Raw genomic sequence first — 60536 nt, forward strand, 5'->3', positions numbered from 1 at the left:
GGGGCCGAATACTTTCGCAAGGCACTGTAGTTGTTTTAATTACCAGTTAAACCAATAGCAAACCATGCAAGATAAGGTGTTTTGAAAGTAATATGTTACAGTACTGTTAATTACAGTATATTCACAGTTTTCATATTAGGCAATACACTTACAGCACCCAACAAAATTGACAGAAAATATATCCAATGTGTGATAAAAGGTGTGATCCATGTAAACGTCCTCTACAATCACTCATGCACATTAAAAATATATATATAATTGCAACATAGGTGTACTGTCTGTAATCAAATGTAAGAAATTAAATTAAAATAAAACAAAGTTTAGCATGCATTAATTTGCATCAAGCCTGTCTTGTACATTTGGCCAAAAATTCTCATCCACATCACAGTGAATGTCATTGTTCATGCATTGAGGTAAATACATTTTGGTAAGGCAAATCCAAGCTTGATATTGGTATGAAATGATGTTGTCACATGCCTCATCCATGGCCAGAAGGAGGGTGGCACGCTCCTGGGGAAAGCCATCGTACACCTTGTACCAACCATGCTGAAAATAATTCCTCAATAGGGTTGAGGAAAGGAGAGTATGGGAGCAGGTATAGGGTCACAAATCAAATCAAACTGTATTGGCCACATACGCATGGTTAGCAGATGTTAATGCGAGTGTAGTTAAATGCTTGTGCTTCTAGTTCCAACAGTGCAGTAATATCTAACAAGTAATCTAACAATTCCACAACAACTACCTAATACACACAAATCTAAGTAAAGGGATGCAATAAGAATATGTACATATAAATATATGGATGAGTGATGACTGAGCGGCATAGGCAAGATGCAATGGCTGGTATAGAATACAGTATATACAGTTAAAGTCAGAAGTTTACATACACTTAGATTAGAGTCATTAAAACTTGTTTTTCAATCACTCCACAAATGTCTTGTTAACAAACTATTGTTTTGGCAAGTCGGTTAAGACATCTACTTTGTGCATAACAAGTAATTTTTCCAACAATTGTTTACAGACAGATTATTTCACTGTATCACAATTCCAGTGGGTCAGAAGTTAAATACACAAAATTGATTGTGCCTTTAAACAGCTTGGAAAAATCCAGAAAATTATGTCAGGGCTTTAGAAGCTTCTGATAGGATAATTGACATAATTTGAGTCAAATGGAGGTGTACCTGTGAATGTATTTCAAGGCCTACCTTCAAACTATTTGCTTGACATCATGGGAAAATCAAAAGAAAATCAGCCACGACCTCAGAAAAAATTATTGTAGACCTCCACAAGTCTGGTTCATCCTTGGGAGCAATTTCCAAATGCCTGAAGGTACCGCGTTCATCTGTACAAACAATAGTACGCAAGTATCAACACCATGGGACCACGCAGCGATCATGCCGCTCAGGAAGGAGATGCATTCGGTCTCCTAGAGATGAACGTACTTTGGTGCGAAAAATGCAAATCAACCTTGTGAAGATGCTGGAGGAAACACATACAAAAGTGTCTATATCCACAATAAAATGAGTCCTATATCGACATAACCTGAAAGGTCGCTCAGCAAGGAAGAAACCATTGCTCCAAAACCGCCATAAAAAAAGCCAGACTACGGTTTCCAACTACACATGGGGACAAAGATCGTACTTTTTGGAGAAATGTCCTCTGGTCTGAATGAAACAAAAATAGAACTGTTTTGCCATAATGACAATCGTTATGTTTGGAGAAAAAGGGGGAGGCTTGCAAGCCGAAGAACACCATCCCAACCGCAGCATCATGTTGTGGGGGTGCTTTGCTGCAGGAGGGACTGGTGCACTAAACAAAATAGATGGCTTCATGAGGCAGGAAAATTTGGTGGATATATTGAAGCAACATCTCAAGACATCAGTCAGGAAGTTAAAGCTTGGTCGCAAATGGGTCTTCCAAATGGACAATGACCCCAAGCATACTTCCAAAGTTGTGGCAAAATGGCTTAAGGACAACAAAGTCAAGGTATTGGAGTGGCCATCACAAGGCCCTGACCTCAATCCTATGGAAGACTTGTGGGCAGAAGGAGGAGGCCTACAAACCTGACTCAGTTACACCAGCTCTGTCAGGAGGAATGGGCCAAAATTCACCCAACTTATTGTGGAAAGCTTGTGGAAGGCTACCTGAAACAACTGACCCAAGTTAAACAATTTAAAGGCAAAGCTACCAAATACTAATTGAGTGTATGTAAACTTCTGACCCACTGGGAATGTGATGAATGAAATAAAAGCTGAAATAAATAATTCTCTACTATTATTCTGACATTTCACATTCTTAAAATAATGTGGTGATCCTAACTGACATCAGACAGGGAATTTGTACTGGGATTAATTGTCAGGAATTGTGAAAAACTGAGTTGAAATGTATTTGGCTAAGGTGTATGTAAACTTCCAACTTCAACTGTACATATGAGATGAGTAATGCAAGATATGTAAACAGTATTAAAGTGGCATTATTAAAGTGACTTGTGATCCGTTTATTGAAGTGTACAATGATTTTGAGTCTGTATGTAGGCAGCAGCCTCTCTGTGATGGCTGTTTAACAGTCTGAAGATAGAAGCTGTTTTTTCAGTCTCTCGGTACCAGCTTTGATGCACCTGTACTGACCTCGCCTTCTGGATGGTAGCAGGGTGAACAGGCAGTGGCTCAGATGGTTGTTGTCCCTGATGATCTTTATGGGCTTCCTGTGACATTGGCTGCTGTAGGTGTCCTGGAGGGAAGGTAGTTTGCCCCCGGTGATGCGTTGTGCAGACCGCACCACCCACTGGAGAGCCTTGCGGTTGTGGGCGGTGCAGTTGCCATACCAGGCGGTGATGCATCCCAACAGGATGCTCTCAATTGTGCATCTGTAAAAGTTTGTGAGGGCGGTTGTGCCTTCACCACACTGTCTGTGTGGGTGGACCATTTCAGTTTGTCCGTGATTTGTACGCCGAGGAACATAAAACTTTCCACCTTCTCCACTGCTGTCCCGTCGATGTGGATATGCGGGTGCTCCCTCTGCTGTTTCCTGAAGTCCACAATCATCTCCTTTGTTTTGTTGACGTTGAGTGAGAGGTTGTTTTCCTGACACCACACTCCGAGAGCCCTCGCCCCCTTCCCTGTAGGCTGTCTTATCGTTGTTGGTAATCAAGCCCACTATTGTTGTGTTGTCTGCAAACTTGATGATTGAGTTGGGGGCGTGCATTTTTTAAATATTTTTTTTATTTCACCTTTATTTAACCAGGTAGGCTAGTTGAGAACAAGTTCTCATTTGCAACTGTGACCTGGCCAAGATAAAGCATAGCAGTGTGAACAGACAACACAGTTACACATGGAGTAAACAATTAACAAGTCAATAACACAGTAGAAAAAAAGGGGAGTGTATATGCAATGTGTGCAAAGTGCATGAGGAGGTAGGCAAATAATTACAATTTTGCAGATTAACACTGGAGTGATAAATGATCAGATGATCATGTACAGGTAGAGATATTGGTGTGCAAAAGAGCAGAAAAGTAAATAAATAAAAACTGTGGGGATGAGGTAGGTGAAAATGGGTGGGCTATTTACCAATAGACTATGTGCAGCTGCAGCGATCGGTTAGCTGCTCAGATAGCTGATGTTTGAAGTTGGTGAGGGAGATAAAAGTCTCCAACTTCAGCGATTTTTGCAATTCGTTCCAGTCACAGGCAGCAGACTACTGGAACGAAAGGCGGCCGAATGAGGTGTTGGCTTTAGGGATGATCAGTGAGATACACCTGCTGGAGCGCGTGCTACGGATGGGTGTTGCCATCGTGACTAGTGAACTGAGATAAGGCGGAGCTTTACCTAGCATGGCCTTGTAGATGACCTGGAGCCAGTGGGTCTGGCGACGAATATGTAGCGAGGGCCAGCCGACTAGAGCATACAAGTCTCAGTGGTGGGTGGTATTCCTATATCATTGCGTAATGCAGAAAATACACGAGACTTCAGGGGCCTTGAGCATTGAGCATACAAGTCGCAGCGGTGGGTGGTATAAGGTGCTTTAGTGACAAAACGGATGGCACTGTGATAAACTGCATCCAGTTTGCTGAGTAGAGTGTTGGAAGCAATTTTGTAGATGACATCGCTGAAGTCGAGGATCGGTAGGATAGTCAGTTTTACTAGGGTAAGCTTGGCAGCGTGAGTGAAGGAGGCTTTGTTGCGGAATAGAAAGCCGACTCTTGATTTGATTTTCGATTGGAGATGTTTGATATGAGTCTGGAAGGAGAGTTTGCAGTCTAGCCAGACACCTAGGTACTTATAGATGTCCACATATTCAAGGTCGGAACCATCCAGGGTGGTGATGCTAGTCGGGCATGCGGGTGCAGGCAGCGATCAGTTGAAAAGCATGCATTTGGTTTTACTAGCGTTTAAGAGCAGTTGGAGGCCACGGAAGGAGTGTTGTATGGCATTGAAGCTCGTTTGGAGGTTAGATAGCACAGTGTCCAATGACGGGCCGAAAGTATATAGAATGGTGTCGTCTGCGTAGAGGTGGATCAGGGAATCGCCCGCAGCAAGAGCAACATCATTGATATATACAGAGAAAAGAGTCGGCCCGAGAATTGAACCCTGTGGCACCCCCATAGAGACTGCCAGAGGACCGGACAGCATGCCCTCCGATTTGACACACTGAACTCTGTCTGCAAAGTAATTGGTGAACCAGGCAAGGCAGTCATCCGAAAAACCGAGGCTACTGAGTCTGCCGATAAGAATATGGTGATTGACAGAGTCGAAAGCCTTGGCAAGGTCGATGAAGATGGCTGCACAGTACTGTCTTTTATCGATGGCGGTTATGATATCATTTAGTACCTTGCGTGTGGCTGAGGTGCACCCGTGACCGGCTCGGAAACCAGATTGCACAGCGGAGAAGGTACGGTGGGATTCGAGATGGTCAGTAACCTGTTTGTTGACTTGGCTTTCGAAGACCTTAGATAGGCAGGGCAGAATGGATATAGGTCTGTAACAGTTTGGGTCCAGGGTGTCTCCCCCTTTGGAGAGGGGGATGACTGTGGCAGCTTTCCAATCCTTGGGGATCTCAGACGATATGAAAGAGAGGTTGAACAGGCTGGTAATAGGGGTTGCGACAATGGCGGCGGAATAGTTTCAGAAATAGAAATAGAGGGTCCAGATTGTCAAGCCCAGCTGATTTATACGGGTCCAGGTTTTGCAGCTCTTTCAGAACATCTGCTATCTGGATTTGGGTAAAGGAGAACCTGGAGAGGCTTGGGCGAGGAGCTGCGGGGGGGGCGGAGCTGTTGGCCGAGGTAGGAGTAGCCAGGCGGAAGGCATGGCCAGCCGTTGAGAAATGCTTGTTGAAGTTTTCGATAATCATGGATTTATTGGTGGTGACCATGTTACCTAGCCTCAGTGCAGTGGGCAGCTGGGAGGAGGTGCTCTTGTTCTCCATGGACTTCACAGTGTCCCAGAACTTTTTGGAGTTGGAGCTACAGGATGCAAACTTCTGCCTGAAGAAGCTGGCCTTAGCTTTCCTGACTGACTGCGTGTATTGGTTCCTGACTTCCCTGAACAGTTGCATATCGCGGGGACTATTCGATGCTATTGCAGTCCGCCACAGGATGTCTTTGTGCTGGTCGAGGGCAGTCAGGTCTGGAGTGAACCAAGGGCTGTATCTGTTCTTAGTTCTGCATTTTTTGAACGGAGCATGCTTATCTAAAATGGTGAGGAAGTTACTTTTAAAGAATGACCAGGCATCCTCAACTGACGGGATGAGGTCAATGTCCTTCCAGGATACCCAGGCCAGGTCGATTAGAAAGGCCTGCTCACAGAAATGTTTTAGGGAGCGTTTGACCGTGATGAGGGGTGGTCGTTTGACTGCGGCTCCGTAGCGGATACAGGCAATGAGGCAGTGATCGCTGAGATCCTGGTTGAAGACAGCGGAGGTGTATTTGGAGGGCCAGTTGGTCAGGATGACGTCTATGAGGGTGCCCTTGCTTACAGAGTTAGGGTTGTACCTGGTGGGTTCCTTGATGATTTGTGTGAGATTGAGAGCATCTAGCTTAGATTGTAGGACTGCCGGGGTGTTAAGCATATCCCAGTTTAGGTCACCTAACAGAACAAACTCTGAAGCTAGATGGGAGACAGTCAATTCACAAATGGTGTCCAGGGCACAGCTGGGAGCTGAGGGGGGTCGGTAGCAGGTGGCAACAGTGAGAGACTTATTTCTGGAGAGAGTAATTTTCAAAATTAGTAGTTCGAACTGTTTGGGTATAGACCTGGAAAGTATGACATTACCTTGCAGGCCATCTCTGCAGTAGACTGCAACTCCTCCCCCTTTGGCAGTTCTATCTTGACGGAAGATATTATAGTTGGGTATGGAAATCTCTGAATTTTTGGTGGCCTTCCTGAGCCAGGATTCAGACACGGCAAGGACATCAGGGTTAGCAGAGTGTGCTAAAGCAGTGAGTAAAACAAACTTAGGGAGGAGGCTTCTGATGTTGACATGCATGAAACCAAGGCTTGTTCGATCACAGAAGTCAACAAATGAGGGTGCCTGGGGACATGCAGGGCCTGGGTTTACCTCCACATCACCCGCGGAACAGAGAAGGAGTAGTATGAGGGTGCGGCTAAAGGCTATCAAAACTGGTCGCCTAGAGCGTTGGGGACAGAGAATAAGAGGAGCAGGTTTCTGGGCATGGTAGAATATATTCAGGGCATAATGCGCAGACAGGGGTATGGTGGGGTGCGGGTACAGCGGAGGTAAGCCCAGGCACTGGGTGATGATGAGAGAGGTTGTATCTCTGGACATGCTGGTTGTAAATGGGTGAGGTCACCACATGTGTGGGAGGTGGGACAAAGGAGGTATCAGGGGTATGAGGAGTGGGACTAGGGGCTCCATTGTGAACTAAAACAATGATAACTAACCTGAGCAACAGTATACAAGGCATATTGACATTTGAGAGAGACATACAGTGAGGCATACAGTAATCACAGGTGTTGAATTGGGAAAGCTAGCTAAAACAGTAGGTGAGACAACAGCTAATCAGCTAGCACAACACAGCAGGTAAAATGGTGTTGACTAGGCAACGGGGCAGACAGATAAAACAAACAAGCAGAATGGAGTACCGTGATTAATGGACAGTCCAGCGTGCATCAGCTAGCCAAGCAATCATTGGTGAACAGGGAGTACAGGACGGGGCTGAGCACGCAGCCTTGTGGAGATGTTGTTTCGTACCTTCACCACCTGGGGGCGGCTCGTCAGAAAGTCCAGGACCCAATTGCACAGGGCGGGGTTGAGACCCAGGGCCTCAAGCTTAATGATGAACTTGGAGGGTACTATGGTGTTGAATGCTGAGCTGTAGTCGATGAACAGCATTCTTACATAGATATTATTTTTGGCCAGATGGGATAGGGCAGTGTGCAGTGTGATGGCGATTGCATCGTCTGTGGACCCATTGGGGCTGTATGCAAATTGAAGTGGGTCTATGGTGACAGGTTAGGTGGAGGTGATATGATCCTTGACTAGTCTCTCAAAGCACTTCATAATGACAGAAGTGAGTGCTACTGGCGACATTTAGTTCAATTACCTTTGACTTCTTGGGTTCAGGAACAATGGTGGCCATCTTGAAGAATGTGGGGACAGCCGACAGGGACAGGGAGAGTTTGAATAAATCCGTAAACACAGCAACCAGCTGGTCTGCGCATGCTCTGAGGACGCAGCTAGGGATGCCGTCTGGGCCGGCAGCCCAGACAGGCTCACGTTGGCCACGAAGAAGGAGAGGGGGGGCTCGTAGTCCTTGGTAGCGGGCCGCGTCGGTGGCACTGTATTATCCTCAAATCGGGCAAAGAAGGTGTTTAGTTTGTCTGGAAGCAAGACATCAGTGTCTGTGACGTAGCTGGTTTTCTTGCCTGTAGACCCTGCTACATATGTCTCGTGTCTGAGCCGTTGAATTGTGACTCCACTTTGTCCCTATACCGACATTTTGCTTGTTTGATTGCCTTGCGGAGGGAATAAGTACACTGTTATTCGGTTGGCCATATTCCCAGTCATCTTTACATTGTTAAATGCAGTGGTTCGTGCTTGCAGTTTTGTGCAAATTGGTTAGGGTAGGTTTTAATAGTCACACTGGGTACAACATCTCCAATGCACTTCCTTATAAACTCACTCACCAAATCAGCGTATAAAATCGATGTTATTCTCTGAGGCTGCCCGGAACATTTCCCAGTTCGCGTGATCAAAACAATCTTGAATCGTGGATTGGTCAGACCAGCGTTGAATAGTTCTAGTCACGGGTACATCCTATATGAGTTTCCACTGACATTGACCAAAAAGGGACACCGTCTTCCAGCTGATGGCTAAACTCAAGTTACACTGCCTTATGCACAAATTCATGCTGTTCCTCCTATGAACAGAGAAAGTGAAATTTTCTGTTATATTTAAAAAAGCCCAAGCCGCTAATAATAACAACGCAAGCCTATAGATACACTTTCCTACTCATTCGTTACAATGCTTGTTGTAGTGCTGAGTAGAAATAGGAAGAATTTGCATTTTATTCCTTATAAAAGTGTTGAATACAAAGTGTTGACAGTAATTAGTAAGAACATAAACAGCATATCTTTGCTGTGTTCGTTGACAGTCTCTCTCTAGTCATGGTTTAAATGTTTTGAAATCTCACAGTATCAACTTTGCTGTAGCTTTCTTTTATGCCTGCTATGTTACTACAGACGCGGCCATCTGATTGGCCAGCTGTAGACCTATAGCGCAATTGATTTGCTCTCTGGGCCAGCCGGAAAGGCAGAGTTTGTACCTTCAGACACATGAAATGGTTCAAAATGGCAACAGTTCACCTACCCACCTCGCAAATCGGGTGCACCTACCGCCAGCACCCTGAGATGTTTGGAGATCAACCGTTGGTGACCACTGCTCTTGAAAATTGAGTGAAGTTCAATCTTGTGCTTCTGTTTGTGGGCTGTTATTTCTGCGCGACAGTCGCGGGGGAGTGATGGTTCACAGCAGCATCAAGCACCATCACCTGCTAAAAATATATTTTGGTTAGTTATTTTTACAGCATATTTCCAATATGATATTGTTAAGTAGCATGTGCATCAAGTAGTAACAGTAAAACAGTACATAGTGCTGTACCTGAGCATACTCGGCTGCAGTTGTTGCACACGGTCATTTTTTTCTCTCAAAAGTCACCAGTTAAATGTGTTTCAAAAGGCGGGCGATTGTTGGTAGGCTGATGGATGCCACATTGGCAAAGGTGTCATCATTCTCCTCAATAGCCTGCTTTTTTTCAGACAACTGTATGTCATTCCTGGCCCTCACCATTTCCACCACTGCACACTCCTGCTCGTCTGTCATCATATGGCCACAGCCACCACCATGGGGTCTTCTGTCTATTCTGAGGGTAGAACAGTGTATACTGTCAATAGATCATACTGTAAGAATACTGTAACATGTTTTATGAATTTACATACAATACAATATGTAATTTACTGTAAATGTAATGGTGCATATCCTACAAATTTACCGGTTTTCTTGGCTAAATGTTCTCATGACCAAATTGACAGTTGATCTTTTCAGATTAGGGTGAACTAACTGCCATAGTAAGGCCTCTGTTTACCACATGGTCAACGAAGATGGTCCGTATTTCACAAGACACAACAGTTCCCTGCCATCTGCCACCCTCTCTCTGATGTCCACCTCTTTGATGGGGCCCATACCCACCTCTTTGACCTCTTTGATAGGGTCCATGCCCACTTCTCTGATTTCTTCCTCTCCCTTGCTGTCTATCCTGCTCCACGTTGAAAGAAATTGCAAGTGTTGACACCCACCCTTTTATATGGTGACCAAATGTGGTTAACACTATGTGAAATCAATTAGCAATAATGAGTAGTCATTATGTATGGTTATCATGTACGATACATGTCATTTAGATGTTTATACTTTACAAACAGACATTTTATTTCTGTAGTCCTCAAAATCCATATATAGTTTAACAAAATCTTAAAATCTATAGGGTACCAAACGGCTAAGTGGTTAACCATTAAGCGCAGTTGGATTAAGTGATGGTCAACTGTATTTCAGACCTGCCAACCCTGTCCAACCTTTACGCCCGCGGCAAATTGGAGATGTAACACGGGACGAATTAGGGTTCTCTTTCTCCCGCAAACCGGCTACATACACAAAGCTTAATCCCGCCGCAAAGGGAATCTGAGCACTGTTCGCTAGAAGAGTCCGGTGTTTCAGCCTATGTAAAGGTGCCTATTGTATTTCTTTGCAGCGCATACATCATTTCAGATTTTCAAAATTGATAAAACCTCAAATCTAGTGCATTTTAGAAGCATTGCCTCTCTAGCTAATACCAGACACGCATTCATTCTTCATCGCGCAGTCTTCTAAACTCCCGACTCCATTTAATGCCAAGATGTTTTTTGGCCATCCTCACTAACGACGCCTTTTTACCTATTCCCTGCCTGACCTTTTGCCTATCAGATTTCCTGTTATCAACCTCTTGCCTGATCCTGGACTACGTTATTAGCCTTTCCCTGCCTGTACTGTTACCTTTTTGGAGACCCTGTGTATGACCTTCTGCCTGCCCCTGGACCCAGCTACCTGCCTCTTCCTGTGGTCCTTTACAATTAAACACCTGCTGCGCCCTGCGCTTCAAACCAGCACTCTGTCTCCCATCGTATTCATTACACAAATGAGAAGAGGGTCATATTAACAGTATCGTGAGCATTGCATTGTGAAAGGCAATTACTTTACATGAAAGGTATTTCTAGATAAAACACTGATTTAGGTTTGGTGAAAAGGTCACTGTAAGATTGTTTTACATAGTCAATTGAAAATGTGCTTAATGTTTTGAGGGGGAAAAAAAACAGCCTTTTCGATGATCTGTTTTGAGTTGTGAAATTTCATCACACACTTGTGAAAATAGTACCGAAGCGATGAAGAAAAAAAAACTGCATTTGACATGATCAACCTATAGGAATGTAATGAATGTTGAGTGTGATCGTTTAAACCCGCCACTGTATATTTCTTTATAGTGTGTGTAGGCAGAATGTTAACTGTCATATATGGAGCAAGGAAAATCAAATCGAATGTGCTCACAAACTCGGGACGTTTCCTTTTGTGTTTGAAGGCTGTATCCGTCTTGAATGGAACATTTGCAACAGAGCCAGTGGTCCTGTCACAAACTAATCCAAAATGGCCAGCTGGTGGCAAACTCTACTAACGGATGAGAATTTAGACCACGCAACCTTAATATTCATCGCAGTCAGCAATAGTAAGATATCATCAATAATGATAAGTTATACAGTTATTCCAGAGGTCACAGAAAAAGATCCAATAGGATTATAGGATATTTGTTTTGTATAGGCTTACACCAAACATCTAAAGGCATCGTCAAATAATATATCTATCTGCAAATTATGAGATTGTCCCAAGGACTCCTTAGATGCAGAATGCCTAGGGTCTAGTCACTGGGACATGTTTATCATGCAGAATGGACTATTGACACAATTCTATGTTGTTCATTCTGTCTGCAATGCTGAATGTTCGCTGGATTGCTTAGGCCCCTGAAGGTGAGTCTCTAGGTAACACACACATGCACGCACACACACGCACGCACACACACACGAAAAGCAGTGGGATAGCTAGGACATTTGGAGGTGATTTGTGATTTGCTCCTGTTGTAACTTAATCTCGCCACTCTCCCTCCAGTCTGAATGCCGCTTTGTTCTACAACCTAGCTCCATCACAACCACACATGAACATAAGACTGACCATACATACAGATATGACAATTCAGAAGTGACCACAAAACTGACCATACACCTTACAACACTGAAACATGTTGACCAGGTGATCATAGCTATGGAGACAACTATAACAGAGTTATTACCACACAGGTTTAACTGTACTGAAGTGTCCATAACTGAACCACAGTGTCCTGCGGTCATAAGAGTAAATCACACGGCCCCACTACCATACCATGCGGAGGTTCTGACCTTGACCTCTGACATGACATCTATGGCTCATTAAACGTGTTGACGTGGTTAAGCTCTTTGTGTCCGTCAGTGTGTGTGTGTATGTGTGTGAGGGAGAGAGAGAGACAGAGCGAGAGAGAGAGAGAGCGAGAGAAAGAGAAGTCTTGGAGTGGAAGTGTAGGTGGAACCAGATTACCTTACAGTTTTTCCCCTCGAAATCAACGGAAATCAACGGAGTACTCTATTTAAAAAGGTCACCATCTTCTACTAGCACTTTTGTGAGCAACAATACCGAGAGCTTCCAAAGGTATTTGCACTCTTCATTTTACATATTTCTTCTGTGATTGATAATTTGTCCTACACTTGTATCTTAGATGTGTAATACCAAGTTTTCTCAGGCAGGTCAACAGAAACTGAGGCATAAGCCATCGGAGCAACTAGAGATAAAATATTTTTATCCACAGCAAGAGAACAGAGAAGTGAGTTCCGCAGCATTAGTTTGTGTATTTGTCAAATTGGCTGTGCCGTGTGTGTTAGACTTGTGCAATGTGTGTTTTTGTTTGTGTCTCATTGGGCGAGTGTACTGACCAAGGCTCTCCTCCCTCATCAGTTGACAAGAGCAGCAGTTCCCTTCCACAACCAGCAGAGATCAGCAATGCTGCACTTAAATGGCACAGAGCTGCAGACTCTCCTGCTATCCTTCCTACAGCAATGTCTGAACGGCACAGGTTTACTGGTCCCAGTACTCTCTCAGAACTACACTACCCAGCAGGCCGTTCTCCCAGTGGGCGGGGCTATACCTAAGGCTCAAGCTCAGGGATTTGTGTACATTCTACTGATGGTAGGTATGTTTAGTTTCTTCACGTTTGGTATCATGCTGAGCTACATCCGCTCCAAGAAGCTAGAGAGTTCCCACGATCCGTATCACCAGTACATTGCCCACGACTGGACCAAAGGACTCACCCTCCCACGGGCCGTCACACAGGCACTGCATGAGGCAGACACACGTATTGGAGACAACGGGAAGAACCCCATGGTCATCTGCAACCCTGCTGCATTGGAGCAGCTCCCAGGATAGATTGGGATGGATAGTGAGGAGTTAATAGTGTTGATGTTCTCAATCCTAATATAACATATTATAGTCACAATGACAAGTGAGAGAGAGATTGAGTTACAGTACCTCTTTTATTGTAATGCAATCATAGGCAGAATCTACCGCACACCCATTATCGATTAGTGAAGTTGCGGGAGGCAAAATGCAAAACTGGAAAAAGTCACCACACACTTCCACTCATAGTAGTTTAGCATTCGGTCAGTCGACTGACCGAAAGCTTACCTCCCAATTAAAGAGATTTTCATCTGACTGGAAGTGTGCGGAAAAATCTTCAGTGGTTTCTGTTTCTCCGTATTTGAGTTCAGAGCAGTTTCAGTCAACTGCTCATTCATAACAAACATTGAGTATTCTATACTTTCATTCCTTCATTCAGCAAAGAAACAAATCAATGTAATTAGAATTGCTTAGCTTATAAACGTAGATTAAAAGTATTTCATTAAATGGATTATTGTAGACCGATACCATTACCATTGTGTCCTGAGGTCCAGACACTGGCACTGTGTAGCATTATTGTAAAGCACAGTTGAGTTACAGTAAGGTCAAGTAACCGTGTTGTAGTAGTGGCTTGTTGTATTATTCTGTGTGTTATAACATGCTACTGTAATCAACCCTGAAAATGACATAAAAGACAAATGATTCAACACCTCTGTCTTATCCTCTCGAAGTGTGTTGACACCTGTGTAAATGGATTATAAATAAAAGTTTGATTTGAAATATCCTTTTTTATCTAATTTTGCCTTCAAGGTCCATTGCTCATTTTAGTAAATTCTGCATCCATGCCAGCAGGCTGCCTTGCCAAGAGTGTTGATGTGTTTTAATCTTATCTCTCTTCTCCCGCTCCCTTTCTCTTTCTCTTCTCTGCTCCTCCCACTCCCTCACTCTTTCCCTCTTGCTCTCCTGTCTGCCTTGAAAGGCTGCTTTCTCTGCGCGGTCGATCTCACGCTCCAAACTGAAGTGGACCATTTGCATGGTAAGCATGGGCGCAATCAGGTTGAAGTTATCCACCGTTTTATTGAGCTTCATAAGGTCATCCGCCACAACCCCACACAACTGCTGCCACTGAGCATGCTCCCTGGGGTTCATGGGGTTGGCAAGCCGCGCCCTGGCCCTGCAGCAGTCTCTCTCGGATCTGTGCGATGTCCTCTCGGATGTCGCGTTGCGTGACAATCCAGGGTGGCTGGTAGCCATTGTCGATGAGGATGCGGTTGAGGTTGTGGGTCATGGGGTCAGCATAAGGGTTGTGCTCAAACTTGTTGATGGGCTTCCCGGCGCCACTCAGGTTGCGGAAGTCTCCCCGGGACATGGATTCCTGAATGAGGTCTTCCACCAGCCTCTCCACTGCCTGTGTGACCTTGATCTGCCGGCTGCGCTGGCGGACGTCCCTCTCCACCAGCGCCCCCTCGGCTGCAGCCGCCGTCTCATGCTCCTTCTGGCGGTAGTCGAGGACCTGCTCCACCGCCCGATCCACTCGGAATTGACGGTATTGGCGCTCGCGCTGGCTAGGCGTCCCAGAGCCCACGCCCTCGTAGCTCAGGTAGTGGCGGTGCTGAGGAGCCACACCTTTCACCTTCTCCTCCTCTTCTTCCATCGAACCCCCACAGCTCTGAAGCCGGGACTGGTGCGCCAGCACGGCGCGGTATGCCTCCTCTACCCGCGCAAACATTGCCTCGTCTGCCGTAGCAGCGCCCGAGTCTGGATGGTACAGCTTGGCCATGCGTAGGTAGGCTTCTTTCACCTGCGCAGGGCTACTCTCGCCCACATCTGGAAGCTCAAGCTGTAACAGCTGGTAGCTCTCCCGAAGGCTGCGGCTCACACGGGGACCAGAACTCAGCGTGCGGAGAAGGGACCGGAGGCCCAGGGGGAGCAGCGTGCGGCCATGACAGAAATCCCCACGGTGAATCAACAGCTGCATGGCGTAACTCATCTCTGCTGGGGCACGCAGAAGCACACACCTGCCCAACAGTGACAAGAAACATGATGTTGCTTGTTGTATTTGTTCCCACACTTAATTGTTAGCATAGGGATGCATATCATGCATTTGAAAAGGTCATGGGATACTTTTGAACCATTGTTTACATTTTGTTGGTAGTGGTCTAGTCTGAAACACAGAACTTTTGCTAACATGCCCCTCCTTGTACTCCATGACATTGCCAGGGATTGGTGGTGAGTGGAATGATAGTAGAAACAAATTGGTGTTACCCACGCTGGTAGTATTCCAATATTTGATGGAATTATGCACTTGTTAATTTGACACCTACTGTCACATGCATTAAAGCTACAGCATGTAACCTCACAGACATGTATCGGTGACTACTGTAACTATTCCCGTGTTACGAAAGAACACCAGTAGCTAGCTGTCATCTTTATTACCCGGATAGCTCGAAGCTAAATCATGCTAGCTGAGCTCCATGGCTAACTGCATCCTTCTATGCGCGTTTAGGTGAACAAAGCATATAGCTAACAAGATACTAATTGCACTAACCTTATTAAAATACAGTCGTCCTTCTCATTAGTTTCAGACAGTGTTATTTCCCAATAGGTTCAGCGCCAGACAACAATCAGGTCGGATCACTTTGGTATAATTAGAAGGGGTCGGAAAGGCTTGTTTGGTGCTGTTAGCTAACTCTCCCAATGAATGCAGGGAGTTGCAGTTTTAGCCTAATCCTGTGTTTTCTTAAACTACAGATACACTAAAGACAAAAACTAAACGTGAACAACTGTGGCTTTTGATTATGCTAGCAGAATAGTGTATGCATTTTGTTTTATACTTTTTATTACGTTTTATTTCAAATACATTGAGTTGACTGTTCAATATTACATTTGTTTTGTTCAAACAAAGCATTGTCACACAAGCCTACTAAGATAACATGTTGTGCAAGTAGCCTGCATTTGTAAACATGATGTGTCCTCCCCAAAGATTTTTTAAAAAGACACTGTGAATGTGTTGAACATGCAACTAAAGGCAGAATTCCTTAAAACTAAAAAGCTAACTTAAAGCTAATGTGCGTTCATGTGTTAGTCGGAACTAGGAGAAAGCATTTCCGACTTGCTATCTGACTGAACGCAGCACCAGTATAACTACAACCAGTTCAGAAGTTTGGATATGTCAGTTTCCTAGTTCAAACTAGTTCACCCAGTTAGTAAATCGGAAATGCAGTTACCTAGTTCCGACTAGTACATGAACTGCCATTATCCCATCTACATCTACAGACAGCCAAATATGGACGGTAGCCTGTATTCACTAGCTATAGCAACCAAAATAAACCAAACAGAAGAGACTGATGCAAACAAAACAGAAAGAACGAAACGGAGGGAGCTTCCTGAATGTGTCCAATAGAAACTCTAATGCGACTCAAAGATACACTCCTAGATACCAATCTGTTTGTGCCATCATCATGCCAGTCCTTGCCGCTCCATGTCATGCAAACAATGACAACTAATTGACAAGACAGATCAAACAGATCTAGGACCAGGGGCCTGTTGCACAAAACTAGGATAAAGGATTAAGCCAGGATATCTTGGTGATCCTGGCTCAATTGATCCGTAATCCGGTTGCACTAAAGATGGATAGGGGGCAGGAGGATATGTTATGGTATAAATTACCATGGAGATTTATTCTGTGGAGCTAGCCTGCTCCAGACCAGGCTAAATTCCAGGATCTATTTAATCTCATCCCTAATGTCAGTCAGCAGTCACCACAAATGGAAACCAATAGTTATTTCACTGCTCACTATACATTGTTATCACATATAACTAGACCCACTGTCATTATTTAAACGTTTGTGATCATTAATTTCAATGATTTTGGATAAAAAATGATTTTTAGATGTTGCTATCATTAGATAATTTACAGTTTTCCATAGACTATATATAAAATGATAGAATATTAGGGCCACAGAGGGAAAAAAAAGACAAGTCATAATATTGTAACCAGTTGTTTTAAAGGAGGACAGTTGTTAAAATGACAGATGCGGGGCATTTCGTGAAATTGTACTTCAGTATGGTTTCATAAACAAAGACATGCTGATGTGCCAGAATATTAAGTATCACATTGTCATAAGTATCAAAACTGTAAAAACAATATGTAGCTTTTCTGCAGAAAGAACCAGCCTCATAAATGTATGACTTTATCCTTTTTCTTCAGTGTGGCCCTAGTACTCTGTCATATAAACAAATACACATTCCATATGAATATAAAAACACAATGTGTAACATTATGTTCCTTTATTGAATAAGGACAAAACAAAGCAGGTAAACCATCAGCTCCTTTCGAAACTGAAGTCACAGTGACTCTACAAGATGGAAAGCACAGAATCCAAGCATATTATACAAAATGATACATACACATTCAAAGGTCTGTATATAACACACCCTGCATGTCTGCACACTAAAATAAATGCAGGACAAATCCATACACATCAACTGAACAGACAAATGAATGGATGCAGTAGCCTCCCTGCAGCCTTGTATTACACACAGTATACCGCACAAACATCATAAGAGGCCAAATTCGTAAAAAAACGAACCCAAAAAAACCAAATTCCTCTGCCACCGCAGGACATATTTAACCAAAATTGAAAGCACACATACTAACTAAAATAATTCAACACATATTGGTCCCTCAGCAGCCGACCACTGTCGTCATCAGGGAAGATTGCCGGATTGTCCCAGTCCATGGCTGGTGGCACTCTGGGGGCCCTCTCCTTCCTCAGGCAGGCCACATTGTGGAGGACAGCACAAGCCACAGTAATATCACATGCCCTAACAGGGCTGACCCTTAATTTGTGAAGGCAGTGAAAGCGTGCCTTCAGGAGGCCAAAGGTCATTTCAACTCTGGCCCTGGTCCTGGCATGGGCATGGTTGTAGGCCTGCTGTGCTTCCTGGGGTCTGTGAAAGGTGTCAGGAGAAAAGGCTGGCAGCCATACCCCTGTCTCCCAGCAACACACCAGAGAATTCACCTGTCAACACAAAATCTCATCATTACTACCTCATAAACACAGTGATATTCTTGACACAGCCATGATGGTTATAAATAGGGGTTGTGTGGCTTACCTTGTGATAGGCACTGATAGATTTCAGAGGCCCGAAAGATTCTGGAGTCATGGACTGAGCCAGGCCATTTTGCCACAACATTGCTGATCACACAGTCAGCATTGCAGACCATCTGAAATCATAAGATGAGGAATATTACACCAATCAATGCACATCACTGGCAATGCAGAGTGTTTGTCAATGGACAATATCAAAAAGTTATGTTCACCTGAACATTAATGCTGTGAAAGGATTTCCTATTCACAAAATCGGCCTCATGGGCACCTGAGGGGCTTTTATCCTTATGTGTGTGCAGTCCACTGCACCAATGACATTGGGGAAACCTGTCACACAAAGTAATGAGTATCCTACTATGTGTTAACAGTTGTCCTGTAATTTGTAGATCCTCTTATCTGCAATCCTATAGAACTCCTCTTTGATGTCACAGAGTCTTCTGTGGCCAGGGAAGGAGATGAAGACATCTGCTAATGCTTTGATAGCCAGACACACACTCCTTATTGTGCGGCAAATTGTGGCCTTGTTCAGCTGTTCTGCATCCCCCACTGAGTACAGGAAGGCTCCACTAGCAAAAAAGCGCAAGGCCACACAAACCATTTGCTCCACACTCAGTGCATGGCTCCGTGCAGTGCGGTGCTTAATCCTGGGACCCAGTAGTCTGCATAGATACCTGATGCCATCTGCAGAAAACCTGTATCTTTCATATAGATGGTCGTCAGGGAAGGCCAGTGGGTCCAACCGGTCCCTGAAGACCCTTTCTCGCCTGAAGGCTCTCCTCAGCACAAGTGCTTCTTCATCCACCACATCTCGCACGAATGGGCATGCCATTGTCAGAGCAGAAAGGAACACACAATTTTGGGCCTTCATATAGGCTAGTGGCCACACCTGGTGCTGGGGGGGTGGGCAAAAGAGGGCGATGCCTTATAACGATGACTTGGTTGTACTGATTGCTGGGAAAATAAAAAAAAACTTAGAAAGATGCCACCGTCCTGTGTGCTCACAATAAGAGCTCATATGTCATGGCTCACTTGACTTTACGAGAATATACCTAATTTTTATTTTGAGCTGTGTCATCTTCTTGGAGCTGGGGGAGGAAATACAAATAATGATTAATACATTTGTGTTACAGTTAGCATACAGTGTACATCTCACCTCCCTCTCAAGTTTTTTTATTTCAAGGTCCAGTTTCCTAATTGTCCTCTTTTTTATTTCGGACTCCAGTGCAAGATTTTCCATCTTTTTCTTCTTGTACTGAATGTCTATGTCTGCCAGTTCTATTTGGCGCCGGAGGTGGTTGCCATACAACTTTCTGATAGCTTGTGAGCTCTGTGAACACAATACAATTAGCGCAGCTGGAATTTGGCAGGATGTGGTGTCCTTTTATTAATACGCACTATGTTGCCAGGCTGGTTTTCCCACTGTATAGCATCTGGGTCCTGTAAAAGAAATTAGATTTTTTGATTTTGATGAGGACTCCTCACCATTGTAGAGTAAATAGTACTTTCACAGTCTTACCATGATACCTCATGCCTTCTGGAATCCAGAGAGATGGTCTCCTCCTCATCATCATCGTCTCCATCATGTGCTGTTGCTGCTGCACTGGGGCCTTCACCCTATCACATTTAATCGGATTCATATTGAAGCTAGTAGACAAGACATGCCAGGCCTACAGTATGCCTTTGATGGAGTACTCACTGGATCAGCATCGTCTGGTGCTTGTGCTGGTGGCTCTAACAGGAACACAGTGCTGCCAGACACTGCAAGTGTCATGCAGGTGAAAGAGGACCCAAAAGCGACTTGGCGAAAACAGAGTCTTTAATCCAGTAAAGTAATTACAAACAAAAAAACACAACTTTCACTCGAAATGACGAGGACAAACTGGAGACTCGATCTTGAACAGCAGGTGAACAGCAGGTTGCCTCGGGAAGGCACTTGAACCAGACAGACTCAGACACCTGCTCACCACGCAGCATCTGAGGAAAACACGACACGACAGGGCGATACACAAACACAGCACGGTGAATTCTAGACAAGGAACCGACAGGACAGGAACGGAACACAAAGGAAGAAATAGGGACTCTAATCAGGGGAAAGGATCGGGAACAGGTGTGGGAAGACTAAATGATTGATTAGGGGAATAGGAACAGCTGGGAGCAGGAACGGAACGATAGAGAGAAGAGAGAGCGAGAGAGTGAGAGAGGGAGGGGGAGAGAGAGGGATAGAAAGAGGGAAAGAACCTAATAAGACCAGCAGAGGGAAACGAATAGAATGGGAAGCACAGGGACAAGACAAGATAATAAATGACAAAACATGACAGCAAGGCAATAGGTAAACCAAAGTCAGACAGTCCAAATTGATTCAATATGAATGTGGTTGTATCCCATGTAGAGATGGAAGGACATACCTTGAATGAAGCGGGTGGCATCTTGGGAGGAACCTATGCTCGTCTCTTTCCCCCCCAGGGATCCCCTCTAAGACGGGCCTGCCTTTATTTAGCTCCAAGGCCATGTCCTCTGCTGGGGTAAGGTCAGCCTTTGGTGACCCACCACCCGTGCCTTGTCTGTGGGTATTCTTTTTTCACTGCTAAAACAGTACAGACCATGTGTGAGCAGGCACCTTCTGGGTACAATATATGCTTGTGCTTTGTTAAATATTAGTCAGGGACCATACCATTCTGCAGAATGTTCTTGTATTTGATTTTGACCTGCTGCCATGCCCGTTTTGGCCCGTTCATGTTTAATCTACACACACACACATTTAATGGAGTCACACTGCAAAAAATTACTTGGTATTTTTGTCTTGTTTTCAGTAAAAATATAATAAATAAAAAACTTAAATAAAGATGTATTTTCTTGATTTGCTAAATGACCTAGCAAAATAAGTATAGTTTAGACAAAAAATATAAACTTTAAGTAAATGTGTGCTTAAAACAAGCAAATAAAAAATCTGTCAATATAATAAAAATTATCTTGAAATAAGTTTACTTTTTCCATAAACACTTAATTTTAGAAAAGTTCTCGTTTCACTGGCAGATTTTTTTGCTTATTTTCCTAGGTAATTTTGCTCAAGAAAATATTCAAGATGTTTTTTATATATTTTTTTTTACTGAAAACAAGACAAAAATACTAAGTAAGAAAGACATTTGTGCAGTGCAGTGAGCAACCGACCTTGGGTCCTTTGAAAGGCGCTATATAAATTAAAGTGATTATTATTATAGCTCATCTATTTATTCAATTAAATTTTATTTATATAGCACTTTTCACAATTGTTTCATTCTGTCAAAGCAGCTTTACATTAATGAAAGCAGGAGAAACACAAAAAAACGGTGGACAACATAAGAAGCAGAGTACAACGGCTAAGATTAAACCGTACTGAGCGTAGTAACGTTAAATAATAATGTAAGGCTTTAATAATAATTTATCATAGCTTTATACAGTGTGATGGACTTACTTTACACAATTTCACTCATATCTGCAGTGCATTTCAATTAAAAATTTAACCGTTTCATAATTACAGTACAACTGCGTTTTTGGAGATGTGAATTAAATATTTGAATTGTAATTGTGATGTTTCAGCAGAGCGGTGAGTGTGTAATTGTGCACTACTTACGCATTCAGGCGGTCTGCAATACTTTGCCACGCTTTTTCTCTTTGCTTTATCACTGTGGCGGTGTTGCCTTTCTTCTTAATTATATCTTTTACCTCCTCGTATGCCTCCATGAGGATTTGTGCTTCCGACGGGGAAAAGTACGCGGCTCTAGTTGCCATGGTAAATCAGTTAATCTGTGATCTGTGGCGGGGTCTATTTGAGTGAGCCGTGAGCGCGCACCTATCCAGGATTGGTTTCACCTGGCTTAATGAATCCGTGTCTGCTCATCCTGGCTTGGTCTTTGTGCAACCAATTAAGCCTGGACGCACATGTTTTGGCTTCATTGAGCTCAGCTGAGTCATTTATCCCGGATGTCTTAATTCTACTTTTGTGCAACAGGCCCCAGGCTATCAATGGCTCACTTATGATAAACAGACGTTTACGTTCAAATGGCCGTATGCTTGTTTATATTTAAGAAACGACATAGCCTCAGCACAGATGTATTGTAAACTCATTTTTATAGGCTACATAAACACCATGTTACTACATGTATTCAATGGCACCTTAGAAGAAGGCTGATGTTTTAAGTATCCCCTAACCAATTGTGCTTTTTTGGTCGTTTCTTTGCGTTGTTTGTAACTTGTATTTTTACTTATTTTGTACATAATGTCTTCTGAGAATTTGTAAGCGGTCAAATAAACTCCCATTTCAATTCTGCTAGCAAACATGCAATATTTGGAGAATAAAAATCGATGACCTACACGGAAGATTAAACTTCCAATGGGACATTCAAAACTAATATCTTATCTTCACGGAGTCGTGGCAGAACGATAACACTATCAACATACAGCTGGCTGGTTATACATTGTACCGGCAGGATAGAACATCTGGTGTCTGGTAAGACAAGGGGCGGCGGACTATGTATTTTTGTAAATAACTGCTGGTGCACGATATATAAGGAAGTCTCGTGCTATTGCTCGCCTCAGATAGATTATCTCATGATAAACTGTAGACCACACTATCTACCTCGAGTTTTCATCTGTATTTTTTGTAGCTGTTTACATACGACCCCAGACTGAGGCTGGCACTAAGACAACATTGAATGAGCTGTATTCCGCCATAAGCAAACAAGAAAATGCTCACCCAGAGTCGGCACTCCGAGTAGCCGGGGACTTTAATGCAGGGAAACTTAAATCCGTTTTACCACATTTCTATCAGCATGTTAGATGTGCAACCAGAGGGGGAAAAAATTCTGGACCACCTTTACTTCACACATAGACGCATTACAAAGCTCTCCCTCGCCCTCCATTTGGCAAATCTGACCATAATTCTATCCTCCTGATTCCTACTTACAAGCAAAAATTTAAGCAAGAAGCACCAATGACCAGATAAATAGAAAAGTGGTCAGATGAAGCAGATGCTAAGCTTCTGGACTGTTTTGCTAGCACAGATTGGAATATGTTCCAGGATTCCTCCGATGGCATTGAGGAGTACCCCACAACAGCCATTGGCTTCATCAATAAATGCATCAATGATGTCGTCCAAACAGTGACCGTACGTACATACTCCAACCAGAAGCCATGGATTACAGGCAACATCCGCACTGAGCTAAAGGCTAGAGCTGCCGCTTTCAAGGAGCGGGACTCTAACCCAGAAGCTTATAAGAAATCCCACTATGCCCTCCTACGAACCATCAAACAAGCAAAGCAGCAACACAGGACTAAGATCGAATCGTACTACATCTGGTCTAACGCTCGTCAGATGTGGCAGGGCTTGCAAACCATTACAGAATACAAAGGGAAGCACAGCCGAGAGCTGCCCAGTGACACGAGCCTACCAGACGAGTTAAGTTACTTCTATGCTCACTTCGAGGCAAATAACGCTGAAACATACATAATAGCACCAGCTGTTCCGTAAGACTGTGTAATCACGCTCTCCGCAGCTGATGTGAGTAAGACCTTTATATAGGTCAACATTCACAAGGCTGCAGGGCCAGATGGATTACCATGACGTGTATTGTGAGCATGCACTGACCAACTGGCAAGTGTCTTCACTGATATTTTCAACCTCTCCCTGTCCGAGTATGTAATACCAACATGTTTTAAGCAGAGCACCATAGTGCCTGTGCCCAAGAACACAAAGGTAACCTGCCTAAATGACTACCGACCCATAGCATCTGTAGCCAAGAAGTGCTTTGAAAGGCTGATCATGGCTCACATCAACACCGTTATTCCAGAAACCCTAAACCCAGTTTGCATACTGCCCCAACAGATCCACAGATGATGCAATCTCTATTGCACTCCACAATGCCCTATTCCACCTGGACAAAAGGAACACCTATGTGAGAATGCTATTCATTGACTACAGCTCAGCGTTCAACACCATAGTGCCCTCAAAGTTAATCAATAAGCTAAGGATTCTGGGACTAAACACCTCCCTCTGCAACTGGATCCTGGACTTCCTTACGGGCCGCCCCCCAGGTGGTAAGGGTAGGTAACAACCCATCCACCACGCTGATCCTCAACACAGGGGCACCTCAAGGGTGCATGCTCAGTCCCCTCCTGTACTCCCTGTTCACTCACTGCACTGCCAGGCACGACTCCAACATCATCATTAAGTTTGCCAATGACACAACAGTGGTAGGCCTGATCACCGACAACGACAAGACGGCCTATAGGGAGGGGGTCAGAGACCTGGCCGAGTGGTGCCAGGACAACAACCTCTCCCTCAACGTGATCAAGACAAAGGAGATGATTGTGGACTACAGGAAAAAGAGGACCGAGCACGCCCCCATTCTCATCAACGGGGTTGCAGTGGAGCAGGTTGAGAGCTTCAAGTTCCTTAGTGTCCACATCACCAACAAACTAACATGGTCCAAGCACACCAACAGCCCTACACCCAAACAAGGGCACTGCGTTCATCCACCTCTGGCCTGCTCGCCTCCCTACCACTGAGGAAGTACAGTTCCCGCTCAGCCCAGTCAAAACTGTTCGCTGCTCTGGCCCCCCAATGGTGGAACAAACTCCCTCACGACGCCAGGACAGCGGAGTCAATCACCACCTTCCGGAGACACCTGAAACCCCACCTCTTTAAGGAATACCTAGGATAGGATAAGTAATCCTTCTCACCCCCCCCCCTTTAAGATTTTGATGCACTATTGTAAAGTGACTGTTCTACTGGATGTCATAAGGTGAATGCACCAATTTGTAAGTCGCTCTGGATAAGAGCGTCTGCTAAACGACTTAAATGTAAATGTAAATGTGAAGAGGTCACGACAAAACCTATTCCCCCTTAGGAGACGGAAACGTTTTGGCATTCGTCCCTAGATTCTCAAAAGGTTCTATAGCTGCACCATCGAGAACCTCCTGACTGGTTGCATCACTGCCTGGTATGGCAACTGCTCGGCCTCCGACCGCAAAGCACTACAGAGAGTAGTGTGAATGGTCCAGTACATCACTGGGGCTAAGCTTCCTGCCATCCAGGACCTTTATATCAGGCGGTGTCAGAGGAAGGCCCTAAAATTGTCAAAGACTCCAGCCACCCTAGTCATAGACTATTCTCTCTGCTACTGCAGGGCAAGCGGTACCGGAGCACCAAGTCTAGGTCCAAGAGGCTTCTAAAAAGCTTCTACCCCAAGCCATAAAGCTCCTGAACATCTAATCAAATGGCTACCCAGACTATTTACATTGCCTCCCTCTCCCCTCTTTTACACCATATGACTAATAACATTTGATCATTTGTTTTGATTTGATTTGTTCATTTGTTTTCTGTTGTTGAGTTTAAAAAAAGCTAGATGATTAGAATTTACCACACAGTATTTGCTAATGAAAAGAAAAAACAGCGGTCAATATAAAATGTTTCATTTATTGCAAATGTTGGAGACAAATCATTTTTCCAATTTAAGAATATAATGTCAAACAGAGTGCATTATTATCATCATATTTTTGTCGCTTGCCTTAAAAAAAAAAATGGCCCCTATCCACACTATTCCCCCTTCAGGTCACTGATCAGGAATGGCTCCAAATCCATCAGGATATCCAAGAATATATCTTTGCCTTTGGGCCCACATGCTTTCAGAGGGCCGTCGAAAAGCTCCCTCATCTTTTTCTGATTGGTTCTGTTAGCCCTCACTTCACTGTAGGCGTTTTGGGTGATGATTCCCCTCTCCAGGAGTCTATCCAGTATGGGTTCCACCTGGCACACTCTGTCGATCAGGGCTGTCCGGTGATGGTCCACAAAGTGTTTGTCTGAGGTAGAGAGAGGACATGACTTGGGACTTTTGACAGTGATGGAATGCAAAACATACATAATATATGTGATAGGTGCCTATATCTCTACATGCCTCCTTTAATGTTGTGTTTGTGTGCGTGCATATGTGTAGGGTGAGCAAATTGGAGGATAGACGTGATGCACTTTTTCTAATTCAGACAGGATTAACTATGGGGAGTGAAAAATGCTGTTGAGGATTCTAGAGGAGGGCAGCAGTTGCAACTACAGTATGTTGAAGAAGAAATTAAATGGAAGGACTTTTGTGATTGCTCATCGAGGTAGAATACTTTAGGTATTGAATGTTTCCCCATTAACCATCACTAATTACAGTAAAACATACATTTTAATAACGTCGGCATATTTGAGACATTAGGCTATATAACACCTGGTTTTAGTGTTTACCTTTGATCATGTTCTTTGTACCAGGTGCACCAGCCATTGCAGCACCCGATGTTACGCGAGATCTGTGAGCTGTAAAATAGGCTTCATGAGACACTACCAATCGAATAAAAATATGAATAGTAGGCCTAAAGATAAATCGAAATCAGCAAGAAATCGAAGTGTGTGTTTATGGTATAATGTATTAGGCCTATTTTGAGTTGCAAATTGAATATATGCTACTGTACGATATCATTCTGGCCAGAAGAGCAAAATAGAATGCTCACGTAAGTGAAAGTAAAACTGTCAACTTCCAGTTAGTTAGTTTTCCTTCCATACGTTATGGACATTTCAATGCAATTTATTTAGGACCTTGGTCTAATAAAGGTTTGTTCTAGCCTACTTTTGTGTTAACTGAAGTGGTTTCTAAAAATTTCAAAGATATTAAATTAAATATATATTTTTTAAATGTCCGATGTACGTGCCTCCTACTTTATTCGACTTACATTTCTTGAATTCTGTCAGTTCCCTGCTGCACCCTGGAAGTTAATTGCACCCAAGACCTCTATATCCACATTCACAGCCCCGTATTCAGTGAATGTACGGGTCAAGAAGCTCTACCAAGTCCACTGTGCCCGCTTTCTCAACAATGCTCTTGTGAACTTTTGGCTCCTGCTTGCGGTCACAGAGTTTACGTCTGAACTTCTACAATTCAGCTTCTCCCAAGTCTTCAAAGACACCGATTAATATGTCGCCAACGGTTTTTGGCCTATGTTATGCCAACCTGTAATTTAAACCAGGTTTTGTGAGATTGGGCTATGTGTCTTCTGTTCTATGTTGTCTAATAGGCTTCTCTTCAAGATACTGTACATCTTCGCACCGTCTGACGTCATAGGCCAAGGGGCGGTCCATCAGCACACTCCAGAAGAAACAAAATAGCCTAATCCATTATTATTAATTTAGCATTTATCTAACGAATGTATTATTTATTATATTAGTTGTATATATCTTTGCCTGCTTATTTGAGTTTTTATTTTTATTTTAAATATAGGCCTTTATACCTTTCGAAATAATACAGGACATATTAAATAGTATTTTCAAGTTATGTACAGTTTATTTACAATCATTTTACAAACAATATTGTTCCCTAAAGCATGTAAATCACACACATTATATTCAACAGAACAAGCATGGTCCCTCTTAGCTTTATTTTGTCAGCAATAAAAGAGGTAGATATGTTAGGGTATAAAAATAGATCCTCACAGTCAAAGTTAATGTTGAACATTGTTCAACAGCATGGGTGGTAAGCAGTGGTGTCATGCACCCATTCTTTTAGAGGGGGCAAGAAGTACTTGAGGATGAGGGGGGTTGTTAATCACTAACCATGTAATTAACATAAAGAGCATCAGTATTGGAGACAGCTGGGCTTACAGTTTCATTGAGCTCTTATTATGCTGATGTTAATAAGAGGTAAGTCATACACTAAAATTCAATCAAATTGAAGGCTACTACAGAATTGGTTTATTCTGATTTTCAGGGGGTGCTGCACCCCTACTTTAGCACCCCTACTTCCCACAGCTATGGCTACTACTGTATCACTTGGTAATAAAAGTCTTACACCAAACATTGTCTAATGTTGCAGATAGAAATTCCATAAATAGAGCCAATGTGATTCATTTTCTACATGTCTAAGAGGCATGTTTGTTCTACATAGCATATTTCTAGTGGTGTAGCTGCTGGTACACTCCCCCTACTGCGACGCCCATGCTTCGCTGGACTCTGGCGATAATACTGGTGCCCCCTGGCCTTGCCAGGCTGACTCTGTACCCGTGGGTAAAATGTTCAGGCTGGCTAGGACCTCCTGTGCCGTCTTTCCCAGCATCCCCTGCACGTCACAGACGAAGCGGTAGACGTAGCGCTTGCCCGTCGTTTTGTGGATAATGTTCTTGTGGTAGTAGTAGCGCAGGCCGCGGCTCAGCTTCTCATAGTTCATCTTGGGCTTGTTCTTACACTGACCCCAGCGCTTGGCCACCTGGATGAAACACAAAAGGGGTGGTTGTTAAAAAATAACCACAAATGCCTGATAGCATATTCCCACTGCTCAATCCTGTGCTGGTTTCCAACTCCTACTACGAGTGGTTAAAATCTCTCACAATCAGTAGAGAAACTCACCTCTGCTGGGTCGGACATCTTGAACTCCCAACCGTCTCCTGTCCAGCAGATGAAGGTACAGCAGGCGGAGTCTAGAAGCAGCTCCAGTAAGAACTGCCACAATTGGATGGGCCCTGATCCTGAATAGAGAGAAAATACACATGAGCAAATTCTAAATGTACTCTGGACTGGATACAAAAGACTGGATACAAAAGTTGTTTATTTGCCTGCTACTCTTAAGATATACTATGAATTTGTTTCTATTTAAAAGAAGACACAGTAATGACAGAGGCACATTCTAGAGCAAACAAACAATCAGGCTCCAATATACACATACTACCCATGCTCACACACACGTGTATAACAGTAGTAATGATAAGTCATGATAAGAGACTAACTAGTCTTACCTGGATAAACTGACATTCCCATCACTTCCCTCTCGGGTCTTTGGGAGTGTGCACTTTTGCGTTTGGCCACACGGGGGCAGTACAGCTCTGAGGGCTGCTGTGGTGTAGGGATTGAGGAACAAGATGGAGGGTGGTGAGGGGGCGGCAGGGATGCGCTATAGCTGGGAGAGGGGTAGTCCGGCCAGAAGGAGGTCTTCTGTGCTCCTGAGTCATACAGTTTTTCACCAGAGTGACGGGTGTAGCTTTGCTCAGATTCATCTATGGAAGAGGAGGAGGAGTTAGATATTGTAAATATTATCCAAGTAATAATAGCCTATGGATTTCTCTGTGTGGTTATTTTTTACAAGTTAAATAAACAAAGAAGAGCTGGTTATAACAAACAGCTTAAAAAATTATATGAATTAGATATTACACAGCCTACAAACAAAAACAGGCAATATGTTTTAAACACAAATAAGCCTCATGGTCATGCATTGGTTAATACATTTTTTTGTTGCGTTATGTCTCAAAATGTGTGGTCTTTTTTACTGAGGTGGTCCAGGTTGACAGTGCTGGGGGTCCCTCTGTGGCTCGTTCCTTTTCCAGGGAGGAAAGAGTTGCTGGTGCTGGCATCCTCCATGCCCGGGCTGAACTGTCCACTCTGGGCTGGGGAACACAGGGGCACAAGGCTGTGGTACGTCTGGGTGGAATCCTGGAACCCCGCTTGAGACTGGCCCAAAGTCAGCCCATCTAATAATGAATAGAGAGAAAAAAGGAATGAACAATCATGATCAATATTCATTCATTTCTAAAACTACAACAGGTGTTGATAATAGAATCATCCTCAAAATGATAGAAACACATGGATTGGAGAATAGGGGACTGACACTCACCACTTGGGTATGACGCCCAACAGTTAAACTCTGGGTATGAATCCAGGTTGAACAGGACAGAGGCACTTGAGGTTACTGAAAAAAAAGAATGAAAGACGTCAAAAATAAAAACACGTGAGCAACACTGGAAGTCAGTCAACGGTCATTGACAGGCCGACAGCCCCCCCCCCCCCAGAATGCTTATAATATTAATAATAATAATAATATCAGAGTGGTCTAATAAAGTGGTTGTCAAAGAGTCTCTGTAAGAGTCTTTGTAGGTGTACCTTTGTTGTCGTACGGACGTGGATTCTTCTGCAGCTCTCCGTAACTCTCTGGATACTGTTGCTGCTGCCCTGGTCCTTTACTGTCTAATAGAAAAGACAGGTCTTCATCACTGTAGTCTGGAGGTCACGGAGATAGAAGAGAAGGATGGGGGTGAGTCAAAAGGCGTGAAGATCTCAACAGAACTCAAAATGGACTAAAAATAGAATTGATTTAGAATGTAATAGGTTATAATGCTGCCCAAGGGGTTACAAGCGTATCTCTAAAGACTGTCCAACTGCTATTCTACAAGCAATAATATGTTATGGTCTACTACTATTACTCATCATTCTTATTTACGTTTAATAATAGTAATACTAATACTAATTGATATATCTATTCAACAACTATTCTGCAGCCCCCAGAACAAAATCTCAACCATACCCATTTGAGTTGAATGGAGGGAGAAGGGGAAACAGAGGGAAAGAGGAGGAAACGCCAGTGGAGGGAGTGTGACAGAGTAGTGATGAAGGGGGAGGAGAGGGGCTCTAAATCTGTTGGAGAAGGAAGTCTGGAGGAAAGGATTAGGGAAAGAGAGAGGGAGGGTCTTTAACCCGACCACCCCGTCTCGCTCTACCTCCCTGAGTCAGACTGACATTCCTACAAACAGTGCATGGACACACACCCCAGCACCCCTTTTCCTGACACAGCCCTCGGTTGGGTAGAAGAAGCAGATGTCAAGGTCTCATTTTGAGTTTCTGACAGGTCTGATGAGATACCAACTCTGCAAAAAACATTTCCTTTGTCCTTCAACTACCACACAGAGCTACAGGAAACATAGCTCAAAATCTTATCGTAGAAAAATGTGGATACTCCGAAAGTTTGTTTCAGAGTGTAAAATGATAACTATTAAAGTTGATGATTAATCGTAATTCTAGTGGCTTTGGTGGCAGTTATTTGGTTTGGGGTGTAGTTCAAACTGAACTGATACATTGATCTGTGTTCATCAATAAGTGATCCAACGAGAACATGACTTACCATATGATGCAAAGTCCAAACCAGCAGGGACTTCCTGTGTTCTGAAGTCTTCCATATAATATCCAGCTTGGTATATCTCCATCTGTGTGGAAAAAGTGGAATACATGGGCCATGCCCATTTTATTGTAGAACATATTTTTCATACAATTTTACAACTTTGGTTGATATGTATAATCGAATGGTCTCTGAAAATGTAAATATATATTGCATTCTTAATCATTGTAAGTGTTCGTACAGGCTGCATACATGAACAAACTTAAAATCGCATGAGGCAAAATCCTACCTTTATTTTAGAGTCTCTGGTATCTATGTTTCTCTCGTTGGATTTCAGGATGGTATCCCAGTACATCTTTGACTGGAACAGTTGCTTCCACTTGGAGTTCAGAGTTACAATTGTGTAGTCTCCCTCTGCCCGGCCCAGTCCCGTTATAAAGCAGCGGAGCTTGGAGGGGCGTGCCTGCTTCCCGGCGCAAAGGAATGTGTCATCTTGCTTCGTGACTCCCCGTCCCCCTGTCCCAAAACACTGCGGTTTAACTGGCCGTGACGTCAGCCACGACTCACGAACACAGATTTGGCAGCCGCACACACACACCCATTCACAAAAATGTATCATAAAATGGTCAATTGAGCGCCCAAAATCGAATTAACATTGCATGCCCATTTGGCTATCTTACTCCCATGATAAATTGACAACCCATTCATGATCAGATAATGAATGGAGAGTTTATTAGTGTAATCCTAGATATATTATTTTATAGGAATACAACTTGATCTACAAATTATTTTATTTCAATTAGGCCAGTTTAAAAATAGCCTATGTATTGAGAAAATGTTTTCCCCAATTAGGTCAATAGCGAATACCCAATAGGCTACACCAAAACGTATGTATGCCTATCAATATGCTATTGACTTAGTCATTAAAACATCTATGGAAATCATAACCTTTTTCTATGCTTGGCAACGTCGACTAAGCTCAAACCCATGCGAGACAGGGCGGGGGACAGATAGGGTGTTTTAAAAAATCAGAACTTGCAAGTTGGTTATAATGAGGTGGGAGGCCATGAGCATATCTTTAGAAGCCATTCGACAGAACAATAGCCCGTAAACTACATGCTGAAGCTCTGAAATCACGGTGTGAGTGGCCTGAGCAGATAAGGCCGGCACAAGCGCCTTGTATAAACAAACACCGCAATTTTCCCCAGCAGAGAAAAAATACATCTGGAAAAGTGAGCTGCCAAGTCGTGTATGGTGTGGGAGACACGAGTCGTGATTGGGACCCCCCCCCCCTTGTCTCCAGACAAGGACACATGGGGGTTCTAGTTACACAACCTCCTGGCCGGCCTAATGATGACGAGTCCATCATCAACTCAACTGATTTACCAACCGAGTGACACAATGAAAAACTCCAGAATATCACAAAGCTGAACAATGCCAGAACCTCAATCACAATATATCATAGATGATCTTAATAAAAATAGGCCTAAACATTGTTCAGTGGACTGAAGGGACAGTTCAATTATTTTTCGTTATCTTCTTTCACAAATGAGGAAACGTTTATATGTATAAGACAGAAAATGCATAATAAATCTAAGTATACTAGTAGGCTATTAATGCTGTGCCTTGTTATCGGGCTTGGGTTCATCTCATCTAGGCTATTTATTTATTTTGTATTTATTTTTTACCTAAAAGGCCAAAGAAGGTTTCGATTTTCTGAACACATTATGATGATAGACAAACGTACGTAGCTTTGGGCTACTCCATGCGTGCCTTAAAGCCATATTCAGGCATAAGCAATGTGTGATGGCTTTCCCGATAAACCCATTGAAATGGATAATTAAAGGCAAATCTTTTCTATGAAAATACAGAAACTCACATTTTCTACTGTCTAAGTTTGCACGCTATTAAATCATAAAACAATGTATTGTCTATTTGTTTAAAGTCATATTTTACATTCAACCTCAAGGATGTGCATTGGGCCTATCATATTATTAGCCATATCTATAATCTCCATCTATAGACCTACTTGCAGACTAAAAACGTAAAGGCCTTAAAATATGCACTTTCCTACATCGACGATAGATGGTTATTTGTAAGAGAACATTTAATGATCCGTTTACTAAGGGGAACATGGTCTTACTTTGTAACCTACTTTGGAAGGAGAATATTTTTATCACAGTGCGCAAATTTGCGGTCAGAGTTTTTTTTTTACATCAATTGCAATTTCCGGAGTCATATTTAGAAAAACTACAGGAAGGCTCTACAATGTTCATCACCACTATGGTTATTAGGATGTGGCTATTCATGTTTAGAATGTTGCAAGCAACAGGCTTTTGAATGACAAACGAATGTATTTATCTCGACAATGTCCAATAACAAATTAGAAATGGGCCTACATTCATTTGCAAATTACATGTTGCTTGAAACACACATGATGCAATGTGTTTGTGTACCTCAAAATGCATGACGGCAATAAATACTTCTCAAAACATTGCTGGACGATAACAACACTCCGAGCAAAGCCTACAGAAGCCCAACAGCTCTGCACCTTAATTGCTCTATGTCCAATCATCAGCCTGATCAACTTTTACGCAGTCAGATTAGGAAGATTGTCATCGTTGGTTTGTAGGCCAATCAGCCGTTTTCTGTGTGCAATGTTGTAAGAAATTAAAAAGGACTTCGTTTCACCAGTAGGGACCCAACCCTAATGCGTTGTTAGAGTGACTTCACTTCCCAATTTAGAGTGAGAGAGAGAAAAAAAGCTGCCATCCGGTTATGGACTAAGCAAGAATTGTTGCTGCAATGGTTTGCGCCAAAGGGTAAATGCGCGTGTGTATGGGTTGATGCGATTGAGTCAGGCTATCCAGACTAGTTATAACGTGTTTAAATGACTAAATGAGAATCAACGACTGAGTGACTGCTACAATGGACTGTACGATAAAGGTAGGCGATTGAACTGGTTTTAATGTCGCTTGTGAAAACGATACGCAGCCACCCACTGAGTCGGTTAGCACGTCTCTGCTGAGTGAGAGAGGCAAAGCGGTGATGCGAGGTCCCCACTCTTTCCTTCTTGTACAAAATTTCCTCTTCCTTCCCGTTCGTGGTTGTATGTCGGCTCTTTAATAACACAAGTAACCACTACATCTTTACACACCGATAAAAAACGAAATGGTGTCCAGCACTGCACGCGTAAAAAGGGGAGCGCAAAACTCGCGATTTTAATTGTTTCATTTAATCAAGTTTTATGCAGACGTTCCTGGTTTAAAAGCACATTATGCTAGTCTAAAGAAAGTTAAAGGTAATTTAAAGAAGTGATGCACCTGTCACAATTTATGATAAAGACGACGCCTTTGAGGCGCATTACACAGCATATAAGCAATCTTGATCAGTACAAGTTTATTGGAGCGCGCTCGTGGCAGGTGTCTTGGCGCCATGGAACGTATTTGGAGTAGAAGGCCACTTTCCATAGAGTTGGAGGATCGAAATCCATGAGATGACTGGTATTTCATATTTTACATTTCTTTCAACATTAAATCATCATTACCACGACATATGAATAACTGTTAGGATTATTTTATCCAATTAACAAAACTGGACTTCAGTAAATTATTATTCTTTAATCGAATTATTAAAATGGGGTAATGTAAAGACGATGTAAAGCTACATTGCTAAGAATAACTAGGCTACTAGATGTAGCCTAACTATTATTGGAATATATCAAATATTGACTTATCGAATTGTTCTGAAACGCATTTTTCTCATGATGTGCGGCACAAACGCTGACCAAGACAACAGAACAGCATCAATTACAAATATAACGCATTGAGGTATTCTTTGTTATAGCAATACTGATTATTATTTTCACAAAATAGGGTGAATTTAACCAAACAGTTAACGAATAGTTCGACAAAAAAATATGTAGAACCGGATTAAATAGCTTGTCCTATAAAACAACAAGGACCTTCAATTTTGAGGGAAAAAATGCACTAAAACAACGAATGGATTTTCTGCCAAGGTTATACATCTCACGATCAATTCAGTCTATTTGCAGAACGAAACATATCAATTTAGAGGCTAATAACGAAACGAAATAAACGATTCAACAGGTTTTGAAATTGGTTAAAAAACCATGTTGATTATATTTTGAAGTAGCTAAGGCATTGGAATAAACCAATAACATTAAAATGTTATTAAACTTGATTACATTGATTGAAATGTATATGTTTTGGACCAACAGCTTTAGCCTACTTTCACACATTGCAGGTGTCCATCCTGTTTCTCGTCCACTGAAGTCAAATCACTTCCAGAAACGTATAACGAAATTATCATTACTTTTCTTCATACCCTACAGCTATTACAACATATAGGCCGTACTTAGGCTATTATTTGGATATCCTGAGCCGGGGGGGAAATAGGCTACTTCTGGTTACTGAAAATGTATGTTCTTACAGTAACATAGTGAGCGTAATTTAGGAGCGTGCGCGCACACACACACTTTGAAAACTTAAATATGAAGGCCCATCTACTGAAACATGGATATTTACTAAAACATCCAGATAAAGTCAGTTGTTTTTGTCAAAGTTATTTAAAGAATATAGTGGCCTAAACTGCAAACAGGAGCGCTTGTCAGGTGTCGTTATCTGAACTCTGCAGGCTTCCTGTCTCAAACCTCTTTCCGCACACATTTCCGCTCCCTCCACACGAAAAAAAAGGCAAGAGAGCCTTTGCAAAACAGTATCAAGTCACTGGATGTGTCGAGGCAGTGCATTGTTTTATATGTGAATAAATGAACTCTGAATATAACCAAGGCGACCGTGCTCATACTCCATGTGTATCCTTTATTATTGTCAGCTACAGTACATGCTTTATGTTTCTACTGTCTAAAAGCCATGTAAAAAAAGCCATATCAAAAGTTGTGAAAACCACATGTTTTTGCATGTTGAAGGAGCAGCTGCTGCAGGCCTTTGCAAAATCAGCTCATCACAACCTCTACTTCTGCTTTCTTGGCCTCTACACCATATTGAGGACAGAGTTGGTCACATGTTACATGTGAATTAGGGATCAACTGCATGCAATAAGCAAAACAAACAGATATATGGCTCTGGTTTCAAAAGGCAGATATTTATTCATTTCAATTGTGATAAACAATAGCATAATTAACTTTTTTTTAGATGTACACTGTTTATCCATGAACTTTTTAAATAATAGACGATTGAATATTTAGCGGAGTCAATCTTCCTGTTTGGCAATGAACAACCCTTCGTAGACAAACTCTGCAATTTGAGGCCTCTGTAGAAAGGCACCATCAGCACAGATCAAAGCTCAAATAAATTCACAACATACAGTTGAAGTCGGAAGTTTACATACACCTTAGCCAAATACATTTAAACTCAGTTTCACAATTCCTAACAATTAATCTGAGTAAAAATTCCTTGTTTTAGGTCAGTTAGGATCACGACTTTATTTTCAGAATAATAGTAGAGGGAATTATTTATTTGAGCTTTTATTTCTTTCATCACATTCCCAGGGGGTCAGAAGTTTACATGCTACCAAATACGAATTGAGTGTATTGCCTTTAAATTGTTTAACTTGGGTCAAACATTTCACGTAGCCTTCCACATGCTTCCCACAATAAGTTGGGTGAATTTTGGCCCATTCCTCCTGACAGAGCTGGTGTAACTCAGGTTTGTGGGCATCCTTGCTCGCACACTTTTTAAGTTCTGGATTGAGGTCAGGGCTTTGTGATGGCCACTCCAATACCTTGATTTTGTTGTCCTTAATCCATTTTGCCACAACTTTGGAAGTATGCTTGGGGTCATTGTCCATTTGGAAGACCCATTTGCGACCAAGCCTTAACTTAACTGATGTCTTGAGATGTTGCTTCAATATATCCACATCATGTTCCTTCTGCATGATGTCATCTGCATGATGTACACCAGTCCCTCCTGCAGCAAAGCACCCCCACAACATGATGCTGCCACCCCCGTGCTTCACGGTTGGGATGGTCTCCTTCGGCTTGCAAATATCCCCCTTTTCCCTCCAAACATAACGATGGTCATTATGGCCAAACAGTTCTAATTTTGTTTCATCAGACCAGAGGACATTTCTCCAAAAAGTATGATCTCTGTCCCCATGTGCAGTTTCAGACCGTAGTCTGGCTTTTTTATGGTGGTTTTGGAGCTGTGGCTTCTTCCTTGCTGAGCGGCCTTTCAGGTTAAGTCAATATAGGACTCGTTTTACTGTGGATATAGATACTTTTGTACCTGTTTCCTCCAGCATCTTCACAAGGTCCTTTGCTGCTGTTCTGGGATCGATTTGCACTTTTTGCACCAAAGTGCAGTCATCTCTAGGAGACAGAACGCGTCTCCTTCCTGAGCGGTATGACGGCTGCGTGGTCCCATGATGTTTATGTAACGGATGTGAAACGGCTAGCTTAGTTAGCGGTGGTGCGCGCTAAATAGCGTTTCAATCGGTGACGTCACTTGCTCTGAGACCTTGAAGTAGTAGTTCCCCTTGCTCTGCAAGGGCCGCGGCTTTTGTGGAGCGATGGGTAACGATGCTTCGTGGGTGACTGTTGTTGATGTGTGCAGAGGGTCCCTCGTTCGCGCCCAGGTATGGGCGAGGGGACAGTGTAAAGTTATACTGTTACATTGATGCTGTTGACCCGGATCACTGGTTGCTGTGGAAAAGGTGGTCAAAAGGGGGGTAAGTGTAACGGATGTGAAACAGCTAGCTTAGTTAGCGGTGGTGCGTGCTAAATAGCGTTTCAATCAGTGACGTCACTTGCTCTGAGACCTTGAAGTAGTAGTTTCCCTTGCTCTGCAAGGGCCGCGGCTTTTGTGGAGCGATGGGTAACGATGCTTCGTGAGTGACTGTTGTTGATGTGTGCAGAGGGTCCCTGGTTCGTGCCCGGGTATGGGCGAGGGGACGGTCTAAAGTTATACTGTTACATTTATACTTGTGTACTATTGTTTGTACAGATGAATGTGGTACCTTCAGGCATTTGGAAATTGCACCCAAGGATGAACGACTTGTGGAGATCTACAATTTATTTTCTTAGGTCTTGGCTGATTTCTTTTGATTTTCCCATGATGTCAAGCAAAGAGGCACTGAGTTTGAAGGTAGGCCTTGAACTACATCCACAGGTACACCTCCAATTGACTCAAATAATGTCAATTAGCCTATCAGAAGCTTCTAAAGCCATGACAACATTTCCCAAGCTGTTTAAAGGCACAGTCAACTTAGTATATGTAAACTTCTGACCCACTGGAATTGTGATACAGTGAATTATAAGTGAAATAATCTGTCTGTAAACAATTGTTGGAAGAATTACTTGTGTCATGCACAAAGTAGATGCCCTAACCGACTTGCCAAAAACTATAGTTTGTTAACAATAAATTTGTTGAGTGGTTGAAAAAACGAGTTTTAATGACTCCAATCTAAGTGTATGTAAACTCCCGACTTCAACTGTAAATCAACTTCAGCAACGATATGGAACAAAAGTTAATCTCACCATGATATTTAAGCATATAGACTGCAATGCATTTGGTTTAGACTAGTAATCAGTCTCCCTTGTGAATAAAGGATATATCTAGGAACTAAGAGAGAGCAGGTGGGAAGCAAGTGTTGGACAAGTAAATGTTTGTTTGCTTTTGCACTGTGTTTGAGTTCCAGTATAGGTTATTAAGCTAGAGCTCTGTTGTGAGTGCAAGGGTGTTTCACAACAGTTGGTAGTACATGGTTGTGGTACAAGGATGTGTCACTATTGGTGAACTGTGTGAGCACCACCCTTTGCGGCTGATTCATAAGATGATTATCTGATGTGCTGCTAACCATCAACCATTAAGCAGATGAACCTGAGACAACAGACTTCTAACGTACAGTCCGACATGTTCTTGGGTTAGTTGGCTTTTGTATTTTGTTGAACCTTTTTATGGCAGCATCTAGTATTAGCCTTAGGTGGCCTAGTACATTCAGTACAAACCTTTCAATAGATAAAAAAAAATGGCCTAAGTGTGATATCGCACAAATATGCTGAAAATAAAGATTTGAATTTTGACAGCAGAACTGACAGGAAATTGATCATGTGCGTTTGTACTGTGTACGTTTGAACTTGGACAGCAGAACTGACAGGACTTTAAAATGTGTGTTTGTAGTGTGTATGCTATGTGTCTGTGCAGACAAAATTGTTTTCGAAACTATTTTATGTTCCTCAGCAACAGGGCCCAGCTTCTACGAAACTCATTGAACAGGAAGTCAGTTGTGGCATTGGCGGTCAGGCCACATTCGGTATATTTGTGTCAGTTTGCAAGCTATAGAGGGAGAGGGAGGGGGGAGAGCAGGTGTATGAGCTTGTGGCTGTGAATGCACAAACACACCATTGAAACAATGAATGAACTTAATGAAAGATAAGAAGTTCAACAATTGATCAAATCACTCCAATGCATAACATTACAATATGAGAATGGCGCTCATGACCCTTTCCATGAATTGTTGCTGCTCAGCCTCAACCTCTTCTCAGCTCAGCCCTTAGTTTCACTTCTGCTGTCAGGGCCTCTGCACAACATGAGAGGAGGAGGGATACAGACAGGGAGAAGAAAGAGAGTCGAAGAGAGAGCGAGAGGAAAGAGACAGAAAGAGAGGAGAGAGAAGGTAACGGTCAGGGAGGAAAGTGTGGTGGACCTGTGATGTGATGTTCCTCTACCACTGAAAACAAATGTATCACGTGTGCTAACATTTCAGTATCAGTACTGAAATAATATTATGTCTGTTTGATATATTAATGTCATTTATTTAAGCTACAATGTTGCTTTGGCTAACAATCCTGTCACTGTTAGCCTGAATAAGGAAATGCCACTAAATGTGTACCATGCATAAAACACTTTACCCTGCTCAGGTAACACAATGGAAGAGCGGGACTTTGAACTTCAATCAAGGCTGTGTATTCTTGCTGTCCGACATACCCAATCCTCCCCTACCTTCATCAAACCTAGGTTGTTTTCCAGCTTTAAATGAGCCACATCTTTACACTGTGGCCCCCCTCTGTTTCCTTTCCCTTGGCCTGTGCCAAAAGGTTTCTCTGCACATGGGGGCCAGATTTCCTGTGGGCCACCAAAAAAGCCCGGCACTGACGTACGAGCCGCAAAGACAATAGTGAAGTCCTCTAAACACACACGCACTTACTCCCACTTAGCCCTACACATATATACTTACCCACACAACACAAAGACTCAAAAACAAGGCCTATCCTTACCCACTGTATAGACACAACACGCCCTCACATACACACACACACACACACACACACACACACACACACACACACACACACACACACACACACACACACACACACACACACACACACACACACACACACACACACACACACACACACACACACACACACACACACACACACACACACACACACACACACACACAGAAGAGTGCCATCTTGAAGAATGGTTTGGAGTTTGGGGGCCTTTGTCAGCGTTAAACACAGGAAGCAGCACAAAGAAAGCGTCTCAAATCTTGATCTGACTCCACCAAGCTCCCTCCCATCACCCCAATCCCAACGAATTAAAACTGTGACAAAGATCACAGAAGCTCTCATTTCTCAAAACGTCGATGCCAGTGGACAGCATGTAACTGCAATCAAACATTACGGTACAGCTACATTTATCAAATAAAGACAGTGATTTATAAGCTTCTTACCACAATTTCTAATGTTCCTCAAGTCACCAATCACAAATTCTAAAGACATCTGGAATATGACAAAGTTAGAAACAGGAGTTAATAAATCCTTCATCAATAGAACAAGACTCATTAGGGTGTGGAATCTCATCATACGTGTTCCATACAACCTAGTGTGGAAAAACCTCACAGAGGTGTGGGCAGTTTCCTGGATACCGTCACTACATGACTAGTTGTGGCCCATACTTACCGTAACCGCTGACTCCACTGTTTGTCCGTGCCGGCAGGAAGCACTGTCCGTGGTGAGCGAGGACCAGTCCATTTTCGAGTCGCCCTTCACTGCCGCCACGACCATGCACATGAAGGGCGAGATGGCGTCACCGGGAAGCTTCAGCCAGGCCTCCGAAGAGAGCCAAGAACCCACCGAGCCGGAGTGGGCCGGCCCGGGAGCACAGAACCCTGGGAAGAGAGGAGAGCACATCAACGGAACCAGGTGAAGTAGGGCGCATCAGTATTAGCAGTCTTTGAGAGAAGAGTTATTTAGCGTTATATTTACCACATTCCCACTTATTTAGTGTTATATTTACCACATTCCCACTTATTTAGTGTTATATTTACCACATTCCCACTTATTTAGTGTTATATGTACCACATTCCCACTTATTTAGTGTTATATGTACCACATTCCCACTTATTTAGTGTTATATGTACCACATTCCCACTTATTTAGTGTTATATTTACCACATTCCCACTTATTTAATGTTATATTTACCACATTCCCACTTATTTAATGTTATATTTACCACATTCCCACTTATTTAGTGTTATATTTTTTACATTCAAGAGCGTTGACCATCACCATAATAAATACTGCAACAGGATCACACAGAATCATACGAGAATATTACTCATCTCCCTACTCTCTCCCTCTCTCGACAGTCGTGAGTCCCCTGTGGACTGCAGTGTGACCAAACGCTCCCGACACATGAGCAGCAACGATGGGGGTCAGCTGGCCTACCAGGCCTCATACCCTGAGCCCCGCGCCAGCCCCCAGACCACCACCCCGCCCAACAGCGCCATAGAGGAGAAGAGAGTCATAGTGCCCGCAGGTGAGGTGCCAACACACTCAGCGGAGGGGTGACCAGATCCTGTGGCACAAAATGGATCTGCAAAGAGAATAGGCTGGGATGGTGTTCCCATCATATTGCCTTCACCTGTTAAATGATCTTCCATCATTTGTGAGTTAGCCATTAAGAGCAGTTTTTAGGAACTGGGAAGGGAGCACATTTTTGGAATGGAATCCAGCCAATGAGTCATTGTTGGGAGATTCCAACTATGATATTCCAAACATTAGACATCATTAGGCGTATGTCATCCTTACAATTAATAGGCAAGACTACAAGGATTAGATTCTTACCCTGAGTCACACAGGCCAAGTTATTCTAGTGGCCATGATAATACACGGATATTACATCACAGCTGTGTTAAACAAGGACAATGAAGACCCTAAGGCTGCCCCCCCCCCCACACACACACACACACAAAAACATTTGTAACTGTGTTTTTTATTTCGGGACATTTTTTTTAACACCAGTAAATCAGCTACAAGTTATTTACATTTTGGAAATCTGTTAAAAAGTATTCCCACACAAAATAGAAGTGATCATATAAAAATGTAAGCAAGGTTTTTTAATCAAATATATCTGTTTGGGCATCTTGCGGTCAATTTGCAGTCTACAAATGATTTGTAATTATGTTCCAGCCCCCTGACCATCCGCTCAAGAAAAAAAAGTTGATGATCTAGTTGATGATCCCTGCCCTAGGGCAGTGTTTCCCATACTCTGGGTCAGGACCCACTTCCGGGGACACTGGATAAAAACGCTTTCAGTGTAAATTTAAACGACTAAAACCAAATAGAAAGTATGCAGAAAATATAAAGGACCTATTTATTTTTCAATAGCAGCCTATAGTCTTTGAAAATTAACAATCATCTGAATAAAAGCTAGACCATCAGCCCCCATTGATTTTGTAATGTTTGAGCATAAGAACACAGCATTAGCCATGTCAAAATGCATAGAATTGTAGGAAATGTAGATTAGCTTTGAAACTGCAACATTTTCTCTCCACTGCTAAGATAATATGTTTTACTTATTATTTGGTTTGTGTCACTGCTCACCCCTTTTGGTGGGTCGTGACTCAAAAGACACCTCAATTGGCGGGTCACAAAGCAAAACAGTTTGGGAACCCCTGCCCTAGGGTACAGACAGAGGCTGGGTGTCTCCAAACTACTGTCTGATATTTTGGGGTATTCATGAGGTCCATACGTAATCTTTGGGCTCTTACTGTACATTTTAAAATACCTTTAGTTTCATTTGAGAAGAAAACAAAAGAGTAACTCCTCAACTTGATGAGATGCTGGGTCTGTGTGAGTTACAACAACCTCCTGTTACCCCGACTTACCGATCTCTCTTCCTTCTCCTCTTCCTCCTGGTCCCAGACCCTGAGGTGTGGACCCAGGACCATGTGCGCCAGTGGCTGGACTGGGCCATCAAGGAGTACAGCCTGGAGGAGGTGGACATCATGCACTTCCACACACTGGAGGGCAAGGCACTCTGCAAGATGACCAAGGAGGATATGATGCGCCTCACGTCCGCCTACAACACAGACATCCTGCTCGGCCACCTCAATTACCTCCGGCAGAGTAAGGGTTACGGCCTGGGACTCGTAGAACGTTTTCCTTTGACTGTTTTCATACTCCACGAGGACAAACTGATCTATGTATCCATTTTGTAACCTTCTTTGAATCTCTTTGTAGGCAGCCCTACTTTCTCCTACCCCACAACTCCAACCAACAACACACAGCAACAACCCAGACCACAGGTTAAATCAGGTAAGACAATTAACTTCACAACTCATTACCAACGACATAGTGACTTAGTGCATGCATAAAGAACCTGGAGCTTAGCAAGCATTGAGATAAACTGCCTTAAAATGAGAAGGGGAGTAAAATGGAGGGGTTTTGTGGCATCTATTCAAACCTCTCTCAGGGGCAGATCAAATACTTCATTCATTTAATGGATTCAAAATTAAGTTTTGAGTTGCCATTTCAGATTACATAGTTTAGAGTGCTTTAACGTTTCCCTGAGTTGATGACTCCACAACTCAACAGTCAGTTTCAGACAGGAAACAGCTGCACCAGCAGAGGAAAATGGGGGAGTATGGGCCCCACTGTGGGACACAATTGACAATCTAATGGCAGCAGAGGTGGCCCGGAAGAAAAGAACACCCCAAGGAATACTGGACCATCTTCAGCTCTCCTTTGTCTGTTTTCTTCTGGCTGCTTCAAATCACTTTTTTTGAGGCTCCATTTATGGGCTTCCTTCCATAGACTGTAAAAGAAATATGGACGAAGCCATCGATGACGATACCCCATTGTTTCCTATAGGAATGCTCAATGGCGCAGTTGATTATCAGGAAGTATCATTTCAGTGTCACCATCTTGCTACATGGAGGAATTTTTGAAAACAATGCATGTGCAGTTCGAGCTACTCTGGGAAGTGGCCATGCATCCCACTGATGGCTTGCTTCTGAAGCTAAGCAGGGTTGGTCCTGATCAGTCCCTGGATGGGAGACCAGATGCTGCTGGAAGTGGTGTTGGAGGGCCAGTAGGAGGCACTCTTTCCTCTGGTCTAAAAAAATATCCCAATTCTCCAGGGCAGTGATTGGGGACAATTCCCAGTGTAGGGTGCTGTCTTTTGGATGAGACATTGAAACGGGTGTCCTGACTCTCTGTGTTCACTAAAGATCCCATGGCACTTACAAAAGAGTAGGGGTGTTAACCCCGGGGTCCTGGCTAAATTCCCAATCTGTCCTTCATACCATCATGACCACCTAATCATCCCAAGCTTACAATTGGCTCATTAATCCCCCCCCCCATTTCCCCTGTAACTATTCCCCAGGTTGTTTCTGAAAATGAGAATGTGTTCTCAGTCAATGTACCTGGTAAAATAAAAAATAAAAGTTGCAGGCTAGCTGTGTTGACCCCTCTCATGTAGTATTTCAAGTTGAAGGCCCTCTGGGGTACCACAGGCTAACATTAGCAACAAAATGATCCTTATAACTTCGTCTGTCGAAGTAATCAGACATGCATCTGGTGAAATAGAAGCAACACGATTGTGTTGGGGAAAAAATGCTTCCTTCCTTCTATGGCTGCTGGGTAAATCCATTTGAATTCAATCACTATTTGACAGCCCCCCTTTTGATTTGAATGAAACATTCTATACACATTTGCACATTGTATATAAGTGCTCAGAAAGTTACTTTTTGGACCCAAATGCAAAAACATTCAAGAGATAAAGGTGCTCGAAGTTGATCTATTTTGCATACCCCACCATACCATGAGACAGCCATGTCTTAATCAATGGAACAGATAAACGGTTGAGATTGCTCTCATTTAAAAGCTTACAAATAGTGTTGTCAAACTATTTGATACTTTCTTGAAAATAAAAATGTATTTCAACCTTAAACATAAATTATCAAAAAAAGCTGAAACTCCAATTTGTTTCATGTTGAAATATATGTCCATTCTATTTCTACGATTGAAATTACACCCAACCTTGTATTAAAGAGCATGTTATGTCTCAACCAATGGCAGGCACAACACAAAAACCTAAGATTATGTAAAGTAGGGTCTAAGCTACAAGATATGCATATATGAAGAAAATAAGAGTTTGCGCGTTTTTAGATAATTAACGTTAAAGGTAAAAAAGTCCATTATTTTTAAAACATTTTTATATTTTATTTGAAAACAGTTTTTAAAAACTTTTTATAAGCTCTTAACTGATATCATACTCTCAACTGTTTATCTTTTCCAGAGATGAAGACACGGATGTCTCATGGTAGGATGGTGTATGCAAAATGGGTCAACTTTGAGCACCATCTCCTAAATGTTTTGGCATTCAGGTCCAAAAAGTCACTTTCTGACTACTTCTTCCATGTACAAAAATGTTTATGGAAAGTTTTGTTTAAATCAGAAGGGAAGCTGTCAAAAAGTGATGGATTTACCCTGCTACCCTGTCTGTCCTCTATGCTTAAAAGCCCTCTTTGAACTTTCTTCCTGTGGATGCCTCGTCTCACCCTCCGTTCTTTTTGAGCAGAGAACAGTTATGAGGAGATAGGCAGAAGGAACAGCTGGCCATCGAACCCCATGCCACCTCCAGTACCCAAAGGTATAATAACCGACATCACATCTCATCCTCATTGCTTTACATTTATTGTGAGCACTAAGGCAGATTCATACTAATAGTTGTATCAAGATATTAGTTCTAAAAATGATTACTACAGTGTTTCACAGTGGAGAGAATGAATTCATTAAGTCAAGCATTTTGTAGTTCAAGATGGAATAGTACTGATAGAGCAAATTAAGACTAAACAGAGGAATTTTGTTGACATGTTTGCATAATGCTGATAAATACATCATGTTGTTTATGATTTAGGTTCTCCCATGGAGCACCAACACAGCACCAGAGTCACAGAGCCTCCACCGAGAAGTGTGCAAGGTGTGCATCTGTACTGCTTTCTCGTTTCCTGATCCTAGTTTGTTGAAACACTGGTATAACCTTTGTATCATAGTCAAGCCAACAATGTCTAAATAAAACAATCGAACTTTTCACAAACCCTTAATTTCCTTGCAGACCCATACCAAGCATTAGGTCCCATCAGCAGTCGTCTAGCCAACCCAGGTGAGAGCATATCCCATAACGCACCATGTTAAACTGGTGAACCAAAAAGGTGGTGACAAATGTGGCCTTTACACTGTCTGCTTTGGTGTCATGAACTGTCACACTCCAAAAGAGATTGAATAGGAGAAAAGAGGAGGGCCGAGGTATTCCTTAAAGAGAGAGAATTAATGGTCTTACATTCCCTGTCTGGGATGGCACATTGACAAAAACCACCGAGATGAAAGCATTATACATTCACCCTCAGCGAAACTAGGCTGAAATATTTGAATTATTGTCTCCCGTTGACCCTGTTTGACAGAATTAATTCTGTATCTCCTCACAGAAGGGCAGGCCCTCCACTCCAAGAACCGAACAAGCAAACACAGTTCATACAGGCTGCCTGACCCCAGCGCTCACAGGCCTGTGGGTAGGTTTCTGCCTGGTCCACCCACGTTCTCTCTCTCTCCATGACACACAGTGAAAAAGGTCACATTTGCAGGAGTAGTTCAAACTTCAAAGTATATTTATAATCCTGGTGTTCTCTTATACAAGTTATATTCTCAGACACAAAGACACCCATCGGGACATTGATATGACATGACAGATGTTTTAATAGCAAAATAGTCCACGAGAAGGAGACATCAATGGTGCATGAATGAAACTGCATGTGAATGATTTAAATTGTATTTTCGTGTCAAATTGACAGTTGGCAATCCATCCCTTACAGGATTAATTGACACAAACAAAAATGACAATGATTCACAGTGAAAATTATTCCGGTGTTCTGTGCAGTGCAAATCGCATAAAGAATGAAATGGAAATCAATACATAATAGTAGATAAGTATATTCAAGCAAACAAACATCTTAAAAATCTATACAAATACAGAAAAATGTAAATGTGTATATGGATAAAACTACACTAATCTACAAACAATCCTACTCTTAAGAGAAGCATTTCAGAAACAGATATTGCTCATTTTAACAGAACCCAACCCTTTGATGCATCCATTCCCCTCACCCCCCGTCCTGTTTCTCTTCCTAGGCTCTGGACAGATCCAGCTGTGGCAGTTCCTGCTGGAGCTGCTGTCGGACAGCAACAACTCCAGCATCATCACCTGGGAGGGCACCAACGGCGAGTTCAAGATGACTGACCCGGACGAGGTGGCCAAGCGTTGGGGCGAGCGCAAGAGCAAACCCAACATGAACTATGACAAGCTGAGCCGCGCCCTGCGCTACTATTACGACAAGAACATCATGACTAAGGTGCACGGCAAGCGCTACGCCTACAAGTTTGACTTCCAGGGCATCTCACAGGCCCACCAGGGTCACGGCGGAGAGGGGGGGCATTGTTAAGTATCAGACTGAGGTATCTTATGCCCAGCCCTACCACAGCCACCAGCCAAAAATGAACTTCATGAACACGCATGCTGCCCCTATGCCCGTGTCCCCTGGGAATTTTCGGGCCACCTACAACTTACTGGAACTCAACAACCAGCCCAATGTATCCGGGGTCTCCCATGCCAAGGCACCCGGGGACTCACTCCCACCTGAGCTCATACTATTGAGGCCTGGGTGTCTTGCACTAGACTGGATGGGCTGGCAGAGCTTTCTGAAACAGACATATCCAAGATACCATCCACAATGTATCTGGTCTTTAATGTCTAAATTACATTGTAACGCTATGCGAGTTTTTTAATTTCTCAATTATGGAGGTTGAGAATGTTAATTTCCTGTGATTCAGTTTTTTGAAAAACCAAGTTTTTCAATTATGTAAGTATTTTGTTTAATATGTAATTGAGGTCATTGAAGGATTTAAAGGGAAAGTCACTGAGTGTGGGAAGTGGTAAAACTGTTGAAGTCTTTATCTCAATTACTATATTCATTAAATCTAACATTTGTAAAAGTATAAATTGTACAGAATGTTTCATACAATTGTAGCAATAAAACATTTACCCCTGTAGTAATGCTAATAAAAGGAACTTGTATATTTGAGTTGGTCTCCTCTCGTTTCTTCAAACCATTGATCATTTTAAACGACAAAAATATTAACAAGATGGTGTATCAGAATTTTTATTTTATTTTTATTGCCAAGATGAATTATCGACATGAATATCAGACATTGACCACAGTTGCTGTCTATTTGTCCACACCAAAGATCTCCGCGAACGTCCAGTGTGCTTCAGAGACCTGCTCCACTTCCACGACAGAAAATCCCTTCACAGGCCTCCCTTTAAGTCTCTCCACCTGCCTCACACCTAACTGCCCCTCCACCACGGTCTCGGGCTGTGAGGTTGTCGTCACCTCCTGGGTCAGAGCGGGCTTTGTGTTGTACTCAACTGACCACTGACCAGAGCAAGTTAGATGCTAAACTTCCTCACCAACACAGACTGAATAAATGGATACTTATTGATGGCGATAGGCTAAGCTTTGTGCATAAATGTTTGAAAATGGCTTTCCAAATAAAAAAATATTCATATCATAATGAGGCCACCCGTACAAGCGTAAAAAAATGTACTCTTAACCAAAACAACCTCAAAACCAACAGTAAGCAAACGCAAAGATACACTTGTAGCTCTGCTGTCCCCTCTGGTGACTACCGTATCTACATGTGGACTCACAACAGGAGCAGACTGAAGAAGCTCCATACAGCTCCTTCAATCTGATTGGACCAGACCAAGATGTGTCAGAGCAACATGAGTCTTTTCTCTATTATTCATGGTTTTCTATCATCTTTTGCAGGGCCTATATGGATAAAGTATCAGACAGCTTCAGTATTATCAGGGCTTACCCTCCTGCTGCGGAATCGTAAGCGCAGGCCTTGGTAGTTGAAGAGGGGACAGACCTCCCAACAGACATAGCACAGCATGTAGAACTGCTGTGGCTGAAGAGGAGAGGCTCAGACTGATTCAAATGTGGCACAGAATCTACGAATCAAATCAATTTATATAGCCCTTCTTACATCAGCTGATATCTCAAAGTGTTGTACAGAAACACAGCCTAAAACCCCAAACAGCAAGCAATGCAGGTGTAGAAGCACGGTGGCTAGGAAAAACTCCCTAGAAAGGCCAAAACCTAGGAAGAAACCTAGAGAGGAACCAGGCTATGAGGAACTTCCCAAGTTCTCTCACGTCACCCCGCTCCTCCGCTCTCTCCACTGGCTTCCAGTTGAAGCTTCGCATCCGCTACAAGACCATGGTGCTTGCCTACGGAGCTGTGAGGGGAACGGCACCTCAGTACCTCCAGGCTCTGATCAGGCCCTACACCCAAATAAGGGCACTGCGTTCATCCACCTCTGGCCTGCTCGCCTCCCTACCACTGAGGAAGTACAGTTCCCGCTCAGCTCAGTCAAAACTGTTCGCTGCTCTGGCTCCCCAATGGTGGAACAAACTCCCTCACGACGCCAGGACAGCGGAGTCAATCACCACCTTCCGGAGACACCTGAAACCCCACCTCTTTAAGGAATACCTAGGATAGGATAAAGTAATCCTTCTCACCCCCCCCCCTTAAAATATTTAGATGCACTATTGTAAAGTGGTTGTTCCACTGGATGTCATAAGGTGAATGCACCAATTTGTAAGTCGCTCTGGATAAGAGCGTCTGCTAAATGACTTAAATGTAAATGTAAATGTAAATGGGTGGCCAGTCCTCTTCTGGCTGTGCCGGGTGGAGATTATAACAGAACATGGTCAAGATGTTCAAATGTTCATAAATGACCAGCATGGTCAAATAATAATAATCACAGTATTTGTCGAGGGTGCTGCAAGTCAGCACCTCAGGAGTAAATGTCAGTTGGCTTTTCATAGCCGATCATTAAGAGTATCAATACCGCTTCTGCTGTCTCTAGAGAGTTGAAACAGCAGGTCTGGGACAGGTAGCACATCCGGTGAACAGGTCAGGGTTCCATAGCCGCAGGCAGAAAAGTTGAAACTGGAGCAGCAGTACGGCCAGGTGGACTGGGGACAGCAAGGAGTCATCATGCCAGGTAGTCCTGAGGCATGGTGCTAGGGCTCAGGTCCTCCTCCGAGAGAGAGAAAGAAAGAGAGAATTAGAGAGAGCATACTTAAATTCACACAAGACACCGGATAAGACAGGAGAAGTACTCCAGATATAACAAACTGACCCTAGCCCCCCCGACACAAACTACTGCAGCATAAATACTGGAGGCTGAGACAGGAGGGGTCAGGAGACACTGTGGCCCCATCCGATGATACCCCTGGACAGGGCCAAACAGGAAGGATATAACCCCACCCACTTTGCCAAGCACAGCCCCCACACCACTCGAGGGATATGTTCAACCACCAACTTACCATCCTGAGACCAGGCCGAGTATAGCCCACAAAGATCTCCGCCACGGCACAACCCAAGGGGGGGCGCCAACCCAGACAGGAAGATCACATCAGTGACTCAACCCACTCAAGTTACGCACATCTCCTAGGGACGGCATGAAAGAGCACCCGTAAGCCAGTGACTCAGCCCCTATAATAGGGTTAGAGGCAGAGAATCCCAGTGGAAAGAGGGGAACCGGCCAGGCAGAGACAGCAAGGGTGGTTCGTTGCTCCTGAGCCTTTCTGTTCACCTTCACACTCCTGGGCCAGACTGCACTCAATCATATGACCCACTGAAGAGATGAGTCTTCAGTAAAGACTTAAAGGTTGAGACCGAGTCTGCGTCTCTCGCATGGGTAGGCAGACCATTCCATAAAAATGGAGCTCTATAGGTGAAAGCCCTGCCTCCAGCTGTTTGCTTAGAAATTCTAGGGACAATTAGGAGGCCTGCGTCTTGTGACCGTAGCGTACGTGTAGGTGTGTATGGCAGGACCAAATCAGAGAGATAGGTTAGCAGTAAAACCTTGAAATCAGCCCTTGCACTAACAGGAAGCCAGTGTAGGGAGGCTAGCACTGGAGTAATATGATCAAATCTTTTGGTTGTAGTCAGGATTCTATCAGCTGTATTTAGCACTAACTGAAGTGTATTTAGTGCTTTATGCGGGTAGCCGGAAAGTAGAGCATTGCAGTAGTCTAACCTAGAAGTAACAAAAGCATGGATTAATTTTTATACAGTTTGCATACTTATATACATACTACTTCCAATGCAATGTAGAGTCAGCAGACCTCAGTAAATCAATTGCACAGACAAGGGAAAGGAAAAGATATTCAAGCTCAGTAGTTATAATGCTTTATGAAGGCCATGTATTGCATAGGAAATCTAATGACGGCATAGCACTCAAGTTAACCATAGTCAACTGACCAGTAGTTTAACTGTTGCATATTATGAATGGAGCGCATCTTCAGTATGTGCATCCTTAACATACCTGCCCTGCTGTCATTCCCTGAAACAGAAAGGCATCCATGGTAAACATCACAATATCCCTTTTAGATGGGATGAATCTGGAGCCACTGTCATTTCTGCTCTCAACTATGCACCTGAGCAGAAAATAGATTACTGTTAAATCCAAGAAGTTCCTTAAAAAGGGTCAATCTGCAATTGCGACATTCATTTTTGGACTTACAAAATGTACCCATTGATACTTGAAGAACATAATTTATAAATGCTGCATGGGTCTAGTTCAACTGTCATACAACATCAGAAGCCAAAACTATCATTTGAATATCATAGATGGTCAGTACTTGCATCTATTGCTCGGTCTATTAATTTGAGTGTGGTTCCATTTCTCCAGCCCCATCCATCAGATTTCTGCCAAAACATGGGCTGGGATTTGTTTTGTTATTGTTTCAGCTACAGATTGCCTCTTTAAAAGCAAAGTACTGTGCAAATGATACCGATAGAAGTGATCTGGCATACTGCATGTCTACATTACCCAAAATTGTCATTACCCAAAATTGACCATAAAGTGAGGCGTAGAGGAGTGTGACTGCTTAATGTTCACATTACACGAGAGGAAATAGAGACGTCCATCTTTAAAGATGGAAGGCGCCTCAGCCTGAAAGTACATGAACTTTCCCATAGAGTACACGTCGGTTTGGGCAAGTCTCTCCCATTGAGCAGAGGGAGAGAGAATGAGTAGTCCGATCTTTCAATTACCTGAGGGCTCATTGAAGTATTCTATAACATGAGGACTATACTCATTTAATGTAGATCAATGACTCATCTATACCCTACCATTACCTGCAGTGAGCATGGAATGGGTTCTGTTCTTCATTGGTTTGGAGACCTTGTGTACCATGTTCAGCATGTAGCCTATTTTGTAGGAGTAATGATATCTGGAAAGAACTAAGCAAATCTAAAGAGCAATTGACTATAACTCAACGTTTAAATGTTGTGCCAACCTGACTAATTTATGTACTTCTTGTGTATGCAGTGATAACTCCTCCAGTGACATGAACTCAAGGTAAACATTAAACTTATCATTATGAAAAAACATGATCATAAAATAGTGTAAATAGGGTAGGTCACCTGTTGAAGTGACAGACAATTCGCAAGGTGAATGGTGCAGCACGCTTGATAGACCCATGGAGCTTCGGAGGGTCATATCGAAGTGTGTTGGAGTAGACCACACGATCATTTTACTAGCGGTTCTATTGACGATAAGTATGCCTATGTCAATATCAACAAGAAGGTATTTCTGATGAATTTAGGCCTATGAATGTTAAACACACTCGCTGGAAAACCTTCTCGGCCTTGTGGGAGAAAGCGCTCGGTGTCGTATTCGAACACGGTATCTTTTGTAGATGTATTACATGTTCCATTGTAGATGTATTGCAACGGTAACCCCCCTGAGCCTAACATGTTGTTGTTTTTACCTGCCCTAACATCTTGTTGATGTTACAAAGTGTTATCATTTCGCGGGCTTGACTTTTTGGACCAGATAGCTTCTGTGTTGGGTACACCGGGGTCAGTATTTTCCTGACGCTATCCGGTAATTGTTCGTGTCCAGTTCCACGGACCGGAGAGAAATGTTCCTTGTCTTCCAGCGGCACCCTTGAGTTCAGGAACACACGCCGTTCGAGGCAAGATGGTAAATCTTCGGCGAGTAATACCTTCACAAAAGGTTTTATAAATGACTTGCGTTCATTTGAGCCTCCCTCTGCTCTTAGACATTGCAAAAGGCCAAGTTGAAAATAAAACATTTATATTATTGTACCAAAATATAATAACTCGAACAAAATCAGACCCTGCGTCAATTAATCTCCATAGGTATGCCGCGTTCAAATACTAGTCTGAACTGGGAAGCTTGGAAATGTCTGACTTGCAGAGTCGAATATTTCCGAGTATCCTCGTTCCAACTAGAGCGTGAACGCGGCAGTATGCGCCAGAATCAAAAGCACCTCTTGGGGGACCTAGTCGACTATTGGTGCGCACAACGCTCGTGCCACCGAGGCCATTTGAACTGCAGGAAAACATATTAGATCAATTGGAAATATTCAAATATATGATTATGCCTACCTATACGTTTTGATAGGCTAGACAAAAATGGTCAGAGCCTATAAAAATGAAGACATACCCAAATATAGAAAATACAAATAGACAATTATAGATGATATCCAGACAATGTATTATCCATACAGTGGATGCTTTATACGTTGTTAGCTCTCATTTTCAACTTTGATGACAGATAAATGTGGGATATTGTTAATGCTATGCCTAGATGTAAAAGAAAGAGTGTTAAGCACATTATTTGCTCATCTCTAAGAAATGGTCAGTTCAATGGAAATGATCTCATCTGTCCATATTTCATGTACAGAAAGCACACATTCATTGTGTTAAACACCTGGGCCACGTTCAGCAGAATACAACGTTTTGGAACTGATAAAGTTTTGGAACTGACAGATAGTGGATTTCTATGTACATTATAACAAACATGCCTCCAACAATTACAACAAGGAATCATGCCAGCTCTGTTCATCACATTTATATCTGAAAGGTTTCGACCAATGCTAGGCATCTGAATGTGGTCATGTTTTTCTTATGAATTTAGCAACAATAGCATTATCTTTAAAGTTGGTGTAAATCACAGTGAGAGAGTGAATGAGAGGAGAGCGAGAGCAGAGCCAGTCCAGTAGAGGGCAGAGGGGGCTGCAGCTCCATTACACAGGTGGGTGGAACAGCAGTCATTGGTAAAGGTGAAGTTGAGGCCCATGGCGTACTTCTCACCAGTCAGGCCACACAGGGCGGAGAGGACACAGCTCTTCTCATACAGTGTCACACTGAACTCTCCTGTAGATTAAAGGTGTTTTATGACCGAGTTAGCGTTACATTAATGGTGTTATTTGTACACACACAATCACAAACGTGCGGCAACACACACACAGTGTATGTAACTTAAGGAGCTTCTCACCACGCTTCCCCACAGCTTTGCTGGACAGACATTGCTGACCTGGAGGACACTTCTGAGGGAACTTGATACAGTCCAGTGGGGAGATGGCAGGGAAGACACAGGTGAAGCAAAACAGAGGAACTGAAAGAGAAAGATATTGATTTACACTAAGAACAAAGTCAAACTAAAGTTTGGCGCAGGGACTGAAGGATAGTAGAGATTTTTAATAGGTCATATTGCCAGTGAAGATTATCAGAGGAAGAAGCTGAAGTCTTATGATGGACAGTTGAGGGAAATGGGTGGGAGGGGCTTAAACAATGCTGTTAATGTAATAACGCACAAGTCAATGTACAAAGCTAAACACCAATTAAGCAATTAGCTTCTCCCATAAACACACATGCACGCACACACACAGCATGATACATTGCAATATAAGCATTCCCTTTCTAACTCCTTTCTCTTCCACTTACCCACAGATGGTACCAGACACAGTAAAAGCAGATGGCATAGAAGCTGCGACATTACTTGTTTTTTTGTCTCTCTCCAAACAGACAATATCCTGTTTTTCCCTTTGATTTGACTGCTTTCCCAGCTCCTCACGACCTTTCTGTCTTCTCGTTATCTAGTTAGTCTAGATAAATGATCATTTAAAACACAATTACTTGTTGCAACCTTCTCTTATCCAGTAAAATGTGTTGATATCGTCCTTTCTGGGGATGCGTCGGTACAAACTAATGGTATTATGCCAGTGCTTTTAGTCTTCCCTCTCTTCATGCATCGTCTGCACAGATCTGAAGATAGTATCAAGGAAAAACGAGAGGCTACCTTAAATATCTCCAAACATCTCCCCACCCCAACACATCTGATTCAATTAGGACATTAGCCGCCCAGTGATAAGACTGAAGTCACTCCTCCGGCCACGGCTGATTGTGAGGGTTTGCATTGGAGTCTGCATAAACACTAAAGTAGAAACCAACCATTTGAGTATTCAGTTAAATAGTGTGTATTGCTAGGAAGATACACAACTATATTGCTGGTATCTACAGTACTGCTTTGCCGTGTATAGAGGGCCTTTATACAGTGATTCTGTAACCACTCAATAAAGAAGAGGCTTATTGAATCATCCCTTATTTCTTAATGAAACACATGAAGTTTAGAGGGAGGACTGTCAAGTGACTTGCAGTCTTATGACTCGGACTGAAGAGGAGGGGGCGATGGAGACTGGACTTTATAACGGTATACATTTATTCAGAGGTGAAGTTGAACATAAACAGTACACGGTTTGTGATTCTGATGCAGTCTATGCTGAACATGTTCAATTCGCATTATAGATGCCAAGCTGTACAAAATGGCAGTATGACAAGGAGATCAAGTACAGGCGAATGAAACCCATGCACATTTATGCTCTAAGGGACTCCCATACAATAAGCAATGGGGCTGAGTTTGCAGAGAAATACTGTTTATGTTTATTTCAAGTACATGTTAATGGCGTAATGCAGAAATGTGGTTAATTGAGAGTTGGGATGCCACAAATGGTCCCTTTTCAGCACATTGGTCCCTCTTTCACTTCATATCCAGGATAAAACACACACATACCGTTTGTATACAACTATAGATAGGGGCTCTTTCCTTGATTCCTCATCTAATTCTCAAAATGCATTGGAGGAGACGATCAGAGGGGAGGAACCTTTATCTTTCTTCCCTCTGATCTTCTCCTCCAATTCATTTTTGAGAAGGAACCAAGGAGAGAGGAAACAATGAAGAAAGATGAATTGAGTCATGCACTACATAATGAGTTTAGTACAACCCCTGTTGGAGGAAAGTGGGCATTGCTCGTCTGTCGACCAGCTGCCGCCGCAGCCTGACCACGGCAGAGTCCACCTGCTCTGCGGCCCTCTTGCTGTGCAGGTTGTCCACCCGCTCCAGACATGTGCCCTGTAGCCTGAAGAGCTCCTCTTTAGAGGACAGCAGGCAGCGTCTCTACACAGAACTACCCTGAGAGAAAAACAAGACTCAGAGGGCTGAATTCTAACATGAGAACAAGCACTTAACTTGACAATTACATAAATCATGCATTGATGTCAACGGAAAACTTGCACAGAAATTTGAGTCTACTACAGTAAAATGGCTAAGTACATAATATAAGAGAAAGAGTGTCAATCATGTTCAGTTTTAGAGGAAGACCAGTGGTTACCTGTATGAGATGAGCAGCCTCAGGTAACTAGGTCCCAGTGTGTCTGTGGTAAATGTTTACTATAGGCCTGTTCAGTTTCTCTCTGGAAAGCATATCCCCGCTGTACTCAGGGCCCTGGAAAACACATGACAACATAAGAAGTTAGGGGTGGAGTAGTGAAGTCACCCACTACAAAATTATTACACCAACATTAGTGGCTCTTTCTTGACCAAATAAGCACAGATACAGACACCATCTCCAATGCACACTCTTGTCCATGACAAAGCCTACAGATGGTTCCACTCACATACTGACCAGTGCTCTGTCATGGCTGTGATGAATGCAGTTCAGCTGCCTCTGTCAGCGGAAAATGGCCAGCCTGGAGGCTGCGGACATAATTGTGAGATTTTACTGTGTGAGAGAATGAGAGTTTTACTATTTTGACCTTTAAATGTCAAATACTATCGTATGTCCCATGCTGTATCTCCAGAGTGACTGTCTCAGCTATTTTCTTCACCAGAGCTTAACTGACAGTACCGTGGGCAGCTTTTTGCCTTGTGATGGCATTGCCAATCATCTGCCTGATGTTCTCTCGTAGCAGCTGTGATTGGTTCACAGCCAGAGTGGTAGACTCCAGAACCTACTTACATTCTGAGAGAAGGGAAAGATGTGGGTAATTCTTTATTTTTCAGACCCGTTTCAGCTGACATTTGCCTTGTATCCGCTAAGAGTGTATAGTAGAAATGGGCAATTTGTGGGACGAACAAGCAAATGGTAAGCCTACAGCTGCTGGTTTAAATAAATCCCAAATACATAAATGAATGGCTATTATGTAACTACACTGTCATCATGTAGTGTTTAAGACAAAAACTAGGCGAATCACTGACAAAACAAAGTGCAACCACAATAGGCACTATATGGGACAAGGTGACGTCAATGCAGTGCCGTAAACTGTGTTACATTAGTACAGTATGTTATTGACATAACACCTGGAGTGAAGGGGCCAATAGGCTCTGGTAGTTTTATGAGGCCATGGGAGGGAGTTCCCTGTCTCCCTGCAGAGAGAGAGAGAGAGAGAGAGAGAGAGAGAGAGAGAGAGAGAGAGAGAGAGAGAGAGAGGTAGAAGCTCTAGAACACGCGCTCTCTGACTGGCACAGTCCAACAGCTGCCTACTGCACTGACCCAGGGTCTATACATGGCAAGAGAGAGAGAGAGAAATAAGGGCTTTTCTTTACAGGTATATCAATAGCAAATCAAGGGATATCTTGACAACTTTCTTGAATAGGCATTAGCATAACTCTAGGCACCTGTATCCATTGAAAAACATAAAAAGAGAAAGCACCCAATCACATCTATTTTATAAAGCCCTGCGTACATTAGCATTTGTCATAGGCTTTGACAGTAACCCGGCCTCTAGCAGTTAGATGTCATTACCCGTAGTGTGCTCCTCGGAGTGCTCTCAATCTCCTGTTTCAGCTCAGCGAGTTCTCTTTTCACACTCCAGCAAATGGTCTGCTCCGTCTCTGCCCTGGAAACAGAGAACAACCATCTGAAGTGTTTTCTCATAGCCATACAGTAGATTAGAATACATATAGGCCTAATGTAGTCCAGCAAAGCAGTACCGGGCAGAATAACTTGGGGTCAGGTGGAAATATGAAATTAACTCATAGAAATTCAGTTGTGACACACGCAAACACACACTGAACTCACAGTCTCAGTAGTAGCTGGTATTATTGTCCCTCTACACTCTTGTTGATCAGCATTTCACACCTCAGGCTCCTCAGCATCCTCTCCAAGAGCCCCCTCTCCCTTTCCAGTTGAATGCATTCCTGTGCCACCAGGCCAGCTTGTATCTCGCCATCCACTTCGCATGTACTCCCCTGCTACCCCAACACTGGCCTCTGAACACCGCTCTCGGAAGCAAGGAGGGGGAAACGGGACCACAAGTGGTGGTGGTAGCATATGGGAACTAAACATGACATGCGAGAGAATGACATTCAAGTCTACAGGTATACATTGTTGTAACTAAATTTCATTTCTGTGATAGCATTATTTTGCAAAACAGCAAATACCCCCAACATACATTTTATTTAGGCTAAAGCATTTACAGTTGAAGTCAGAAGTTTACAAACGCCAAATACATTTCAACTCAGTTAACAATTCCTGACATTTAATCCTAGTAAAAATTCCCTGTCTTAGGTCAGTTAGGATCACCACTTTATTTTAAGAATGTGAAATGTCAGAAGAGAGATTTCAGCTTTTATTTCTTTCATCACATTCCCAGTGTGTCAGAAGTTTACATACACTCAATTAGTATTTGGTAGCATTGCCTTTAAATTGTTTAACTTGAGTCAAATGTAAGTTGGATGAATTTTGGCCCATTTCTCCTGATAGAACTGGTGTAACAGAATCCAGTTTGTCGGCCTCCTTGCTCGCACACGCTTTTTCAGTTCTGCCCACAAATTTTCTATAGGATTGAGGTCAGGACTTTGTGATGGCCACTCCAATACCTTGACTTTGTTGTCCTTCAGCCATTTTTCCACAACTTTGGAAGTATGCTTGGGGTCATTCTTCATTTGGAAGACCCATTTGCGACCAAGCTTTAACTTCCTGACTTATGTCTTGAGATGTTGCTTCAATATATCCACATAATTTTCCTTCTGCATGATGCCATCTATTTTGTGAAGTACACCAGTCCCTCCTGCAGCAAAGCACCCCCACAACATGATGCTGCCACCCCCGTGCCTCACAGTTGGGATGTGTGTTCTTCAGCTTGCAAGCCTTCCCATTTTCCCTCCAAACATAACGATGGTCATTATGGCCAAACAGTTCTACTTTTTTTTTTTTTTTTTACATCAGAACAGAGGACATTTCTCCAAAAAGTACAATATTTTTCCCCATGTGCAGTTTCAGACCATAGTTTGGCTTTTCTATGGCGGTTTTGGAGCAGTGGCTTCTTCCTTGCTGAGTGGCCTTTCAGGTTAAGTCGATATAGGACTCGTTTTACTGTGGATATACACTGCTCAAAAAAATAAAGGGAACACGTAAACAACACAATGTAACTCCAAGTCAATCACACTTCTGTGAAATCAACTGTCCACTTAGGAAGCAACACTGATTGACAAATTTCACATGTTGTTGTGCAAATGGAATAGACAACAGGTGGAAATTATAGGCAATTAGCAAGACACCCCCAATAAAGGAGTGGTTCTGCAGGTGGGGACCACAGACCACTTCTCAGTTCCTATGCTTCCTGGCTGATGTTCTGGTCACTTGAATGCTGGCGGTGCTCTTCACAGATGAAAGCAGGTTCACACTGAGCACGTGACAGACGTGACAGAGTCTGGAGACGCCGTGGAGAACGTTCTGCTGCCTGCAACATCCTCCAGCATGACCGGTTTGGCGGTGGGTCAGTCATGGTGTGGGGTGGCATTTCTTTGGGGGGCCGCACAGCCCTCCATGTGCTCGCCAGAGGTAGCCTGACTGCCATTAGATACCGAGATGAGATCCTCAGACCTCTTGTGAGACCATATGCTGGTACGGTTGGCCCTGGGTTCCTCCTAATGCAAGACCTCATGTGTCTGGAGTGTGTCAG

The 60536-nt window shown here is 43.0% G+C and overlaps 5 protein-coding genes, 1 long non-coding RNA gene and 1 pseudogene across 8 annotated transcripts; 2 read left to right on the forward strand and 5 right to left on the reverse strand.

The window, feature by feature from the left end:
* The first annotated feature begins 12144 nt into the window (after positions 1-12144).
* On the forward strand, positions 12145-12626 carry LOC123997652. The gene is made up of 3 exons (XR_006832153.1): positions 12145-12276; positions 12368-12448; positions 12580-12626. It is a non-coding gene; the product is annotated as an uncharacterized LOC123997652 (long non-coding RNA).
* A 1062-nt stretch (positions 12627-13688) lies between these two features.
* On the reverse strand, positions 13689-15708 carry LOC123997649 (dnaJ homolog subfamily C member 28-like). Its single transcript, XM_046302103.1, is given in 3 exon segments — positions 13689-14190; positions 14192-15035; positions 15566-15708. Coding segments are annotated over 2 exon segments (1170 nt in total). The 5' UTR covers positions 15008-15035; positions 15566-15708; the 3' UTR covers positions 13689-13836.
* A 2274-nt stretch (positions 15709-17982) lies between these two features.
* Positions 17983-20599, reverse strand: LOC123997290 (annotated as a pseudogene).
* A 4965-nt stretch (positions 20600-25564) lies between these two features.
* LOC123996758 (apoptosis-associated speck-like protein containing a CARD) lies at positions 25565-27256 on the reverse strand. The gene is made up of 3 exons (XM_046300424.1): positions 26874-27256; positions 26392-26460; positions 25565-25967 (listed from the first exon to the last, which is right to left on the reverse strand). Exons 2-3 carry the CDS (start codon positions 26426-26428, stop codon positions 25705-25707), a joined length of 300 nt encoding a protein of 99 aa, XP_046156380.1. The 5' UTR covers positions 26429-26460; positions 26874-27256; the 3' UTR covers positions 25565-25704.
* Positions 27257-27463: 207 nt separating this feature from the next.
* Positions 27464-31516, reverse strand: LOC123996776 (protein C-ets-2-like). 2 transcript variants are annotated; one of them, XM_046300463.1, is made up of 8 exons: positions 31362-31516; positions 31079-31160; positions 30064-30147; positions 29798-29872; positions 29454-29654; positions 28926-29183; positions 28540-28658; positions 27464-28399 (listed from the first exon to the last, which is right to left on the reverse strand). In XM_046300463.1, exons 1-8 carry the CDS (start codon positions 31425-31427, stop codon positions 28118-28120), a joined length of 1167 nt encoding a protein of 388 aa, XP_046156419.1. In that variant the 5' UTR covers positions 31428-31516; the 3' UTR covers positions 27464-28117. The 2 variants fall into 2 exon arrangements, with proteins under 2 accessions (XP_046156419.1, XP_046156418.1); XM_046300462.1 differs by having other exon boundaries at positions 30064-30180.
* Positions 31517-33835: 2319 nt separating this feature from the next.
* LOC123997654 (retroviral integration site protein Fli-1 homolog) lies at positions 33836-48485 on the forward strand. Its single transcript, XM_046302108.1, has 11 exons — positions 33836-34018; positions 41059-41264; positions 41712-41881; positions 43270-43473; positions 43588-43662; positions 45647-45670; positions 45929-46000; positions 46268-46330; positions 46466-46513; positions 46836-46919; positions 47536-48485. The coding sequence occupies exons 1-11, from the start codon at positions 34001-34003 to the stop codon at positions 47844-47846; spliced, it is 1275 nt and encodes a 424-aa protein (XP_046158064.1). The 5' UTR covers positions 33836-34000; the 3' UTR covers positions 47847-48485.
* Positions 48486-54005: 5520 nt separating this feature from the next.
* LOC123996981 (sperm acrosome membrane-associated protein 4-like) lies at positions 54006-59139 on the reverse strand. 2 transcript variants are annotated; one of them, XM_046300888.1, is made up of 7 exons: positions 58652-59139; positions 58376-58469; positions 57257-57327; positions 56963-57076; positions 55239-56763; positions 54790-54909; positions 54006-54668 (listed from the first exon to the last, which is right to left on the reverse strand). In XM_046300888.1, exons 5-7 carry the CDS (start codon positions 55288-55290, stop codon positions 54463-54465), a joined length of 378 nt encoding a protein of 125 aa, XP_046156844.1. In that variant the 5' UTR covers positions 55291-56763; positions 56963-57076; positions 57257-57327; positions 58376-58469; positions 58652-59139; the 3' UTR covers positions 54006-54462. The 2 variants fall into 2 exon arrangements, with proteins under 2 accessions (XP_046156844.1, XP_046156842.1); XM_046300886.1 differs by lacking the exons at positions 58376-58469; positions 58652-59139 and having other exon boundaries at positions 57249-57996.
* Positions 59140-60536: the final 1397 nt, after the last annotated feature.

Source organism: Oncorhynchus gorbuscha, linkage group LG15 (assembly GCF_021184085.1).
Source record: "Oncorhynchus gorbuscha isolate QuinsamMale2020 ecotype Even-year linkage group LG15, OgorEven_v1.0, whole genome shotgun sequence".
NCBI classification, from domain to species: Eukaryota; Metazoa; Chordata; class Actinopteri; order Salmoniformes; family Salmonidae; genus Oncorhynchus; species Oncorhynchus gorbuscha.

Coding starts and splice junctions, on each gene's coding strand:
- LOC123996758 (XM_046300424.1), bottom strand. CDS start 26,428: ATGGCTGGTGCACCTGGTACAAAGAACATGATCAAAG. Junction 25,968..26,391: donor TACAAAGAACATGATCAAAG/GTAAACACTAAA, acceptor TCTCTACCTCAG/ACAAACACTTTGTGGACCAT.
- LOC123996776 (XM_046300462.1), bottom strand. CDS start 31,427: ATGTACTGGGATACCATCCTGAAATCCAACGAGAGAAACATAGATACC. Junction 29,655..29,797: donor TTGGGCGTCATACCCAAGTG/GTGAGTGTCAGT, acceptor ATTCATTATTAG/ATGGGCTGACTTTGGGCCAG. Junction 29,184..29,453: donor TGTCAACCTGGACCACCTCA/GTAAAAAAGACC, acceptor CCTCTTCCATAG/ATGAATCTGAGCAAAGCTAC.
- LOC123997654 (XM_046302108.1), top strand. Junction 41,882..43,269: donor GAGAGTCATAGTGCCCGCAG/GTGAGGTGCCAA, acceptor TCCTGGTCCCAG/ACCCTGAGGTGTGGACCCAG. Junction 46,514..46,835: donor CAGTCGTCTAGCCAACCCAG/GTGAGAGCATAT, acceptor ATCTCCTCACAG/AAGGGCAGGCCCTCCACTCC.
- LOC123996981 (XM_046300888.1), bottom strand. CDS start 55,290: ATGTCGCAGCTTCTATGCCATCTGCTTTTACTGTGTCTGGTACCATCT. Junction 54,910..55,238: donor GTGTCTGGTACCATCTGTGG/GTAAGTGGAAGA, acceptor TTTCTCTTTCAG/TTCCTCTGTTTTGCTTCACC. Junction 54,669..54,789: donor CAAAGCTGTGGGGAAGCGTG/GTGAGAAGCTCC, acceptor TTTAATCTACAG/GAGAGTTCAGTGTGACACTG.